This window comes from Aquarana catesbeiana, linkage group LG06 (genome assembly GCF_042186555.1).
Source record: "Aquarana catesbeiana isolate 2022-GZ linkage group LG06, ASM4218655v1, whole genome shotgun sequence".
NCBI classification, from domain to species: domain Eukaryota; kingdom Metazoa; phylum Chordata; class Amphibia; order Anura; family Ranidae; genus Aquarana; species Aquarana catesbeiana.
The window spans coordinates 23,805,349-23,877,437 of record NC_133329.1 but is presented as its reverse complement, the minus strand read 5'-3'; the positions used below and the strand labels follow the sequence as shown (position 1 = coordinate 23,877,437).

The 72,089-nt window shown below is 44.4% G+C and overlaps 1 protein-coding gene across 1 annotated transcript; it reads left to right on the top strand.

Annotated features, from left to right (window-relative positions):
* Nucleotides 1-26,980: 26,980 nt before the first annotated feature.
* Nucleotides 26,981-69,266, top strand: LOC141147916 (uncharacterized). The gene is made up of 8 exons (XM_073635075.1): nucleotides 26,981-27,077; nucleotides 41,171-41,221; nucleotides 47,889-47,930; nucleotides 56,283-56,333; nucleotides 60,395-60,484; nucleotides 60,563-60,582; nucleotides 66,585-66,867; nucleotides 68,992-69,266. The coding sequence occupies exons 1-8, from the start codon at nucleotides 26,981-26,983 to the stop codon at nucleotides 69,123-69,125; spliced, it is 768 nt and encodes a 255-aa protein (XP_073491176.1). The 3' UTR covers nucleotides 69,126-69,266.
* Nucleotides 69,267-72,089: the final 2,823 nt, after the last annotated feature.

Genomic DNA, 72,089 nt, shown 5'->3' with positions numbered 1-72,089 from the left:
AGCGGGCTTCTCGCTGAATGTAAAAAAAAGGAATCGCCGGCTATAAAAAAATAGTAACTCGGATTACGTCATTCGGAGGCCACGCCCTGTGTGACGTCACGGACCCATCATGCCCCGGGTGGTGACGCCACAAGGGGCGTGGCCACCGGATGACATAATCTGATTGCCACGCTCCCATCGTTATTTAAGAAATGATTGACATTGGTGCAGACAGATCAGAGGGACGCAGCATCGGAGGAGGGTCGTCGGCGGGAGCGGCGGCAGAGGAAGACTAACACCGGACAAACAAGACAGAAGAAGAGCGAAAGAAGAAGCAGGGGAAGAAGGAGAAGAAGAAGACCAGAGGATGAAGATGTGGGAGAAGATGGAGGAAGACCGTAGGAAGAAGCAGAGAAGACGAAGAAGATATTTTTAATAAAAGACTTGTCAAAAACTGTCTACTATATTTTTTAACACTACACTACTTTTTTTTTTGGTGAATGGGTAGGGGTACTCATTCACATGGGGGAGCGAGATCTGAGGGCCCCCTTGTTAAACCTCACGCTGTTTTTTTTTTTTCATGACTTTTTTTGTAGCAATTCTTTTTTTTTTTTTTACATTCAGCGGGAAGCCTGCTGACAACTGATGACTCATTGGTTGTTAAGGATGCGGCGAACGGCTTCCCAGCCCCTTCCTTAGCAATCAACTATATACAGTGTAAAAAAAAAAACGCAAATCGCAGCAAAATTGCGGTAAAAACGTGGTACTTGCGCTTTGGATGTGGGTCCATTGAAGTGTATTACATGCAAAACGCTGCATTTTGTGGGAAAAAAAGTCCCTGACCCTTTCCAAAAATGCAGAGGCACAAAAATGCATTGATGTGAACATGTTCCATCGGAACCCATGTTAAAAAATTTCCCTGCATTTCTGCAAAATGCATCAAAATCGCATTAGTGTGAATAGAGCCTAACTGCAGGTATAGGCACGAGTGCTCATACTGTAACGGGAACCATTCTGCCAGCAGGTGCTTTCGTAGATCTGCCGCAACCTCTTTTCAATTACTTCCCAGGGATGCTAGTGGGAAAGACAGAGCATGGCATTTTTTGATTGATTCATCATCTTTCCTATCACACTGACTCTTCACTGAATGATGAAGTTTCTGATGTAGAAGCCCCGGTATCCTATTCTTCCTTCGATGAAGCTCTTGTTATTTTAAGGCAGCATGGACGCGGTGCCTTGTTAGCTAAAGCAGATGTCAAATCTGCCTTCCATTTGCTTCCAGTTCACCCACAAGGTTTCGATTCACTAGGTTTTCAATTGCAGGGACAATTTTATTTCGACAAATGTATGCCCATGGGGTTTTCTTTGTCATGTTTTGATTTTGAAGCTTTTTCTATGTTTTTTGCATTGGGTTTTGTCAGTATCTTATCCTTTTGGGGGGTTTTTGCATTATTTGGATGACATTTTATTTTTTGGCCCTGCGGGCTCCCCTGCTTGTGTCAATTTCTTACAACTATTTTCTAGCATATGTGAATACTTTGGGGTTCCGCTTGCACAAGAAAAGATGTTTTTCCCTTCCACCACTACCTAATTTTTGGGGATTACAATTGACTCCTCACTGATGGAGTTCAGGTTGCCCTTAGACAAATTGCAAAATATGAGATCAATGATCTCAGTCTTTCTGTTGAAAAGAGAAGTTTTATTGAAGGAAGTCCAATCTCTATTGGGTTTATTTGCTTTTGCAGCCAGGGTCATTCCGATGGCCAGTGTATTTTCCCGGAGGTTTGCTTTGGCTACCAGGGCTCTTAAGAGTCCATATTTTCACATCTGTATCTCCAAGAGCATTAAGGAAGATCTGAAAGTTTGGGATGCGATTTTATGTATTTTTATGGTTCAACCATATGGCAACAAGAATTCATTAATGACTATCAGTTGAATTTCTTCACAGATGCTGCTGGCTCCTCAGGCTTTGGAGCCTTTATGGACAGCCATTGGTGCACCGCTGAGTGGCACTCAGATTGGTTGCAACAGGACATTCTGCAGAACCTTGTCCTCCTGGAATTATTCCCGGTAATAGTTTCCATAGTGGTTTGGAAGGATGTCTTCATGAACTGCAGAGTTCTGGTGCACACGGATAACAAAGGTGTTTTCTTTGCTATTAATACGTTATCCTTAAAATCTGAACCAGTTATTAAACTGCTGCATTTTCTAGTATTGCACTGCATGCGTTTTAATATTTGGTTGAAAGCAACACACATAGCAGGGATACATAATAACATAGCTGATGCTTTAGCTTGTTTGCAGTGCGAGAGGTTTCGGGATTTGGCTCCATCGGCGCATTAGCACCCCTTGCCCAGATTTCCTCTGGGGCTTAATTTGGATCTGATACTTTCTAACCTCAGAAATTCTGATCAAGGAAGACTTGTCTAGACTATCATCTTTCCTGGTCCCGATGGTGTTCATTTTGTCATGAATTGAGCTTGGATTCCTTAGATATGACCGCTTATGTCTCTCTGGCGCTCATGTCTAAGTTGATTTAGTCTAAACTCAGTTCTGCTTCAGTAAGCAGGATAGTAGTGGGTGTGCAATTTTTTCTAAAATTTGCAGGTTTGCCAGCATTAACTTTCTTTCTTTCAGGTCAGTCAAGTACTCAAGTGTTTTTGCAGGTCCAGACCTACTCGCGATAATAATTGTTGGTAGACCTTCTCGGGGTATTGGAGGCTGTTTGTTTTTCGGAGTTCGAGCTCTTCCTTTTCAGTGCTGCCTTTTCAATCGCCTTTTTTGGAGCCCTGAGGGTTGGGGAATTTACAGCCGTGAATAAAAGGTCTAGCTCCTTTCTTCTTTTTTCTCATGTTTCTTTAGGTGAAGGGTTCCTAAACCTTTTCCTTTTTAGGTCAAAAACCCTGCCTGTAGGTAAAGACCATTGGGTCTCCCTCGCTAACTCCACTAATCCCGTAATATGCATAGTCTCACATGTTGCCAGCTTTCACTTAGACCTACTTCTAATGGTTCCTTCATTTACCAGGACCTGTCTTCCTTAACTAGGTACCAGTTTTCAGCTGTCTTAGCTTTCTGTTTGAAACGCCTGTATCTTTCAGTTTTTTGCTTGTCATCCCATTCCTTTAGGATTGGGGCGGCTACTACAGCTGATTCTCAGGGTTTCTCTGCAGATGTTTTGAAAAAGGTAGGCTGTTGGGGCAGTGATAGGTACAAAATATATGTCTGCCCCGATCTACTAACGTTGTAATTTTATTTTTCAGATTCTCCCACATCCAATATCTGGATAATAGGACATTCCTATGTTTTCTGGGCTGCTAAACATGCCGGAACTAGGAACTACTCCTCCAATCTAGGTCTGAACGCTAATGAATTCTAAGTTTTTTGGTCGGGTATTAGGGGTTTAAGGTGGCAGAACCTGAGAGACCATTTGAGTCACTTGTCTAGCATCTGGCCCCCTCCTCAAGTTTTAGTCATCCATGCCAGGGCAAATGATCTAGGCAAGGTCAGGACTTGGGAGCTGCTCTGTGAAATAAAAAGAGACCTTTATTCTGTTAGGCTTATGTTTCCAGCTGCCATATTGGCATTCTCTGAGATGATTCATAGGCCTATCTGGTCTCCCTCTGGTAGCTTATTCTATTTGGATAGGATTAGGAGATGTCTCAATAGAACCAATCATAACTTTCTACTTTCGTCTGGTGGAGTATCATTTCGCCACACTGAATTAGAAGGCGTTGTTCCGGGTTTATTTTGCAATGATTTGGTGCATTTATCCTCAATTGGCCTGGACACATTTAATATGGGCCTGCAAAATTTGATTGAAACAGTCACAGGGTTGGGGGGGCCTCAGCCAGTAGCTTCTCTTCTGGCTTCAGCCGGTGGGGAGTAGTCATCCAGCATTGTCTGGGTGGACACCGTGTAATTTTGATTAATGTATTTTTGCCAGGATGGCTTCATATTTCATTAAAATTTAAGTTATTATCAGGTTACCCCTTGGATAACACCATGGCCATTGTTTAACTTGCCAAAATAAATAATTATTTGTGAAAATTATCTGTTGTTCTATGTCTCTTTATTACTAATATCCCTTTGTGCTAGCCCATGTAAGGTCATAGCAATATGCTGGGCCCTCATGGGATAGCTCAAAGGGGTCTGCAGATCTTTTCTCTCTTTTCTTTATTCGCAGGTTGCCGTTGGTTGCAGCGGAGGTATCCCTGGGCAGCAACAGCCATGGGATTGGTCTGCGGAAGCAAGCAGTGGATTGGACACAATTGGCGGGTGTAAAGACCGCGTGGAGGGAGCAGATAAAAGGGAGCTGAGGGCCGTTATTCACTAACCGTTTGGACCGGACCGCGACTCCCACCCACCCTCCCTAATTCCGAGAAGTCATGGTGTTGTTCAGTGGGGGAGTAGTCATCCATCATTGTCTGGATGGACACCGTGTAATTTTGATTAATGTATTTTAGCCAGGATGGCTTCACATTTCATTTAAATTTAAGTTTTTATCAGGTTACCCCTTGGATAACACTGTGGCCATTGTTTAAATGGCCAAAATAAATAATTGTTTGTGAAAATGATCTGTTCTTCTATGTCTCTTTATTACTAATATCCCTTTGTGCTAGTCCATGGGTTCTGGAGTTGCAAACTCAGTTACAAATGACAAAACATTTGGAATTATGAGATTAAAGTCAGAGTATTTGTGATACGAATGAGTATAAATGGTTTGATAGGAATATGATTAATATTCATATTTCAAAGGGTAATGTTATATTCTTAAATATCTAAATTGTGGTTCTATAGTACATAGCTGAGATTATGAAATGCCCTGTAATTATGTGTGGATGGTAGTTTTTTTTTTTGAGTTAATGATTAACAGATGTGACATTTGAACTGAGATCTCAATTTCAAGAAACTGTCAAGACATTTTGATTGATATTCTAAGTTCTATAGTTTCATAAAGGTATTTCATATGTTACTGATAGTCTGTTTGAAAGACTATGTGTATATTCATTCTGTGGCAGCCTGATTATCATCCCCCACTTCCTGTGTCTGGTGTTAATTAGACATGCTGGTCAAATGTAATTCCTACTCCTAGCCCCCACCCTCAGAGGGAAGTGGAAGTAAAATTATGATGGGAGAAATATGGGTGTGTGTATCTTTAGGCGAGCTTTAAAACAAAGAATTTGAGTTCACTTAAAAGGAAGACAGATGGCTAGATGGTCTCTTTTTCTTCTGCTCTTCACTGCTATCAGACTAATGCCGCATACACACGGTCAGATTTTTCGGCTACAAAAGTCCGACAGCCCGTCCGACAGACTTTCGACTGACTTTTGGCGGACTTTTGTCGGACTTGCGGCGGACTTTCTAACCTATGGACTTGCCTACATACGATCACACAAAAGTAGGACGGATTCGTACATGATGACGTACACCGGATTAAAATAAGGAAGTTGATAGCCATTAGCCAATAGCTGCCCTAGCGTGGGGTTTTTGTCCGTCGGACTAGCATACAGACGAGCGGATTTCTGGGTCCGGCGGAGTTACGAAGTAAAGATTTGAAACATGTTCCAAATCTAAAGTCCGTCAGATTTGTGGCTGGAAAAGTCCGCAGAAAGTCCGGGGAAGCCCACACACGATTGGATTGTCCGCCAGATTTGGTCCGTCGGCGTCCGTCTGACTTTTGTAGACAAAAAGTCCCACCCTGTGTACGCGGCATTACAGAAAGTGGCATACAGACATTTTTTTACAGCAGCTATCAGGATAAAGGAAATTGCACTTGTCTTGAACTTATATTTTGAAACAAACTATTTTATTTAATATCTTTAATCTTATTTGAAGCCACAGTTGTTTTTGATTTAAATGTACAACTTTTGTACTTAGTATTTTTGTGTGTACAATAAATCACACGGTTTGATTCAAGCTGACTCAGTCCTAAAACTAAGAAATTTGTCTCACAATCATCTGGAAAAGGCATAAGAGTCTTTTCTCAGCTAATGCTATTTTATTACACTGACCTACACTGACCTACCTGACACATACACTGACACCTACACTGACCTATCTGATTCCTACACTGAACTACCTGACCCCTGCACTGAGCTACCTGATTACTACACTGACGTACCTGACCCCTACACTGACCTACATGGTTCCTACACTGACCTATCTGTCCACCACACTGACACCTACACTGACCACTACACAGACCTACCCAACCACTGCACTGACCTACCTGACACCTACACTGACCCACCTGACCACTACACTGACACCTACACTGACCTACCTGAACCCTACACTTACCTATCTGACACCTACACTGAGCTACCTGATCCCTACACTGACCTAGATGACCACTACACTGACACCCACACTGACCTACCTGAACGCTAAACTGACCTACCTGGTTTCTACACCAACCTACCTGACCACTACACTAACCTACCTGGTTCCTACACTGACCTACCTGACACCTACACTGACCTACATGGTTCCTACACTGACCAACCTGTCCACCACACTGACACCTACACTGACCACTGCATTGACCTACCTGACCACTACACTGACACCTACACTGAACTACCTGATCCCTACACTGAGCTACTTGATCCCTACACTGACCTAGCTGACCACTACACTGACACCCACACTGACCTACCTGGCCGCTACACAGACCTACCTGGTTCCTACACTGACCTACCTGACCACTACACTGACACCTACACTCACCTACCTGACCACTACACAGACCTTGTCTTGATATCTACACTGACTTACCTGACCACTGCACAGACCCACCTGATACCTACACTGACCTACCTGATTTATTAGTGCCCATAAATTCCCCCTATCAATGCTCATCAATGCCGCCTATCAGTGCTCATCACTGCCACCTGTCAGTGCACATCAATAGCGTCTATCAATGCCACCTATTAGTGCCCATCATTGCAGCCTATGAGTGCCTCCTAATCAATGCTGCCTATCAGTGGCCATCAATGCTGCCTATTAGTGCTCAATGCCCATCAATGCCGCCTATCAGTACTCATTAATGCTGCCTATCAGTGCCACCTATCATTGCCGCCTACCAGTGCTGCCTATCAATGCCCATCAGTGCCACCTATCAGTGCCTCCTCATCAGTGGCCATCAATGCTGCCTATCAGTGCTCAATGCCCATAAGTTCAGTGCTATCAATGCAGCCCATCAGTGTCCATCAGTGCTGCCTATCAGTGCTCATCAATCCCACCTATCAGTGCCCATTAGTTCCTCCTATTAGTGCTCATCAATGAAGCCTATCAGTGTCCACCAGTGCTCATCAGTGCCACCTATCAGTGCCCATTAGTGCCTCCTATCAGTACTCATCAATCCCACCTGTCAGTGACCACCAATAATAATAAAAATCAACATACCCCAGTATTTATAGCCAACATACCCCAGTATGGTCTTTCTGGGGATTTACAGTATCACCCTATACTTGAGGCCAAAATCAATTCCTCAAGTGTCCTGATCTGAAGAATTATCACACTGGCCAACACTGACCTTCAGAATAAAGTAAATTTCTAACCCCATCTACCTTTCTGCTGTAATTGTTCCTCCTTGCATAGAAGTCCCTACTAAATGTTCACATCACCAACTATAAAGCAAAGCTGCGCTTCCTTTAGGATTTTAGAGTTTGTTTGAAGCTATTCCACATATTTTTGATTTGCTGTCTTCTCTGACCTATTTTAAATTTTCTAGAACTCAGTCACATAAATTATAGATGGGTTTGTCATGAAAATGTTCTGATTGATTTGTTTTTCTTATATCACTTTGTCTACAGCCAAACAGGTGCTTTGGTGTCAACACAATCTTCATCACAATTGTATGCTCTGTGGTGGCTCCTGTCTTGCATCTATCCTTCAGCATCACAAACACAGTAAGTTGATTCCACTGGCTATGTAGATTTAGTATTTCACTTTTCTACCCTGTTAAACTGGTATGGGAATGCAAATGACCCCCCCCCCCCACTCCACACACACACACGCGACCTCTGGGAAAGAAAGATATTACAGTTCTTATAAATATACCTCTTCACAGGGTGGTGAAATCACTTAAAGAGACACAGATCAGTCTGATCAGCTGGTTTCCTGGCCACTGGCGGCCAGGTAAACAAAGAGGCGGAACCGGAGGTGACAAAATACTCGTCACTCCCGGTTTCTGGGGTTACAGAGAGAGGGGAACGACATCAGTTCCTCTTTCCCTGTACAGGGCAGCCATCGCCGCTGGCCCCATCACTCACGGCCTCTGCGATGGGACTGTATTCTGAAAAAAAGGTCTAAACACAAAACTCCAACTCAATAAAATTGTTTTAATTTGCATAAGTACAGAACACAAAAACATAAACAACAAAAATCCTGTACTGTACTGTACAATACAATGATGTACAGTGCCCAAAAAGTAAAAGTAAGAGCTGGTCGTAAGTCTGAGCAGTCGTTAAACAGGTAAGTCATTGAAACAAGGAGAGTCTGTAGTTTCTTAAAGGGGTTGTAAACCCATAAAAATAAAATAAATAAAAAACCCTGCAAGACAAAGGCATAATGAGCTAGTATGCATCGCATACTAGCTCATTATGAAATAATTACCTTAGATCGAAGCTGTTGCAGCGGTCTCCGCACACCGCTGTGACCAGCGACATGTCTCTCTGAGTTATTTCTGGGTTCGCGAGCTCCAGCGCTGTGATTGGCTGGAGCCGCAATGGCACGGGCCCATTAGAAACGGCACACGCTGATGACATTGGCGCAAACGGATATGGTAAATATCTCCTAAACCATGCAGATTTAGGAGATATTTCCAGTACCTACAGCTAAGCCTTTTTATAGGCTTAGCTGTAGGTACAAGTGGTGTAATAGGATTTACAACCACTTTTGAAGGGCACATGCATTATATAGGTATTATTTATACTATTGTTGTTATTATTATTATTATAATTATTATTATTATTATTACCCTAAAAGGGGTTAATTGACTCTAGTCATGGAAAGAATATGTAAAGTTCAAAGCTGACTTGTATAGCAGTAAAATATCTGTAAAACAGACAGTATATAAATAGCCACTGTCAGAAATGGGGGGCTTCATTCCATTAACCACAGAAACTATCAAGCTTTTATTTGCGGACCTTTCAGGGTCATGACTCCCCCAGCATTGGCTTCAGAGTGCAAGCTGTCTTGTGTAAGCACAGTTGGGTGCCCCTCCAGAGTGTTCATAAACCCAGGGGAACACCATACCTTAAATAGCCCCCTAATGGCCGCAGATTGCTGCCATCCGTGGACACCATCCAGTGGCCTGGATGTCCCAAGGTGGTGGATTCTGGTTGGCACGGTAAACCACACATGCACGCGCAGTGCCAGCTGCCATCTTGTGGCGTCATGACACATACGGTGTTCAAAGTTTCCTGCAGCCCTAGGTGCCAGAGGCGCACATGCTCCAAGCTCATAACACCACCCTAATGTTTCCTGAGGTTCAGAGGACCCAAACAAGTAGATGATGCCTTCCTACCCCATCAAAGACAGGGGTTCAGCTCCAGCATCCAGCATCCATCCTGGGGCACTTTAGGCAGAAAAAAACTCCCCTTAAAGTGTATTTATGGTTTTGGTTCCGAATATGGGAAAAACACCCTCAATGGTAGGCACCACATCCCTGAGCAAAATTATAAATACGAAGAAGACTAAAGGGATTTTGACGGTGCAAGCAAACTATACATAGAGAAAGAAAGTTTTTCTAAAAAAGACAATTTATTATTTCAGCCATTAAAAAAGAACATATAAATTGTACATAGTATCAGAAAATTTTTTACAATTCTAAAAACATGGTGGTCAGATGGGATAGGAGTGTGTATTATGGTTTAACAGATGATATTTATTGCATACTAGCCCGACATGTTTCGCATTGTCGCTTTTTCAAGGGATATGCAAACTGGTGGTGATATCATCCGACACTCTTAATGATTCTAAAAAATAAAAAATTACATGAATGACATTGAATTTATATTGTAGCAAAAAAAAACATAACACCAAAAATATATGAATAACAAAGAAACAGCGCATTGTCACTCTGAAACAGCATTAGTTGTAGTGCTTAAGCACTACAACTAATGCTGTTTCAGAGTGACAATGCGCTGTTTCTTTGTTATTCATATATTTTTGGTGTTATGTTTTTTTTTGCTACAATATAAATTCAATGTCATTCATGTAATTTTTTAACATGTCGGGCTAGTATGCAATAAATATCATCTGTTAAACCATAATACACACACCTATCCCATCTGACCACCATGTTTTTAGAATTGTAAAAAATTTTCTGATACTATGTACAATTTATATGTTCTTTTTTAATGGCTGAAATAATAAATTGTCTTTTTTAGAAAAACTTTCTTTCTCTATGTATAGTTTGCTTGCACCGTCAAAATCCCTTTAGTCTTCTTCGTATTTCCCCTTAAAGTGGTCAAAACTGGACACGAGGGAGCCAAGCCACTGTCTTTGATGGGGGGTAGGGCGTCACCTGATTGCCTTGGGTCGGGTGATTTGTGGAGAGTTTCTTCTCTATCCTCTAGGCCACAGGGAACATTCAGGCGGTGTTATGCGCTTGCTCAGCTCAAATTGGGCTTTGAGCATGTGCACCTCTGCTGCGCCCATCTGGGGAGAGAAAGTGAGAGAGAATTCTGTGTCTCTCTCTCTCCATGGGTTCAGGATTGCAAACAGATGCAGGCAGTTTAGTAATACTACTGCTCCCCCAATAGGCGTAGTATCAGGGGTCACAATTGCGACCCCACCCATGCTCCAGGGAGCCATGCGGTTGCCCTGTCACTGTGAAGGGGCAAGCGGAATCTGGGTTAGAGTGCAATGTCAGCAACCAGGAGATCTCCCACAAAGAATTTGCAAGAGAAGCTCTGAATGGCAGCATTTTCAAGTCCTGAGTGGAGTGCAGAGCTAGAGAGTAGCGGAGGGAAGATGGGGTGAGGCCAGCCCTAGACGGGAAAGTGTCAGGGCTGACAACCAGGCAGGGACCTACAGCGATCTGTCACAGGGCCCAGCGAGGAGGAGGAGAGCACTGTCCGGGACTGCTGTGGTGAGGCAAGACACTGCTCAGATCTGTGCAGAGAACAGACACACACCACCCCTCACCACTTGCTGACACTCTCACACAAATACTCAAAAAAATCCCCTAACACCTCCTGAGGGGCTCCTGAGTAATTGCAAGGTGGGGGTGGGGGGGGCTTGGGGTGCTGGAAGTGATCATGCATCAGATGTTTGGGACTCTGATGCAAGAGGGAACATTGCGGACCCTGATGTAAAGGAGAATGCTGCTGACAGTTATGTAAGGGAGGGGGCTTTGGTGACCAGAGACCACCTTACATCAGAGTTCAGATTTATAACAGGGGATGTACTGTAAGGGGGAACCCTGCAGATTCTGATGCAAGGGAGAACTCTGAGGACTCTGATATAAGGGGAACTCTGGTGACTAGAGACTCCCTTACATCAGAGTTCCCCTTTACATCACAGTCTGCAGTGTTCCCCTTTCTCATATAAAAATATTTTTATTTTATCAAGAAAAAAAAAAGTTGGTGTTATATGAGACAGAGGGCTCTGGGGTGTATGTCAGGAACGCTTCAGAATTCTCTGACTATAGGCTCCTGAGATGTAAATCCAGCCCTGCCTCCGGTGCCTAGGGCTGCAGGTGACATTGGATGCCATTTGTGTCATGACACATGTGTGGTTGACAGCTCCAACCAGAGTCCACCAGAGTCCGCCATCTTGGGACATCTAATCCACAGATGGCAGAAATTTGCGGCCATTAAGGGGACTATTTAAAGAGGAAGTAAACTCTGATATATACATTTTTTTTCGTTCCCTGCAAAGTAAAGGCATAGTGTGCTAGTATGCATCACATACTAGCACATTGTGACACTTGCAAAGGAAGCACCCATCGTCCCCGATGGAAGCCAAATCCATCTTCGCCTGTCTTCCTTCCAGGGGCCGCGGACTCCGGCACTGTGACTGGCCGAAGCCGCGTGATGTCACTCCCACACCTGCGTGCGGGAGCCGACAGTCACGGCACTGACTTCTGAAGAAACGACACGGGTGGCCATTTCTTCAGAGCGCATTCGCCGATCACCCCATCGGTGCAGTATACAGGAAGCATCTCCTAAACGGCGCACATTTAGGATATATTTACAGTACCTATAAGTAAGCCTCATTATTTGCTTACCTATAGGTACAAAGCACACAGGAAGGTTTACAACCACTTTAAGGGATGGTGTTCCCCTAGGTTTATTAACTCAAAGGGTCCTTACACAAGACAACATGCACACTGAAGCCAATGCTGAGGGAGTCACAACACTGTATGCAAAAAGAAAGGAGTGATAGTTTCTGTGGTTACTGGTTGAAGTGAAGCCCCCTACCTCTGACAGTGCTTTTTTATATATGCTTTATAGAGATCTTACAGCTATACAAGTGAGCATTGACCTCTATATATACTCCCCCTGGCTGGAGCCAATGAACTGCTTGTAGGGTAATAATATAATAATAATAATAATAATAATAATATATACCTATAATATTGAAGTACCCTTTAAGGAACTATTGAAAATTGATATGGTATATATTTTCCATAGATACAGGTGATAGACCTATACAGGTGTGTGTCCCCCCCCCCCCCCGGGTTACAAACAAGACAGGGACTGTAGGTTTGTTTTTAAGTGGAATCTGTTTGTAATTTGGGACAGGTACATTTTTTTTAAGTGTAGCCCCAGACCAAAAAAAATATTTTTAAGCTTTTTGGAAAACATAGGCAAGGGTTATCACCCCTGTAACATTTGTTTTGCTGTCTGTGCTTCAGAAGATTTCACCTCACTTTTTGTCCCAATGATATTTGGATTTTGAAAATTTTGGGTTGTTGTAGAAACAAGGATTGGTGATAAAGCATCAGTGGAGAGGAGACACGTTTTTCCCATATTAACTCTTACAGGAGAGAATGTCCCTTCCTAGGGGTAGATTTCATGTCACTTCCTGTTGTCGTCTTCCGTTTGCAAGTAGGAGTTGTTTGTAAGTTGGATGTTTGTAACTAGGAGACCGCCTGGTATGATGTGCAAGGGAGCTGTGCCCCATTTTAGGTCCCCCTTCTTGGGCTTTTTCTGGTATGAATTTTGCCAGCTTTTTTCCAGGTAATTGTAACAGAGCATATGAGAAAATATATTGTATATGAGCATATGAGAAAAATATTGTGGTATAAAAATAGAATGCTTCACAGATTAATAATAATAATAGTAATTATTTCACTTGTTGTTTAGAGTAAGCAAGTTTGTCTCCCACTAAGTTTTGCACATGTAGTAGGAGTATATGAATTGGCTTCAAACAAGCAACGTGGTGGCAAGCTTTTGTATTGGAATGTGTTTTATCATTATTTAATGGATAAAGAAATTACTTTTACATTTTGTTAATACAAATGATTTGTATTTTATAAATATTTGTATGAGCTGTGCCTCAAAAACCCTCCCTATATAAAATAAAAACTTTTTTTCAATTGTCTTATGTAAGGGGTGTGGCTCATTACAGCCAACAGTATGAGATTTCACTAAGCTAAGGGAAAATTCCCTTGCAACGTAAACAGCACTTTTGCCTTTGGGGGATAGAAAAGTCCTATGTATTCTTTCCTGGATATTGGTGTTTTGTGTGTATTTCTTCTAGATATACGCAGTAATCCAGTGTGAGACTTTACCTCTGTTCAGGAGCTTCTAGGGCGACCCGGAGAAGAAAATTAGACGGAGGGTCGGCATGACTATGGGGGGAACAGGTCTGTAAAGGGTTAAAGAATTTACTAAGGTAGTTTAGGTAGGGGTGTAGCTTACCTTATTGGAGCAGCAAGAGTCAGGTGGTCTGGGTGGAGCCGGAAAGGGGGTTTGGGTATGTGCATAGGCTGATGGGTAATCATTCTGGAAGTTTTCTTGATTGAAGAGTTCTGCTGTTCCCCTGCGGAGAGAAGACAGGACAGGATGAGCAACTTGGAGGCCTTATGGGACCAGGTCAGGGCCAAAGCTTCTACACGGGGTCCGCAGTGGCTCCAGCAACAGCTGCTAGGCATGCTAGGGGGGTCGGGGGTTGATCCGTCTCCTCCTGGGTCCGCCCTCCTGAGAGCTTGAGCCTTTCACACACCCCCCGGGTCCAGCGGCCGCATGGGAGCTCCATAAGGAATCCTTCAGTGTCCCCTGCTGTGCCAACGGCTTTTGGCTCCAGCGGTGGGCCTGGGAGGAATCCCCAACAACGGCGGGACCTGCAGGAGGTGGGGACGCCGCGCTCTCTTCCCCCCTCCTCCCCCTCTCATCTACCTTGGGACATGGCGGCCGGCTCTCCTGCTGATGTGCCTAGCAGGAAGCCGGCTCGGTGCGGGACACGGTCGGCTGCAGGGAAGGGCGGGAGCCCTGTCCCTTCTGGAGCTGGGAGGTCGGATGGTCGAGTGTGCCTGGAGCTCCGGTCGCTTCGCTCGTCGGCTGCCTCATCAGAGCGATCGGCCCCCTCCCCTGTGGCTGGGAGTGAGGTTCGGCGTGGGAAGTCTCCAGCGTCAGGCAGCAGAAGGCATTTAGCGCCCTCTGCTTCTTCTACTATGGCAGTGCAGAGTGAATCATCCAGGGACAGAGTGACAGCTACACGGGGGAGTGGCCATGCCCAATTAAAGAGTAGGCGACCCCCTTCCACAGTTGGGGGTGCACAGGGACCCCACAGCTTTCCGCTGGTGCCGGACTTGGATGGTGATACGCCAGGGCATGCGGAGCCTGAATATTCAGTGGGAAGGACACCTGCGGCAACTTCGCTCTGTGAGTCATCCGACGAATCCGGCGAGGTATCCAGCGATGATGGCGATGGGCAATCACCGGCCGTGTGCCCTAATGTGCAGAGCCAGCTGGGATCCGGAAGTGCGGCTGCTCGGGATTCGGCACGCAGGCAGCCTGGTAAGTCGAATTTTATATCTGCTTCTTCTGTAGATCAGGGTGTTGGGATTGTTGCGGGTGAGCAGGGAGGGTCACAGGGCAGGGTGACATTGGGTCAGCCAGGAAGGGACCATGGTGTGTTGGGCTTGGTGGAATTTTTTGCGGGTTTTTGTGAGTTGTTAGACCGTTGTGCTCCGCCCGGGCCTTCTGGACCCGTTTTGGGGCCAACGGGGGCGTGGGTCCCTGCTGTGACCACGTTGGCTGGTTTGGGCCGTGATGTCACCATCCTGCCTAGTTCTGCGCTGCCGCCAGCGGTAGGCACGGCGTCACAGCGGGACGGGCAACAGGACACGGCGGTGGGTGCCGAGGTTACGTTATCCTCGGCGGTAGTTGAGTCTGCTTCCCAGGCGTTGAGGGTCAGCGGCTCAGAGTCGCGTAAGGCTAAGGAGTCTGGGGATGATGGGGTTTGTTTGGGGGATAAAGCACATGGCGAGGTCTATGTATGCTTCGAGGGGCCGTTGGGGGTGCATCTTAACCCCGAAGTCAGGGAAAAGATTTGGCGTGGAGAATACGTGGAAATATTCTCCCTTTTGCCTTTAGAGAAGTTTAACATAGATAAACGAAAAGCGGACGAGAGTAAGAAGGAAAAGGAGGAGAGGTGTCGCTGGCGGCTTATCCCTAGGACTTTTTCCAATTGGCTGCAGGCCTTTGCTATACTGGCCAGCTTCATCGGTGAAAAGGAACCGGAGAATTGTTCCCCGCTTTTTTGCTATTTAGACGCTATCGGGGAAGCTTATAGGGTATATGGAGGATTGGCGTGGCTTCGCTATGACGAACAGTTTCGTCAGCGGAAAGCTGTTAGGCCTCAGCTACGCTGGGACCATAAGGATATTGGGCTTTGGATGAAGCTCATGGTGCAGGCTCAGGATTTGGGTCAGCCCTTTCCAGGGGGGGCGGCGGTTCAGGTGTCGCTGGACAGTCGGCCACACACCGAAAAAACTATTGTTGGCAGTTCAACGAAGGAACGTGCCGTTTTGGCGTGGCCTGTCGCTTGCGTCATGAGTGCTCCGGATGCGGGGGCTCTCACGGTTATGCCAAGTGTTTTAAGAAGGGGAAGCTCCAATCCGGTGAGTCCACTTCAAAAAGGGAGGACGCCGGTAAACCTGTCCGAGATGCTGCCGTACCTATATAGGTATCCCAGAAGAGAGCGGTTTTCCTTGCCGATGGCTTTGCCAATGGCTTTCGAATTCCTTGTTCATTACCTTTGACTGGGACATCTGTGCCCAAGAATTTAAAATCTACATATCAGTTTCCTCAGGTGGTGACAGAGAAATTGGCTAAGGAGGTTGATCTGGGCAGGATGTCCGGCCCCTTCGATCACCCACCCATACCTGTGCTGCATGTGTCCCCTTTGGGGGTGGTTTCTAAGAAGGAACCCCATAAATTCCAGCTGATACATCATTTGTCTTATCCAAAAGGATCTTCGTTGAATGATGCGATTGAGCCTGATTCAACTTCTGTGTCCTATACGTCGTTCAATGTGGCCGTCAGTTAGGTTCAGCGGTATGGGCAGGGGGCATTGTTGGCGAAGACAGACATTGAGTCCGCTTTTCGTCTGTTGCCGGTTCATCCGGACAGCCAGCCGTTGCTGGGATGTTTTTGGGGTGGGCAGTTTTTTGTTGACCGTTGTCTTCCCATGAGTTGCTCTATTTCTTGTTCCTATTTTGAGATGTTTAGTACTTTTGTTGAATGGGTGGTACGAGAAGAATCGCAAGTGCGCTCGGTTCTGCACTACCTTGATGATTTTCTTTGTATCGGCCCCCCAAAGTCCACGGTTTGTTCGGTCCTGTTACGAATGTTGGAAGGCATTGCGCGGCGTTTCAGGATTCCTCTTGCACCGGAAAAAACGGAAGGTCCTTCCACTGAGATTCAATTCTTGGGTATCATCATTGATACGCAGGCAATGGAGTTTTGCTTGCTGCCTGCGAAATTGGAGGACCTGCGATTGATGGTTGGTGCGGCCCTGCAGGCGAAGAAAATTAGGCTGAAGCAGTTGCAGTCTTTGCTGGGGAAGCTTAATTTCGCCTGCCACATCATGCTGATGGGGCGCATTTTTTTTTGTCGCCTTAGTGCCGCTACTTTTGGGGTGCGATTGCCGTGACATTACATTCAGCTTTCGGGCGAACACAAGGCTTATTTGCGGGTGTGGGATGAGTTTCTGGCCTCTTATAACGGGAGGTCCTTGTGGATGGCCCCGGTGGTGTCGACCTTTGATTTTGACTAGTATACTGATGCGGCTGGCAGCTTGGGTTTCGGGGCTTATTGTCAAGGGGCATGGTGCGCGGAGGCGTGGCCGGAGGACTGGCATGCCGCAGGCTTCTTGAGTAATCTGGTGTTATTGGAGCTTTTCCCGATTGTGGTGGCGGTGGACATTTGGGGGTCTCGATTTCGAAATCGTTGGGTTTGCTTTCATTGCGATAACATGGGGGTGGTTGCAGTCGTGTCTAGTCTGTCCGCTTCGTACCGGGTGTAGAGAATTCCATTGCTGATGCCTTGTCTCGTTTTCAGTGGGACAAGTTCCGGAAGCTGGCGCCGGCGGCAGAGCAGAGGTCGGTTCCTTGTCCTGCACATCTGTGGAGACTGGCATTGGAATAGCTGGTGCCTTGGTACAGCGTTCGGTGAGTGTGGGTATATGGGCGGCTTACTCATCGGTTTGGCGTGACTGGGATGGATTGGTAAGTTCCATGGGGGGTTGTTTTTCGGATCAGGACAGGCTTTCCTTGTTGCTGTATATGATTGGGACGCAGTTTTCCATGGGAGAGTCCTATCTAAAATGAACCAGAAATTGGCTGCACTGGCTTTTCTTTTCAAGCTACAAGGCCTTCGGGATGTTACGAAGGATTTCTGGTGCGTCAGGCCATGAAAGGATTTCGGCGCGGACGCGTGGTAAGAGATACCAGGCGCCCGGTGTCTTTTGGGCTGCTTCAGGACCTGGTAGGAATCTTGCACAGGGTTTGTTCCTCGCCTTATGAGGTTCAACTGTTTACGGCAGCTTTTTCTTTGGCCTTTTTTGGAGCCCTGAGGATTGGGGAGTTGGTGAGTAAAAACAAACGCAGTGAGTGTGGTTTGATGTTTTCGGAGGTGCAAATGGCTGCGGATAGCGTTCAGCTCCATATCAGCAGATCAAAAACTGATCAGCTGGGCAAAGGGGTTTACGTGACATTGTTCAAGGTGCTTCCGGAGACGGTGTGTCCGGTGCTTGCTGTACAGCGTTTCGCACAGGTTCGGAAGGGTGTACAGGGGACGTTTTTGCAAAATGAGGATGGTTCATCCTTGTCGCGTTTCCAGTTTGTGGCAATTTTTAAACGCTGTTTGGTGGCGGTTGCCAAGCCAGCTTCTCCATTCAATACTCATTCATTCAGAGTAGGGGCAGCTACTGAGGCGGCTCGCTGGGGATTGAGTCCACAGGTAGTGAAGCGTTTAGGGAGGTGGGAATCTGACCGTTTTAAAATTTATGTTCGCCCACACATGCTATAATGTTTGTTTAATGATGTTTACTTGTTTTTTGGAGTTTTGTTTGTGTGGCTCTATGTTTTTCTTTGGTTTGTCTTTTGCAGGTTTTCCCCAGGGCCTGGTGTGGATTTTGGGTGACTCTTATGTATTCTGGGGGGCGATCAGAGCGGATGCACGACCCGAAGGGAGACAGCTCGGCGTTCCCCGGAGTGAAGCAGTCTGCAAATGGCTGGGAGTTAGAGGCATGATATGGGGCCGGGTTCTTCCTGAATTTCACTATTATTCTAGAGTTGATAGGCCTCCTGATGTTTTGGTGCTCTCCGTGGGAGGGAATGACATGGGGGTTCGGGCTGCTAGGGATATTGTCCTGGATGTTAAATTCGACATTTTGCGATTGATGCGTGATTTCCCTGGTATTGTCATAGTGTGGTCAGACATAGTGGCACGACACAATTGGCGTCATGCTCGTTCTGTTGAGCGCTTGAATAAGGCCAGGATAAAAGCCAACAGGGAGATAGGACGCTTTTTGTCTCATTTTGGGAGTGTGGTGGTTTGCCATCGGGATCTGGAAGACTTGTCTATTCATTATTGGAGGGGCGATGGAGTGCATTTAAATGCGGTTGGAACAGATTTTTGGTTTTTGGGATTGCAAGAAGGGGTTCAGAGGGCTCTTCAGGTGTGGAGGGACTCGCTTTAGTAAGGTGTCACTCAAGCTCGCATGGCGGGTCAGGGGGTCTTTGGGGGGTCAAGAATTAAAACAGATTATTGAATTTTTGGGGGACCCATACAGGGTATGGGATCCCACCTTGGTTGGTTGTTGGTGGTTCTCCCAGGACTTAGGTCCCATGGGAAAGAAAAATTTGAAAGTCGCAACGTTTTCGAGACGGCTGGGGCACAGCTGAGGACACAGTTGGTAATAATCAAAATGGGACCCCAAAGACCCCCTCCTGGTGTTAAATTGTTCTGTTTGTTTGTTGTTATTAATTTGTTAATAAAAGGGCTGTTGTGGCCATTTAAACCCATGTCACGCAGCGTTGTGTGGTTATTATAGGGTTATGATAAGTGTAAGACCGTAAGTTGACGAATCCTATAGTCAAGTAATGAAGACCATTTGTAGCAGAAGAAGTTCCAAACAGACATATTAAGAGTACAGAAATGTGATTTATTGATTCCACAAATGGCCAAAAGACAACAAATAAAATCCAACACATTTTGGGGATCAAATAACCCAGCTTCATTAGGGCAAAGCAATTGTCACAGTAGCTAATGGACTCAAAGTTGAGAGCCTGGGCAAATCAATCAGAACCAGGAGGATGAAGAGTATTTGTGTGTTTTATGTTAAGAACATATGCAGCAAGACTGCATGTAACATAGGCACACATCATAGTTCCTTTCTAGTTGCATCATTTTTCAAGGAAAAGGCTACAGGGTGTAACAATGATTTGGGGCCTTGTCGTTGAGAAAGAATAGCTCCTGTGGCCACTTCAGATGCATCGACTTCTAGAACGTAGGGCAATGCAGGATCAGGATGCTGAAGAACTGGTGCTGAGACAAATACTGCTTTAACGGTTCCCGATGGGCACACGCCGATGTACGTCGGCAGAATGGCACGGCTGGGCAAATGGGCGTACCTGTACGTCCATTTGAATTCCCCACCGTGCCATTGCGTGCGCACCGCCGGCGGCGCGCGCGCCGTCAGGGAGCTCCGTGAGTCGGGTCGCGGGTCCCGCGGACTCGATCGCTGCTGGGATACCCGCCATCGCCTCACGGAGAGGACGAACGGGGAGATGCTGATGTAAACAGCATCTCCCCATTCTGCCTAGTGACAAGTGTCACTGATCACAGCTCCCTGTCATCGGGAGCAGTGATCAGTCTAGTGACACATACAGCCCCACCCCCTACTGTTAGAAAACACTCCCCTAGTACTGATTAACCCCTCCCCGACCCCTAGTGGTTAACCCCTTCACTGCCAGTGTCATTTACACAGTAATCAGTGCATTTTTAATCGCACTGATCGCTGTATAAATGACAATGGTCCCAAAAATGTGTCAAAAATGTCCGACATGTCCGCCACAACGTCGCAGTCACAATAAAAATCGCTGATCGCTGCCATTACTAGTAAAAAAAAAAATATTAATAAAAATCCCATAAAACTATCCCCTATTTAGTATATAATTAGCTATAACTTTTGCGCAAATCAATCAATAAACGCTTATTGCGATTTTTTTTTAACCAAAAATATGTAGAAGAATACGTATCGGCCTAAACTGAGGAAAAAAAATGTTTTTTTATATATTTTTGGGGGATATTTATTATAGCAAAATGTAAAAAATAATGCATTTTTTCAAAATTGTCGCTCTTATTTTGTTTATAGCGCAAAAAATAAAAATCGCAGAGGTGATTAAATACCACCAAAAGAAAGCTCTATTTGTGGGAAAAAAAGGACCTCAATTTTGTTTGGGAGCCACGTCGCACGACCGCGCAATTGTCAGTTAAAGCGACGCAGTACAGAATCGCAAAAAATGCTCTGGTCAGGAAGAGGGTAAATTCTTCTGGGGCTGAAGCGGTTAATTCTGTCGAAAAGCTGCCTGAGCCTCCGGGGACCACTGGAATCTGGAATGCAAACGGGTTAGTTGGGTAATGGGTGATATAATGGCTAAAAAGTTCTTAATAAATCTTCTGTAGAAGTTTGAAAACCCGATAAATCTTCTTGTCTGAGGCAACAAGACCAAAGAAGTAGATAGTTTCTTTTTCAAAGTCGCATTTTTCGGCTTTCACGTACAATCCATGCGTTCTTAGAATAGTTAGCACCTTCTTTATGTGAACTCGATGGATCTCCAGGATGGATGAGAAAACGAGGATTTCATCCAGATACACAATGGGGAAGTTGTCGAGATGGTCTCGGAAAATATCGTTCACGAAATGCTGGAACGTGGCTGGAGCATTGCAGAGTCCGAACGGCATTACCAAATATTCAAAATGTCCGAAACGAATTTGGAACGCCGTCTTCCACTTGCCCCCCTCACGGATGCGAACCAGGTTGTAAGCACCTCATAAATCCAGTTTAGAGAAGACTCGGGCAGAACGGAATCATTGGAAGAGTTCCGGGATGAGGGGGAGAGGGTAGCGATTTTTGATGGTGATTTTATTCAACTCTCGGTAGTCTACACAAGGTCTCAACATTTTATCCTTTTTCTCGACAAAGAAAATGCCAGCAACTGCAGGGGATGAAGAGGGACGAATAAATCCTTTTTCCAGGTTTTCATCGATATATAGTCGTAACGTTTCAAGTTCAGTCTCTGACAAAGAAATATACGACCAAAGGGAATTTCAGAGCCTGGAAGCAATTCAATGGGGCAGTCATAAGGACGGTGGGGTGGAAGGGAGTCCGCTACTTTCTTGTTGAACACATCCAGGAATTCTTGGTAGGCAGAGGGTACATGTGGTTTGGCATAAGAAACGGGTTGTATGGTCAGGCAGCTGGTAAAGTCCTTAGGACTAGGGGCAAGGAAATGCTGCTGACAGTAGGCAGATGAAAACAGAACTTCAATCTTGAGCCAGTCAATGTAAGGGTTATGTGCTTGTAACTAGGGGACTGCCAGAATGACCGAAAACAAAGGAGAGCACAAAACATCAAAGTGTACCAGTTCCTTATGGCTGGAATTGGTTGTCATAGGGATTGGCAGGGTCTCGTGGGTAATCAGTCCAGAACTGGGTAGAGATCCATCAGCCAAATGAATTGTTAACGGCTGCTTCTTGGTAACAAGGGGAATTCCAAGTCCTTTGGCCAAGGTTAGGTCTAAGAAGCAGCTACAGGCCCAGTGTCGATGATGGCTGAAAGCCGGATCTCTTCTTTTGCCACTGATAGAGAGATAGGGAGAACAAGGTAAGATCAGGTAAGTGCTGATACTTGACAGTGTGTAGGAGGCTGGTAGGATGGTTTCTTCGGGCCTGAGGTGGCAATTTTGCAAGAATTGGCCATTGTCTCCACAGTAAAAGCAATGATTCGCCTGTCGACGGTAGAGCCTTACTTCAGGCGACAAAGCAGGGTGGAACAGACTAATCTGTCTGGGCTTGACTTCAGACACAGGAAAGCTGGGGGGACTGGATGAGAGAAAAAAAGGGAGTTTCAGGCAGTCTTTGGGTTGGTTGGAGGTGCTGAGACCTTTCAAAGAAACGTTCACGTAGGCGCCTATCCAGCTGTATGGTTAACTGGATAGTGCCCTCTAAGGTATCCGGGATTGCTACCCTGGCCAGCTCATCCTTGAGGGACTCTGATAAGCCCAGTCGATATTGGTATCTTAGGGCGGCTTGATTCCAGCAGGTGTCTGCAGCCCGTGTGCGGAAGTCCACTGTATAATCTTCAGCGGGATTCTGTCCCTGCTGCAGGGTGTGCAGAGCATTTTCGGCTGTAGCTGTACGTTGGGGGTCATCGTATAGCTGGGCCATAGCCCTGAAGAAAGTGTCAACGGAGTCAATAATGGGACTGTTCTGCTCTAACAGTCCTTAGGCCCAAGACTGAGGATCGACCAAGAGTAAAGATATAATGAATCCAACTTTAATATTCTCTAGAGAAAAAGTTCTTGGTTGCAGAGCCAGGTATAGCAGACAGGCATTTTTAAAGGCCGTAAACTTTCTTCGGTCCCCCAAGAATCATTCAGGGATCGGCACACATGGTTCAGGAGGTGGACTCAACACTGTGAGGGGAGAATCCTGAGGCAGCGCAGCAGAAGTACAGGTGGAGGTGGGTCTTGGATCAGGAGACACGAAATCCGAAGATAAGTGCTACAGACGACCCTCTAATTGAACGTAGGTGCCTTGCAGTCTCTGCACTGCTTGGGTAAGTGCGGAGACCTATTGGCACATAGCCTCTACAGGGGAAGCACCTCTGTCGATCTATGACATGGCTGAATTATACTATCAGGGGCGTGTATGGAGATCGAGATGCTAAGAGGACTCCCCTCGGGGCTAAGTGCAGCGCGTTCCTAGAGTTGGGAACAGGAAGCGCGGTGCCCAAAGAAGCACGGTTGGCCAAGTGCTTGTTTGCAGTCGGATGAGCTCGGCCACTGAGGGATGACTGAGCTGGCAGAGCAGAACTTGCTGTGTTCAGGTAAACAGAGAAACCAGGAGACAGGCCAGGGGTCATACACAGACAAATCAGTCCAGAGCATACACAGGGGCAAACCAAAGCCATACACAGGCAAGGTCCAGGTACAAGCCAAGGGTCAAGCTGGGAGATCAGGAAGCAGAAGCAGAGTCCAGGAGCAGGCCAAGGGTCAAACTAGGAGATCAGGAAGCGAGGTCAAGGCAAGCCGGGTCACAACGGGTAATCACAGATCAGGAAGCAAGGTCAAGGTACACAAGAAAGCTGAGGAGATAATCCAGCAATGTCCTGTGGTCACAGGCTGGCTTAAATAGGGCTACTGGCAACAGTGTCTGTCACGCCACTTGCGCGCCGTCGCGCACGCGCCGTATAGCCGGTACCATGATGGCCATGTCCCTGACAAACTCTGAGTGGCACTCAGATTGGTTGCAACAGGACATTCTGCAGAACCTTGTCCTCCTGAAATTATTCCCAGTAATAGTTTCCATAGTGGTTTGGAAGGATGTCTTCATGAACCGCAGAGTTCTGGGTCACACGTATAACAAAGGTGTTTTCTTTGCTATTAATACGTTATCCTCAAAATCTGAACCAGTTATTAAACTGCTGCATTTTCTAGTATTGCACTGCATGCATTTTAATATTTGGTTGAAAGCAACACACATAGCAGGGATATATAAAAACATAGCTGAAGCTTTATCTCATTTGCAGTTCAAGAAGTTTCAGGATTTGGCTCCATCGGCAGATCAGCACCCCTTGCCCAGATTTCCTCTGGGGCTTAATTTGGAGCTGATACTTTCTAACCTCAGAAATTCTGATCAAGGAAGACTTGTCTAGACTATCGTCTTTCCTGGTCCCGATGGTGTTCATTATGTCATGAGCTTGTGTCTAAGTTGATTCAGTCGAAACTCAGTCCTGCTTCAGTAAGCAAGATAGTAGCGGGTGTGTAATTTTTCTAAAATTTGCAGGTGACCTACCTGACACCTACACTGACCTACATGGTTCCTACACTGACCAACCTGTCCACCACACTGAAACCTACACTGACCACTACACAGACCAACCTGACCATTGCACTGACCTACCTGACTCCTACACTGACCTACCTGACACCTACACTGACCTACCTGACCACTACACTGACACCTACACTGACCTACCTGACTCCTACACTGAGCTACTTGATCCCTACACTGACCTAGCTGACCACTACACTGACACCCACACTGACCTACCTGACCGCTACACAGACCTACCTGGTTTCTACACTGACCTACCTGACCACTACACTGACACCTACACTGACCTACCTGACCACTACACAGACTTACCTGATACCTACACTGACCTACCTGATTTATTAGTGCCCATAAATTCCCCCTATCGTTGCCACCTATCAACGCTCATCGATGCCGCCTATCAGTAGTTATCAGTGCCACCTATCAGTGCTCATCAATGGCGTCTATCAATGCCACCTATTAGTGCCCATCAGTGCAGCCTATGAGTGCTGCCTATCATTGTTCATCAATGCCGCCTACCAGTGCCGCCTATCAGTGCTCATCAATGCCGCCTATCAGTGCCACCTATCATTGCCGCCTAAAAGTGCTGCCCATCAGTGCCACCTACCAGTACTGCCCATCAGTGCCGCCTATCAGTGCCCATCAGTGCCTCCTATCAGTGCCACCTATGATTGCCGCCTACCAGTGCTGCCTATCAATGCCAATCAGTGCCACCTATCAGTGCCTCCTCATCAGTGGCCATCAATGCTGCCTATCAGTGCTCAATGCCCATAAGTTCTGCCTATCAGTGCTCATCAATGCAGCCCATCAGTGTCCATCAGTGCTGCCTATCAGTGCTCATCAATCCCACCTATCAGTGCCCATTAGTTCCTCCTATTAGTGCTCATCAATGAAGCCTATCAGTGTCCACCAGTGCTCATCAGTGCCACCTATCAGTGCCCATTAGTGCCTCCTATCAGTGCTCATCAATCCCACCTGTCAGTGCCCACCAATAATAATAAAAATCAACATACCCCAGTATTTATAGCCAACATACCCCAGTATGGTCTTTCTGGGGATTTACAGTATCACCCTATACTTGAGGCCAAAATCAATTCCTCAAGTGTCCTGATCTGAAGAATTATCACACTGGCCAACACTGACCTTCAGAATAAAGTAAATTTCTAACCCCATCTACCTTTCTGCTGTAATTGTTCCTCCTTGCATAGAAGTCCCTACTAAATGTTCACATCACCAACTATAAAGCAAAGCTGCGCTTCCTTTAGGATTTTAGAGTTTGTTTGAAGCTATTCCACATATTTTTGATTTGCTGTCTTCTCTGACCTATTTTAAATGTTCTAGAACTCAGTCACATAAATTATAGATGGGTTTGTCATGAAAATGTTCTGATTGATTTGTTTTTCTTATATCACTTTGTCTACAGCCAAACAGGTGCTTTGGTGTCAACACAATCTTCATCACAATTGTATGCTCTGTGGTGGCTCCTGTCTTGCATCTATCCTTCAGCATCACAAACACAGTAAGTTGATTCCACTGGCTATGTAGATTTAGTATTTCACTTTTCTACCCTGTTAAACTGGTATAGGAATGCAAAGGACTCCCTCCCCCCACTCCACACACACACACGTCCTCTGGAAAGAAAGATATTACAGTTCGGGTCAAATGTGCGGAAATTTGCAAAATGTAAGGTAGGCACAATTTTTTGTACCTGCATGGTACCATGTGGTTTGGTGGCCACAAATTCACCCGCATTTGCCAGATGCATGGGGGTGCCATTAAGAATTAATGGCAATGTGCACATTTAAAGAGGGCAGCATGTGGTGCAAGAGCCCTGAAGCATGATAGGATCCTTACTGAACCAGAACAGCCTATTGGCACTCATTAGTGTGGAGTTGTTGACGTCATGTTCTCTATGAAATGTCTATAAATATACCTCTTCACAGGGTGGTGAAATTACTTAAAGAGACACAGATCAGTCTGATCAGCTGGTTTCCTGGCCACTGGCGGCCAGGTAAACAAAGTGGCGGAACCGGAGGTGACAAAATACTCGTCACTCCCGGTTTCCGGGGTTACAGAGAGAGGGGAACGACATCATTGTACTGTACAATAAAATGATGTACAGTGCCCAAAAAGTAAAAGTAAGAGCAGTCATTAAACAGGTAAGTCGTTGAAACAAGGAGAGTCTGTAGTTTCTTAAAGGGGTTGTAAACCCATAAAAATAAAATTAAAAAAAACCCTGCAAGACAAAGGCATAATGAGCTAGTATACATTGCATACTAGCTCATTATGAAACAATTACCTTAGATCGAAGCTGTTGCAGCCGTCTCCGCACACCGCTGTGACCAGCGCCATGTCTCCCGGAGTTATTTCTGAGTTCGTGAGCTTCAGCGCTGTGATTGGCTGGAGCCGCAATGGCGTCACTCCCACGTGTGCACACGGCAGCCACCGGTCACGCCACGGGCCCTTTAGAAACGGCACACGCTGATGACGTTGACGCAAAAGTATATGGTAAATATCTCCTAAACCATGCAGGATTTCCAGTACCTACAGCTAAGCCTATAATAAGGTACAAGTGGTGTAACAGGATTTACAACCACTTTTGAAGGGTACATGCATTATATAGGTATTATTTTTATTATTATTATGTTATTATTACCCGAAAAGGGGTTAATTGACTCTAGTCATGGGGAGAATATGTAGAGTTCAAAGCTGACTTGTATAGCAGTAAGATATCTGTAAAACAGACAGTATATAAATAGCCACTGTCAGAGATGGGGGGCTTCACTCCATTAATCACAGAAACTATCAAGCTTTTATTTGCGGACCTTTCAGGGTCGTGACTCCCCCAGCATTGGCTTCAGAGTGCAAGCTGTCTTGTGTAAGCACAGTTGGGTGCCCCTCCAGAGTGTTCATAAACCCAGGGGAACACCATCCCTTAAATAGCCCCCTAATGGCCGCAGATTGCTGCCATCTGTGGACACCATCCAGTGGCCTGGATGTCCCAAGGTGGTGGATTCTGGTTGGCACGGTAAACCACACATGCACGCGCAGTGCCAGCTGCCATCTTGTGGCATCATGACACATACAGCGTCCAAAGTTTCCTGCAGCCCTAGGTGCCAGAGGCGCACATGCTCAAAGCTCAGTCCAAGCTGACCAAGCTCATAACACCACCCTAATGTTTTCTGAGGTTCAGAGGATGGAGAAAAAATTCTCCACAATTCACCAGACCCAAGGCAAGTAGATGATGCCTTCCTACCCCATCAAAGACAGGGGTTCAGCTCCAGCATCCAGCATCCAGCCTGGGGCACTTTAGGCAGAAAACTCCCCTTAAAGTGGTCAAAACTGGACAGATGGGGGGGTAGGGCGTCACCTGATTGCCTTGGGTCAGGTGATTTGTGGAGAGTTTCTTCTCTATCCTCTAGGCCACAGGGAACATTCAGGCAGTGTTATGCGCTTGCTCAGCTCAAATTGGGCTTTGAGCATGTGCACCTCTGCTGCGCCCATCTGGGGAGAGAAAGTGAGAGAGAATTCTGTGCCTCTCTCTCTCCACGGGTTCAGGATTGCAAGCAGCTGCAGGCAGTTTAGTAATACTACTGCTCCCCCAATAGGCGTAGTATCAGGGGTCACAATTGCGACCCCACCCATGCTCCAGGGGGCCATGAAGTTGCCCTGTCACTGTAAAGGGGAAAGCGGAATCTGGGTTAGAGTGCAATGTCAGCAACCAGGAGATCTCCCACAAAGAATTTGAAAGAGAAGCTCTGAATGGCAGCATTTTCAAGTCTTGAGTGGAGTGGAGAGCTAGAGAGTAGCGGAGGGAAGATGGGGTGAGGCCAGCCCTAGACGGGAAAGTGTCAGGGCTGACAACCAGGCAGGGACCTACAGCGATCTGTCACAGGGCCCAGCGAGGAGGAGGAGAGCATTGTCCGGGACTGCTGTGGTGAGGCAAGACACTGCTCAGATCTGTGCAGAGAACAGACACACACCACCCCCCACCACTTGCTGACACTCTCACACAAATACTCAAAAAAATCCCCTAACACCTCCTGAGGGGCTCCTGAATAGGGATGAGCCGAACACCCCCCGGTTCGGTTCGCACCAGAACCTGCGAACGGACCGAAAATTTGCACGAACGTTAGAACCCCATTGACGTCTATGGGACTCGAACATTCAAAATAAAAAGTGCTAATTTTAAAGGCTAATTTGCATGGTATTGTCCTAAAAAGTGTTTGGGGACCCGGGTCCTGCCCCAGGGGACATGTATCAATGCAAAAAAAACTTTTAAAAATGGCCGTTTTTTCAGTAGCAGTGATTTTAATGATGCTTAAAGTAAAAAAAAAAAAAAAAGTGAAATATCCCTTTAAATATCGTACCTGGGGGGTGTCTATAGTATGCCTGTAAAGTGGTGCGTGTTTCCTGTGTTTAGAACAGTCGCTGCACAAAATTACATTTCTAAAGGAATAAAAGTCATTTATAACTGCTTGCGGCTTTAATGTAATGTCGGGTCCCGGCAATATGGATGAAAATCAGTGAGACAAACGGCATGGGTACCCCCCAGTCCATTACCAGACCCTTTGGGTCTTGTATGGATATTAAGGGGAACCCCGCACCCAAAATAAAAAAAAGAAAGGTGTGGGGCCCCCAGGCCCTATATACTCTGAACAGCAGTATACAGGCGGTGCAAACAAGACAGGGACTGTAGGTTTGTTGTTAAGTAGAATCTGTTTGTAATTTTGAACTGGTACATTTTTAAAGTGTAGCTCCAGCCAAAAAATCTATTTTTAAGCTTTTTGGAAAACATAGGGAAGGGTTATCACCCCTGTGACATTTGTTTTGCTGTCTGTCCTCCTCTTCAGAAGATTTCACCTCACTTTCTATCACAATGACAAATGTTTTTAGAAAATTTGGGGTTTTTAGTGAAACAAGGATTGGTGATAAAGCATCAGTGGAAAGGAGAAATGTTTTTCCCATATTAACTCTTACAGGAGAGAATTTCCCTTCCTAGGGGTAGATTTCATCTCACTTCCTGTTGTCTCCTTCTGTTTACAAGTAGGAGTCGTTTGTAAGTTGGATGTTTGAAAGTAGGGGCCTGCCCTATATACTCAGCAGAAATTTGGGCCTTAGGTGTTGGTGTTGCCACAACACTGTAAGCCCTCACAGGGCCCTGCTGTGAAATATTAGATCAAGAATTGTAATTACATGCACCTGTTGAACAGGGGCAGAAAAATTGGGCCTTAGGCACTGGTGCTGGTGCCACAACACTGCAACCCCTCACAGACACTCTAGTTGGAACGCAGGAACGAGCCCTGCTGCAAAGTATTACATCAAAAATTGTAATTACATGCCCCTGTTTAAACAGGGGCTGAAAAATTGGGCCTTAGCCACTGATGGCAGCTCCCAGAAACAAAAATATTCTTACAAACTATCAGCGTGATCATTGAGGAGGAAGAGGATAATTACTCAGGATAGTCACTCAGCATTAGCATAGGCAGTCTTGAAGGGATCTTGAAGGGATCTGACATTTCAAAAAAATGTATTCGGTTACATCAGCATCAGGTGCTTGGTATCTGGTGGTGATCCAAGACTGATTCATTTTTTGAAGGTCAGTCGATCGACCGAGTCGGTGGACAGGCACACCCTGTGATCGGTTACCACGCCTCCAGCAGCACTGAATGTGCGTTCCGAAAGAACGCTGGATGCAGGACAGGCCAGTAGCTCAATTGCATACTGTGCAAGCTCTGGCCAGTGATCCATCCTCAAGATCCAGTAACCCAGAGGATTTTCTATGGGAAAGGTGTCCAAGTCAGATCTTGCCCCTAGGTATTCCTGCACCATGTAAAACAGACGCTGGCGATGGTTGCTGGAACCGATCATACCTTGGGGCTGCGGGCTAAACTGCAGTAATCCAGTGTGAGATTTTACCTCTGTTCAGGAGCTTCTAGTAATGAAGACCATTTGTAGCAGAAGAAGTGCCAAACAGACATATGAACAGTACAGAAATGTGATTTATTGATTCCACAAATGGCCAAAAGGCAACAAATGAAATCCAACACATTTTTGGAATCAAATAACCCAGCTTCATCAGGACAAAGCAACTGTCACAGTAGCTAATGGACTCAAAGTTGAGAGCCTGGGCAAATCAATCAGAACCAGGAGGATGAAGAGTATTTGTGTGTTTTATGTTAAGAACATATACAGCAAGACTGCATGTAACATAGGCACACCAGTACTAACTACCCTCCTGTGTTTTTTACATTTATTTTTTACTTCAAATTTTATTGAAAGGTTTTCAGATTACATTGAAAACATAGCATATGCGATAACAGCTTTGGGTCACTAAGAGCATGTGACCCTAATTCTTACATAACAATTTAAATGTACATTTAATACGTAATGATGCAAAAAGTACTTGGTATTTTAGGGGAAAGGGGAGGGGGGTGCTTTATGATGAAGCAGATAAGCATTATAGGTAGGAAGAGCAAAATACGTATCATGTGTTGTCATAGGTTAACAGCCTAGCCTCACAATATCTAGGTATTAAGTCTCAGGTTTAGACGGAGTTTGGAAACTGATTTGTCCATGGGGCCCACAATTTCTGTAGTTTGGACAATAATAGATGCACTTTTGAGTACATGAATTCCAAGTGTAGGTGCTGGTTTAGAGTAGAGTATAGTTGTTGGCTCAAGGGCAGAAGGTTGCTGTTCCAATTACAAGCAATTCAGAGTCTAGCTGCAATGAAGATCTGTGCGAGAATGGAGTGATATTTGGGAGGCCATGTTTCCAAGTTTAGCCCTAATGGCAGTTGTTAAGGAGTGAGTGTGGTACAGATTCTGGTCCTTCTCCCAGTGAGGGATTACACTTTCTTTTTCCAGAAAGGGACAAGTAGTGGGCAAGACCACTAAATGTGGATGGTAGATCCTAGGTTGCCGCATCCTCTTCAGCAGGTAGCAGATTGGGGGGGGGGGGGGGGCAGGCTAGTTTTGCTGGTGTTTGGTATCACTGATGGAGGAGTTTCTGTGCGATCTTCCAGTGGGTAAGACATCTAAAGAGTTTGAGTGGGGCTTTTGCTGCATGATGCCTTGCTGATACATCTGTCGTTTAGAGATTAGAGTTTGTTCCCAATTCTCCATTTGGGGTAGCTTAGTGTGGTTTTGTGTGAGATCCCTTAATCGGGGGACACTTTCTTTTCAAAGAACCCTAAAATGTCCACGATGAGGGTGTTGTCTGACCAGATGACTCATCTTTGGGCATGTCTGATTCAGAGGAATTTAAGAAATTCACAGTTGGAGATCTGATATTGTGTTTGGAGGGCTTGGAATGTGCGCATAGTCCCTTTGTCAAATATGTCTCCAATATGTGTGATTCATAGTTAGTTGGGTTGAAAAAAGTCCATCTAGGTCAAACAATATAAAAAGAAAACAACAATACAATCCCATATACACAATGCTTCACCCACAGTTGATCCAGAGGAACGTGAAAAACCCAAGGAAAGCATGATCCAATTTGGCTACAGCAGGGAAAAAATAAATTCCCTGCTGATCCCCCGAGAGGCAATCGGATTTTCCCTGGATCAACTTTACCTATAAATGTTAGTACCCAGTTATATTCTGCACATTTAGGAAAGTATCAAGGCCTTTCTTAAAGCAATCTACTGAGCTGGACAGAACCACCTCTGGAGGAAGTCTATTCCACATTTTCACAGCTCTTACTGTGAAGAAACCTTTGCGTATTTGGAGATGAAATCTTTTTTCCTCTAGATATAAAGAGTGCCTCATTGTCCTCTGTCATGGCCTTAAAGTGAACAACTCAACACCAAGTTCACTATATGGACCTCTTATGTATTTATAAATGGTGATCATATCCTCCCTTAATCTCCTCTTCTCAAGAGAGAATAAATTCAGTTCCTCTAATCTTTCCTCATAGCTGAGCTCCTCCATGACTCTTATTAGTTTGGTTGGCCTTCTCTGCACTTTCTCCAGTTCCAGATCTACCAAAACCCCCAGATCCTTCTCCACTATGGATTCCCCCAGTTGTACTCCCCCTAGTATGTATAATAATGCATATTCTTAGCTCTCAAGTGCATAACTTTACATTTATCAACATTAAACCTCATTTGCCACATAGTCGCCCAATTAGACAGAGCATTGAGGTCAGCTTGTAAATTGGAGACATCCTGTAAGGACGTTATTCCACTGCATAGTTTGGTGTCATCTGCAAAGACTGAAATGGTACTTTTAATCCCAGACCCAATATCATTTATAAAGATATTAAAGATATTAAAAAGTAAGGGTCCCAGCACTGAGCCTTGGGGTACACCACTAATAACCTTAGACCATTCAGAGTAAGAATCATTAACCACTACTCTCTGAATTCTGTCTTTTAGCCAGTTAGCCAAGGACGTTATTCCACTCCATAGCTTGCTGTCATCTGATTCCAGCTGCTGTCCAAGTTGAGGTAGACAGGTCTGTGCATATGAGTTCTAGGGAGAAGAGAGGGAAGAATTTCAACGCTTGTGCCCACAATCCTTTGGTCAGTTGACAGCATGATTGCCATACTTTGAGCATAGCGTTATACCCTCCTGGTTTTAATAAGCTATTAGCTACTGTGACAATTGCTATGCCCTGATAAAGGGGGATTGTGGCCCCTGAAATGTGTAGGGTATCCGTCGTTGTCTTTTGGCCATTTGTGGAATCAATAAATCACATTTTTGGACAGTCAACACATGTGTTTGGGGCTTCTTCTGGCTAAAGAAGTGGGGTGACCCCCATCTCCAGGAAGGACCCCTATTTTGTGGAGAACTGGCACACGTAGACTATCCAGCTTTTACTAGGATCTCTCACCTATTAGCTAAACAGTGGGCTCTAGCACCTTGCTCCTACCTCTTCATTTAATATAAATCACTCACTACTGCTCTCTCTCTTTGTGCAGGAACACTGTTCTTATCTCTGCACCTTCCTGTAGTTTTCTGTATATGGCCTGTAGTGAGTAGTATATGGCCTGCTGGGCCCCTCCCACAGCTCTGCTCTCTGCACAGGCTATGTACAATACTCTGATGATATCATTGCTACAAGGTAATAGCTGGGTTTTGCGAAGGCATTGGTGCATGCAATGGATTTATTGCCTGATTATTGAAGAATATATCGTATTTATCGGAGTATAACATGCTCCGGCATATAATACGCACCCCAAGTTTAGGAGGGAATTTTAAGGAAAAAATCTTTTAGGAGGGAAGTTTATGGAAAAAAATTACATTTAAATGCCCATCAATGCAGCCTTATCAGTGTCCATCTGCAGCCTTATCAGTATCATTGCAGCCTTGCAGTTTAAATATGGCACCGCCGAGATACACAGAGATGGATGTCCTGTGTATTGCGGCTCCTCTCAGCTCCTCCCGCCCCTAGGATGGACATAACACAGGTCCAATGGCGGGACTGGACGTGACTGTGAGCGGAGCCGAGTGCCGCCGATATACTTATAGCCGAGTGTACTCGGCTAGGCTCTGCTCCTTTCGGCTCCGCTCACAGTCACGCCCAGTCCCGCGATTGGACCTCTGTTATGTCCATCATAGGGGCGGGATTGGGCGTGACTGTGAGCGGAGCCGAGAGGAGCCAAGCCTAGCCGAGTACACTAGGCTATGTGTATATCGGCGGCACTTGCTCAGCAGAGATCGGTGGGGATCGGCGTATAACACGCCCCCACAAATTTTCCCCTGATTTTAAGGGGAAAAAAGTGCGTGTTATACACTGATAAATACGGTAATTCAATGAAAGTTTTTTTTGTGCCTGGTGTTCAGCTTTAAAGTAGTAAAGAAACTATCATCTAGGACAGTGAATAGATAGACAAAAACTGTTTTTTATCCCAGAAAATAGGTACAGGAACTCCCTCTTTTTCAGTAAATTCTTATATTCACCCCTCACCCATCTCCAAGTACCGTTTCTTGATTCCACCCACCCACCTCTCAGTACAGCCCCTTTTTAGAGAATACAAAGCCAAGTAACATTTTGTGGTGCTAAGTAATTTGTATAGAATTTGGTAATGACAACAAGAAAAACAGTAAAATAGAGCTTCTGCAGCCAGCAGCAATAGATCCCCCAAGCAACAATAGATCCCCCAAGCAACAATAGATCCCCCAAGCAACAATAGATCCCCCAGCAACAATAGATCCCCCAAGCAACAATAGATCCCCCAGCAACAGTAGATCCCCCCAGCAACAATAGATCCCCCAAGCAACAATAGATCCCCCAAGCAACAATAGATCCCCAAGCAGCAATAGATCCCCCAAGCAGCAATAGATCCCCCAAGCAACAATAGATCCCCCAAGCAACAATAGATCCCCCAAGCAACAATAGATCCCCCAAGCAACAATAGATCCCCCAGCAACAATAGATCCCCCAGCAACAATAGATCCCCCCAGCAACATAGATTTTCCACCCCAGCAACAATAGATCTTCCCCAGCAACAATGGACCCCTGAACGCTAGAGGTCTTGTTGAATAAATGGATTGGGAGTTATAGTATGTATTAATTACACTATGTACTGTACGCTGTTTTTGGTTAAGTGGTTTTTATGGGTGTGGAATTTCTTTTTTAATGTGAGGGAGCTACAACTCTGTTTCATTTTATGATTGTTATTGTAAAATGACAACAACATTTTCTGATTCTTTCTGAAAAAGAAAATGCCACCCCAGGAACAATAGACCTACCAACAGCCAGCATTCAAAGATCCCTCCCTCAACAGCAGATCCCCTCCAGCAACACAATCCCCCCCCCGCACACACATACACACCAAGCAAACCAGCAACAACAGACCACCATGCAAGAATAGATCTCCCTTACAAACCAAAGATCCCCGCCTCCCCCAGCCAGCATCAATAGGTCCTCCAGCACACCCCAGCACCCCTTGCCATTACTTATAAAGTACATTCAGTACTGGAGGTGCCGGAACTGCATTCCCGCTAACAAAAAGCCCTGGACAAAACAAATGCAGAACATGTACAGAATATTTATTACAAATCGGTCCTATTTCATGGGGTGTAAATGGAGGGACCCCTACTTTTATATATATATATATATATATATATATATATATATATATATATATATATATAATCTGTTGTGGTAGTGCCTGAATAGTCCCACCCCTGCGGGGTCCCTCCATTTCCATATTTTTCTGAGATGTGGCACACCTTTGTTAAGCAGTTCTTTTCAGATATCCCCTTTTCATTATTTCATGGGGTGTGGACCCCTGTATTTATTACCATATTCTGTGATACCTCCTGGTCATTTTTTGATCTCTTAAAACTTGTTATCTTTGTAATTTCTTTCAGTGAAGAAGAGCCGGGTAAGAATCTCTGCAATTCCAAAACTGGTATCAGGTTATAATGAATAACCATCACTGTAAGGTCTCGTATACTTTACTAATATTCATCTTATACATTTATTTAGGGGTCCAAGTTATTAAAATGGGGGGGGGGGGAGAAGTGCGATTGTTGCTTTAAGCAGAATTCTTTAACCACTTCAGCCCTGGAAGGTTTTACCCTCTTCCTGACTAGGCCATTTTTTTGCCATAAGGCACTGTGTTACTTTAACTGACAATTGCGCGGTCGTGCGATGTTGTACCCAAATAAAATTGATGTCCTTTTTTTTCCCCACAAATAGAGCTTTCTTTTGGTGGTATTTGATCACCTCTGCGGTTTTTATTTTTTGCGCTATAAACAAAAAAAAGTGTCAATTTTGAAAAAAAAAAATATATATATTATTTACTTTCTGCTATAAAACACATCCATTAAAATTTAAAAAATACAATTTCTTCATCAGTTTAGGCCAATATGTATTCTGCCACATATTCTTGGTAAAAAAAATCACAATAAGTGTATATTGATTGGTTTGCGCAAAAGTTATAGCTCAAACTATGGGATAGGTTTATGGACTTTTATTTTATTTTAATATTTTTACTAGTAATGGAGGTGATCAGCGATTTTTACCAGAACTGCAACATTGCGGCAGACAAATCTGACACATAATGACCCTTTTTGGGGACCAGTGACATCAATACAGTGATCAGTGCTAAAAAAAAAATGCACTGTCACTGTATAAATGACACTGACAGGGAAGGGGTTAACATCAGGGGTGATCAAAGGGTTAAATGTGCTCCTAGGGAGGAATTTCTAAAGCCTCGTACACATAGGTGTGCGCAGACTATTGCATTAGGGTGTGCACCCCAAAGTTTACAGACTTACATACACATACAGACACACACTGTTATATATTAATGTGAACAAACATATAAAAATGTATTAAAACATGGACAATGTGAGTAGAGCAGTAGACGGAATCAGTAGAGCAGTGAACAGTGTTAGTCATTTTCTATTTTAATTATAATTTTTTTACAATTTTGTTAATTTTTTTTATAATATTATTTTTTAATTTTTTTACAATTTTTTTTAGGAGCTCTATTGGGGGACTTTGGTGAAATATCAGGGGCCTAAACAGACCTCTGATGTCTTGCTTTTTAGACACAGAAAGGGAGTGAGGACAGAGATTCCCCAGTCCCTTTATCTGCGGCCTCAGCTGCACTGGACACTGAATTAATGGGAAGTGCTCTGTGCTAAGCAGCTTCCTGTTTCTTCACAAACACAGTTCACTATGCTTCAATTATGAATGGACACAGGAGCGATCAGTACCTCGCTGTATTCATTCAGAAAATGAATGGGTTGGTAAATGACATATTTATTATATTGCAGCTTGCCAATTCTTAGATGTGAGATTTGATTTGGTGGGGTGGGACATTGGGCACCCGGGCTGCAGGGGGAATCGGCACTGCACAAGGTGATTAGGGTGTGCCCAGGCACACCTGGCACACCCCCTGCGCACGCCTATGCTCGTACACACGATCGGATTTTGCGACGGGAATTGTGTGACGACAGACTGTTGGCCAAAAATCCGACCGTTTGTACGCTCCATCGGACAATTGTTGTCGGATTTTCCACGGACAAATGTTGGATGGCAGGCTTTAAAATTTTCAGCGGACAAATGTGTTTTGTCAGATTTTCCGAGCGTGTGTACACAAGTCCATCGGACAAAACACCAAAATACAAACACGCATGCTCGGAAGCAATGCTCACCATAACACAACATTAGCAGAAGGTGCCCAAAGGGTGGCGCTAAAGAGCTGAAAAACCACGCAGTACGTCACTACGATCGGGGCTGTTGGCCGACAATTATGTGCCGTTTGTATGCAAGACAAAATCCAGGCACACGCCCTTCGGACAAAAGTCCAAAGCTTTGTCTGCGGAATATCCGATCGTGTGTACGAGGCTTAAGTGTGTGGGGGATGGACTGACTGGAGGAAGAGAGACATCTGTGTTCCTAATTAGCAGAAACACAAGATCTCCCTCTTCCTCTCTGACAGAACTTGTTTGCATAGGCAGACTGCCATTCTGCCTCTCCTACGAACGATCGGTGGGTCCCGGTGGGCATTGCGCCGCTCCAGTGGCGCGTGCCCCTGCTGCAGACAACAGGAATCACGTACAGGTACATGATTTTGCACTTAAGGGCCGCCCTGCCGCAGTATATGTACGTGGGGCAGACTTTAAGTGGTGAAAGCCCAAATGAACTTTCAGTTACAGTCCCCTAAATCCATTCCAGATACTTAAAAACAAAAGCAGTGTACTGTCATACAGTTAATTTTGTTTAGAATACAGCCACAATGTGAGTAGAAAAATCTTTCCTGTGCCAGCATGCTGCAAAGAAGGACCCTTGCACTCTGTATGGAAATAGTGGTCTCTCTGCAGTGGTTAAATGTGCCTCCTGCTAAGTCAGAGGTAGAACTCTTCAGTAAAGCTCATACCCCCCCCCCCATTGAGATTCTTAGCTTTGACTCAGTAGGGGCATGTCAGGACCTCTGCAGTGAGACCACTGCTTGTGTAAAGAGTAGAGAAAGAAAATGTCCTTTTTTTTAATGACAATGCAGTCATCAGGCTAAGAGATAAAAAAAAAGGAATAGATACAATTTTTTTGGGTGTTGCTGGCTTTGCGCAGTTATAATACAACCCCAAATTCCAAAAAGTTGGTACTCTGTGTAAAATCTATATAAAAACAGAATGCAGTTATTTACAAATTTCATGAACCCATGTTTTATTCACAATAGAAATCAGAAAGCACATCAAATGTTTAAATTGAGAGAAAGAACCATTTCAAGAAGAAAATAAGGTATTTTAGAAATTGATGGCAGCAACGCGTCTCCAAAAAGTTGGGACAGGGCCATGTTTAGCATGGTGTAGCAATGTCTGGAACTGAGGAGGTCAGTTGTTTGAGTTTTGGGAGAGAAATGTTGTCCCATTCTTGCCTGATATAGGATTCTAAGTGCTCAACAGTCCTGGGTCTTCTTTGTAATTCTTTTTGTTGCCAAAAATTTTCAGTTGGTGAAAGGTCTGGACTGCAGGCAGGCCAGTTAAAGCGGAGTTCCACTTATTTTTGTCAGTGTATCTGCTGACTTTTAATAAACAGACACTCACCTGTCCCAGGATCCAGAGATGCGGCCGCCCGAACCCTTGCTTCTCTCCCTCTCCGCGGTGCCAGCATTGCAAGTGTGGGCACCCGGCAGTGACAGCATGTGGCTTTAGAGCTGGGTGCACACTGCACATGCATGGAGTGCCTCCCCATTGGTCGGGAAACCTTCTGGGACCTGTGATGTGTGTCAGAAGATTGCAGGGAGGGAAGGGGAGAGAATAACTTCTAACCTAGGTGGCCCAAGAAGAAGTGGGAGCAGGTTCCTGTCAAAACTAGGTACCTGCCCCCCCCTCTAAAAATGACACGCTAAATGTGGCATATTTGGGGGGGAGGAGTGCTTAAGGTGTAACTTCCCCTTTTGGGTGGAGCTCTGTTTTAAGCATCTGGACTCCTCTACTAGCAAGCCATTTTATTGTCATATATGCAGTATGCGGTTTAGCATTGTCCTGCTGAAATATGCAAGGCCTTCCATGAAAAAGACGTCATCTGTATGGGAGTATATGCTGCTCTAAAACTTGGATATATATTTCAGCATTTATGGTGCCTTTCCAGACGTACAAGCTGCCCATTCCATACACACTAATGCCTCCTCCCCCCCATACCATTACAGATGTCGGGTTTTGAATTGAGTGTAGATAACAAGCCAGAAGCTTGTCTAGAGGATGTGGATCACATAGTTGCCAAAAAAGAACGACAGCTTTGTCTGACTACTGAACAGTTTTCCACTTTGCAATAGACCATTTAAGTGAGCTTTGGCCCAGAGGAGATGGTGGCGTTTCTGGATTGTGTTCAGATATGGCTTCTTCTGTGCATGATAGAGCTTTACTTTGCATTTTTTTACAGACAGTGATTTTTGGAAGTATTCCTGAGCCCATGCAGTGATGTCCATCCCAGAATCATGTCTGCTTTTAATGCAGTGCCATCTGAGGGCTCGAAGATCACCGCCATTAAAAATAGAAAAAATCCTCTTGTCTGTATGCTAGTCAGACGGACTAAAACCGACGCTAGGGCAGCTATTGGCTACTGGCTATCAACTTCCTTATTTTAGTCCGGTTGTACGAATCCATCGGACTTTGGTGTGGTCCGTCGAAAAGTCCGCTTGTGTGTACGAGGCATGACTCCCTAAGATGCTCTTTTTATATCCATTCATGTTACTGACCTGTTTCCAATGATCCTAATTAGTTGCAAAATGTTCTTCCAGCTCTTTTGTACCACTTACTTTGCCAGCTTTTTGTTGTCCTGTCCAAAGTTTTTTGAGACAAGTTGCTGCCATCAATTTCAAAATGATCCATTTATTTTTTTTAATGGTACATTTTCTCAGTTTAAACATTTTATGTGTTTTCTATCTCCTATTGTAAATAAAATACGGATTTATAAGATTTGCACATCATTCTGTTTTCATGTAGATTTCACACAGTGACCCAACTTTTTTTGGAATCAGTGTTGTAAACGCTCCAGTCCTACCCATTACTTTAGTATGTATATCCTAATATTTTTTATGAAGCATTAACATGTTTGATCCTATCAAGAAAGACATGTTAATAAAGATACTGCATGAGCATATTCTGATCATGAGCAAAATTATATGTATACAGTACATCACATTTGTGAAGCTGCCATTTGCCAATTTTTTTTATTGAACATGCTCATGCAGTATCTTTATTAACATGTCTTTCTTGATAGGATCAAACATGTAAAGGCTTCATAAAAAAAAAAAATATTGGGATAGACATACTATATTAATTAGGGTAGGAAAGGTCTTAGAAAAGGACGTTTCTGTTCCAGTACTATAAATCCTCAATGTACAAGGCAAGCCTTGGTATACTGAGATGGGAGTTGAAGACATTGACTGACCTACAGAAAACCCCAGACCTACCCCACTAAAGCTCTATGTGCTGAACACACATACCATGGGAACATTTATTAACAATATTTATTCATATTTTAGGTCTGTTTGCTGTTTCACATTAATAGTGCATTTGAAGTAATGTGAATATCGTATGCTAAGGCTATGCAAATTTATTATAATTGCTGTATTTTGCAATATAGTAATATCTTACACATCTTAATATGTGTATACATAATGTTTATCAGGTGCTGCTGGAAATAAAGATGAAGAATTTGAAATTATTGACATATCTGAAGGTGAGTTACTATTGTTATCACATCATGTTTCCTCCTAAAGTCATAGAGGAGAAATAAAAGAGTTGAATGCCATTGGGAAAGAAACAAATCCATGTGATAGAGAGCCATTACAATTAGTGTTTCATTTGATTCAAATAGTGTACTGTTTTCTCTATATAAATTCAGGGTTATTATTTACATAGTTAGGTTGAAAAAAGACACAAGTCCATCCAGTTCAACCAAAAAGTAAAAATAAATACAATCCCATATACCCAATTCTATACCCACAGTTGATCCAGAGGAAGGTGAAAAACCCCAGCAAAGCATGATCCAATTTGCTACAGCAGGGGAAAAAAATTCCTTCCTGATCCCCTGAGATTCCCTGGATCAACTTTACCTATAAATGTTAGTACCCAGTTATATTATGTACATTTAGGAAAGTATCCAGGCCTTTCTTAACCTCCCTGGCGGTATTCCCGAGTGTGGCTCGGGGTTAACATTCAGTACCATTAGCGGTAACCCCGAGCCACACTCGGGATCGCATTGCAGGATCCTGGGGCGGCTTTACTTACCTTGTCCCCGGGATCCTGCGATGTCCCCCGCAGTGTCCGAGGACTCCGTCCTCCTCCGAAGCCTCTCTGTGCCAGGCTCCGTTCCCTGCGAGCGGCGCGACGCACGGGGGCGGAGCCTGGCGGCAAATTAAAAAAAAAGTAAAAATCATAACACATACAGTACTGTAATCTTACAGATTACAGTACTGTATGAAATGATTTCACATCCCTTTTGTCCCCAGTGATTTGGCCCATGCCCTGCATGCAGTTTTACATGATATACACTGTTCTTTCTGCCTGGAAACTGGAGATTGTCCATAGCAACCAAAAAGTGTCCCTTTACGTCAAAAGTGGCTTTAGACCAGGTAGAAAACAGCGATAGTAAATTAGAACACTTGCAGAATTGAGCGATAGTGAATTGTGGGGAAATTTATTTTATTACTATTTTTTTTTTTTTTTTTAATTATTTATTTTTATTTATTATATTATAATTTATGTTTTTGTGTTTCAAACTTTATCATACCCGGGATATCTACTAGACTCTGGTTTGGACAGATTTAAGTGTGTTATTGTTAAGATTTACAGACCTACAATATAAAACGCCAAATTTCCATGCAAAATAATTGTACCGCTTTCAGCACCTAAAATCCGAAATAATCATACCGCCAGGTAGGTTAAAGCAATCTATTGAGCTGGCCAAAACCTGGCGGAAGTCTATTCCACATTTTCACAGCTCTTACTGTGAAGAAACCTTTCTGTATTTGGAGATGAAATCTTTTTTCCTCTAGATTTAAAGAGTGCCTCATTGTCCTCTGTGATGACCTTAAAGTGAATAACTCAACACCAGGTTCACTATATGGACCCCTTTATGTATTTGTACATGTTGATCATATCCCCCTAATGTATTTATACATGGAGAACATACCCCCCTTAATCTCCTCTTCTCAAGAGGGAATAATTTCAGTTCCTCTAATCTTTCCTCATAGCTGAGCTCCTTCATGCCTCTTATCAGTTTGGTTGCCCTTCTCTGCACTTTCTCCAGTTCCCTGATATCCTTTTTGAGAACTGGATCCCAAAACTGAACTGCATATTCCAGATGAGGTCTTACTAATGATTTGTACAGGGGGGCAAAATGATATCTCTCTCTCTGGAGTCCATACCTCTCTTATACAAGAAAGATTTTGCTCGCTTTGGAAACCGCAGCTTGGCATTGCATGTTATTATTGAGCTTATGATCTACCAAAACCCCCAGATCCTTCTCCACTACGGATTCCCCCAGTTGTACCCCCCCTAGTATGTATGATGCATATTCTTAGCCCCCAAGTGCATAACTTTACATTTATAAACAGTAAACCTCATCTGCCACATAGTCGCCCAACTAAACAGAGCATTGAGGTCGGCTTGTAAATTGGAGACATCCTGTAAGGACGTTATTCCACTGCATAGCTTGGTGTCATCTGCAAAGACAGGAATGTTACTTTTAATCCCAGACCCAATATCATTTATAAAGATATTAAAAAGTAAGGGTCCCAACACTGAACCTTGGGGTACACGTACACCACTGATAACCTTAGACCATTCAGAGTGAGAATCATTAACCACTACTCTCTGAATTCTGTCTTTTAGCCAGTTTTTTATCCATTTACAAACTGATATTTCCAAGCCTGTAGACTTTACCTTACACATGAACCGTGTGTGCGGAACTGTACCGAACACTTTTGCAAAATCCAAGTATACCACGTCCACCGCCACTCCTCTGTCCAAGGTTTTACTTACCTCTTCATAAAAAGAAATCAGGTTTGTTTGACAATTTCTGTCTTTCATGAATCCATGCTGTCTGTTGCTTAAAATGTTTTTTTTTTCCCAGCAAGAACTTGTCTATGTGGTCTTTTATTAAACTCTCCAGTATCTTCCCGACTATAGAAGTTACACTAGCAGGTCTATAGTTACTTGGTAAAGACTTTGATATCTATTTAAATATGGGCACCACTAGTTGGTGGAGGAGCAGAGACTACAGCCTGAATATTTATGAAGTGTCCATCAATCACAGAGGAGGCAGGGCTCAGAAGGGGGGAGGACATCCCATAAATACTCAGAGATCTGGCAGTCTGGGAGCAGAGTCCAGGGTCCAGTCATCTGGAGGGGACCCCTGTGCTGGGGGGATCTGCCCCTGGGTCAGAAGGAACACCAGGAGAGAAAAAGAGAGGGATAGAGAAGTGGGAAGGCTTACACCCTCATCCAGCCCAGGCTAAGCTAGGCTTAGCTGCAGACATCCAATGGAACCAGAATCAATCTGTGCAGCTGAGAGGCCAGTGCATCCTCCTTCTGGATTCAAGTTAGCAGGTCCTCAACTGTCTAAGTTTGGAGTTCTTCAGTTCTGAACATCCCATGTATCCTTCATCCCCATCCAAGTTCATAATTTCAAAATAAATAAAGCAAAACCAATACCCCTAGATTGTTTTCTGGAGCCATTTGGAATCAGTGGAAAATTCCTGTTGCCTGGCTGTGTAGGGGAAAAGGCTAAAATTCCAGCTGCCCTTTTGTATTTTGGAGGTAGCGCTACATACAGTTGCACATTTCCACCCTTGTGGTAACAGTTTAGTGAAGATCCTTTTATGTTCCAGCATGACTGTGCCCCTGTGTACAAAGCCAGCTCCATAAAGACATGGTGTGACCAGTTTGGTGTGGAGGAACTCGAGTGTCCTGCAGAGAGCCCTGACCTCAACCCTACAGAACACCGTTGGGGTGAATTAAAAGGCCTTACCATTAAACAGCGGTATCCAGGCCATCCTCTTTACTCAGTATTGGCCCAAGCCCTTGCAGACCTACCTATCAACAAAGCATGTTCACAGGTGGCAGTTTGAGGCCTTTACACTCTGCCCCCATGATCCAAGTCCACATAAACCCCCAAACACCTGGAGCACACTTCATGCAGGGCCTTACAATTTCAATATGGATCAGATTAGGGCCCCCGGAAGTCCAACCAAACACCCAGGGCCCATATAACATGGGAGCCAGGGTCACCTGGTGCATGTTCCATAAGGGATGTCCTTTCTCACCTCCATGAGGGCAACCCTTTTCCCTAACTACCAGCAGCTTCCAGGCTGATCTAGTTTGCAATATATATTTTTTTAGCTGTATCCAATGAGATTTGAAAATTTACAGTCACGTGGCTAAAAATGATGATTATTCTCCTTGTGTTAAAGCTTTTTGAATTATTCCTGTCCATGTCCAAAGGGGACTATGGAACGTGAATCCTCACCCATGTTGATGTTTGTTGACTAAAAAGAAAGTGCTAATTACAATTACAATAATAGGTGTTGTGTACTGCTGGATAGAATGGCCCCCATGTGGCGGCATCCAAGTGCTGTTCTATATCAGTGGCGGCTGGTGGTCGGATGGTTGCCAGCCCCGCACTTACCCCACCTATGGCATAGGCAGTGCTTTCCCTGCATCTCCTCCTCGGCATCACGGCGGCTTCTGTTGTACATTTCCTCCCTCCTCCTCCTAGGCCAATTGGAACGCTTCTCCTTTGGGCCAAACGGGAAACGGGTCACCAAGTGAATTTTGTGCAGTTCCCGGTGAACTGGCTGAAATCTAGTGGTGGGTGATCCAATGTGGACCCTCGAAATGAATCCTTTCAAGAAGAAAATAAGGTAATTTTGAAATTGATGGCAGCAACGCATCTCCAAAAAGTTGGGACAGGGCCATGTTTAGCATGGTGTAGCAATGTCTGGAACTGAGGAGGTCAGTTGTTTAAGTTTTGGGAGAGAAATGTTGTCCCATTCTTGCCTGATATAGGATTCTAAGTGCTCAACAGTCCTGGGTCTTCTTTGTAATATTTTTTGTTGCCAAAAATTTTCAGTTGGTGAAAGGTCTGGACTGCATGCAGGCCAGTTAAAGCGGAGTTCCACTCATTTTTGTGTTTATTAAAAGTCAGCAGCTACAAAAAGTGTATCTGCTGATTTTTAATAAACAGACACTCACCTGTCCCAGGATCCAGAGATGCGGCCGCCCGAACCCTTGCTTCTCTCCCTCTCCGCGGTGCCAGCATTGCAAATGTGGGCACCCGGCAGTGACAGCATGCTGGGTGCACACTGCACATGCGCGAGTCACGGAGTGCCTCCCCATTGGCCGGGAAACCTTCTGGGACCTGTGATGTGTCTCAGAAGATTGCAGGGAGGGAAGGGGAGAGAATAACTTCCGCTCGAGCCACCTAGGTGGCCCAAGCAGAAGTTTGAGCAGGTTCCTGTCAAAACTAGGTACCTGCCCCCCCCTAAAAATGACATGCTAAATGTGGCATATTTGGGGGGGAGGAGTGCTTAAGGTGTAACTTCCCCTTTTGGGTGGAGCTCTGCTTTAAGCATCTGGACTCCTCTACTAGCAAGCCATTTTATTGTCATATATGCAGTATGCGGTTTAGCATTGTCCTGCTGAAATATGCAAGGCCTTCCATGAAAAAGATGTCATCTGGATGGGAGTATATGCTGCTCTAAAACTTGGATATATATTTCAGCATTTATGGTGCCTTTCCAGACGTACAAGTTGCCCATTCCATACACACTAATGCCTCCCCCCCCCCATACCATTACAGATGTCAGGTTTTGAGTGTAGATAACAAGCCAGAAGCTTGTCTAGAGGATGTGGATCACATGGTGCCAAAAAAGAATGACAGCTTTGTCTGACTACAGAACAGTTTTACACTTTGCAACAGACCATTTAAGTGAGCTTTGGCCCAGAGGAGATGGTGGCGTTTCTGGATTGTGTTCAGATATGGCTTCTTCTGTGCATGATAGAGCTTTACTTTGCATTTTTTTACAGACAGTGATTTTTGGAAGTATTCCTGAGCCCATGCAGTGATGTCCATCCCAGAATCATGTCTGCTTTTAATGCAGTGCCATCTGAGGGCTCGAAGATCACCGCCATCCAATAGAAAAAATCCGCTTGTCTGTATGCTAGTCAGACGGACTAAAACCGACGCTAGGGCAGCTATTGGCTACTGGCTATCAACTTCCTTATTTTAGTCCGGTCGTACGAATCCATCGGACTTTGGTGTGGTCGTCCGTTCATTTGAAAGTCCGGCGGACTTACGCTGCAAAGTCCGTCAGAAAGACTGTCGGACCAGTCCGTCGAAAAGTCTGCTTGTGTGTATGAGGCATGACTCCCTAAGATGCTCTTTTTATATCCATTCATGTTACTGACCTGTTTCCAATGATCCTAATTAGTTGCAAAATGTTCTTCCAGCTCTTTTGTACCACTTACTTTGCCAGCTTTTTGTTGTCCTGTCCAAACTTTTTTGAGACAAGTTGCTGCCATCAATTTCAAAATGATCCATTTATTTTTTTAAATGGTACATTCTCTCAGTTTAAACATTTTATGTGTTTTCTATCTCCTATTGTAAATAAAATACGGATTTATAAGATTTGCACATCATTCTGTTTTCATGTAGATTTCACACAGTGACCCAACTTTTTTGGAATCAGTGTTGTAAACGCTCCAGTCCTACCCATTACTTTAGTATGTATATCCTAATATTTTTTATGAAGCATTAACATGTTTGATCCTATCAAGAAAGACATGTTAATAAAGATACTGCATGAGCATATTCTGATCATGAGCAAAATTATATGTATACAGTACATCACATTTGTGAAGCTGCCATTTGCCAATTTTTTTTATTGAACATGCTCATGCAGTATCTTTATTAACATGTCTTTCTTGATAGGATCAAACATGTAAAGGCTTCATAAAAAAAAAAAAATATTGGGATAGACATACTATATTAATTAGGGTAGGAAAGGTCTTAGAAAAGGACGTTTCTGTTCCAGTACTATAAATCCTCAATGTACAAGGCAAGCCTTGGTATACTGAGATGGGAGTTGAAGACATTGACTGACCTACAGAAAACCCCAGACCTACCCCACTAAAGCTCTATGTGCTGAACACACATACCATGGGAACATTTATTAACAATATTTATTCATATTTTAGGTCTGTTTGCTGTTTCACATTAATAGTGCATTTGGAGTAATGTGAATATCGTATGCTAAGGCTATGCAAATTTATTATAATTGCTGTATTTTGCAATATAGTAATATCTTACACATCTTAATATGTGTATACATAATGTTTATCAGGTGCTGCTGGAAATAAAAAAGAAGAATTGGAAATGACTGAAGGTGAGTTACTATTGTTATCACATCATGTTTCCCCTAAAGTCATAGAGGAGAAATAAAAGAGTTGAATGCCATTGGGAAGGAAACAAATCCATGTGATAGAGAGCCATTACAATTAGCGTTTCATTTGATTCAAATAGTGTACTGTTTTCTCTATATAAATTCAGGGTTATTATTTACATAGTTAGGTTGAAAAAAGACACAAGTCCATCCAGTTCAACCAAAAAGTAAAAATAAATACAATCCCATATACCCAATTCTATACCCACAGTTGATCCAGAGGAAGGTGAAAAACCCCAGCAAAGCATGATCCAATTTGCTACAGCAGGGGAAAAAAATTCCTTCCTGATCCCCTGAGATTCCCTGGATCAACTTTACCTATAAATGTTAGTACCCAGTTATATTATGTACATTTAGGAAAGTATCCAGGCCTTTCTTAAAGCAATCTACTGAGCTGGCCACAACCTGGAGGAAGTCTATTCCACATTTTCACAGCTCTTACTGTGAAGAAACCTTCCTGTATTTGGAGATGAAATCTTTTTTCCTCTAGATGTAAAGAGTGCCTCATTGTCCTCTGTGATGACCTTAAAGTGAATAACTCAACACTAGGGATCAGCTTCGAGTTCGAGTCGAACTCATGTTCGACACGAACATTGGCTGTTCGCAAGTTCGCCGAACAGCGAACAATTTGGGGTGTTCGCGGCAAATTCGAATGCCGCGGAACACCCTTTAAAAGTCTATGGGAGAAATCAAAAGTGCTAATTTTAAAGGCTAATATGCAAGTTATTGTCATAAAAAGTGTTTGGGGACCTGGGTCCTGCCCCAGGGGACATGGATCAATGCAAAAAAAAGTTTTAAAAACGGCCGTTTTTTCAGGAGCAGTGATTTTAATAATGCTTAAAGTCAAACAATAAAAGTGTAATATCCCTTTAAATTTCGTAGCTGGGGGGTGTCTATAGTATGCCTGTAAAGGGGCGCATGTTTCCTGTGTTTAGAACAGTCTGACAGCAAAATGACATTTTGAAGGATAAAACTCATTTAAAACTACCCGCGGCTATTGCATTGCCGACAATACACATAGAAGTTCATTGATAAAAACAGCATGGGAATTCCCCAAAGGGGAACCCCGAACCAAAATTAAAAAAAAAAAATGACGTGGGAGTCCCCCTAAATTCCATACCAGGCCCTTCAGGTCTGATATGGATATTAAGGGGAACCCCGGGCAAAATTAAAAAAAAAAACGGCGTGGGGTCCCCCCAAAAATCCATACCAGACCCTTATCCGAGCACGCAACCTGGCAGGCCGCAGGAAAAGAGGGGGGGGACGAGAGTGCGGCCCCCTCCCCTCCTGAACCGTACCAGGCCACATGCCCTCAACATTGGGAGGGTGCTTTGGGGTAGCCCCCCAAAACACCTTGTCCCCATGTTGATGAGGACAAGGGCCTCATCCCCACAACCCTGGCCGGTGGTTGTGGGGGTCTGCGGGCGGGGGGCTTATCGGAATCTGGAAGCCCCCTTTAACAAGGGGACCCCCAGATCCCGCCCCCCCCCTGTGTGAAATGGTAAGGGGGAGCCTCCCCCTATGCCATGGGTGCGGAGTGGCCCGAGGAGAAGAAGATAGAAGACGCCGCGGAGGAGATGCTGGACGAGAACCCTGGAGGAAGAACCAGAAGAGCCAGAAGAACCAGAAGAACCAGAAGATGAAGGAAGATAGAAGAAAGAAGAAGTATTTAAATAAAGGAATTGTCAAAAACTGTCTCTTGTCATTTTTAACATTTTTGACAGTTTTTTAGTGAAATGGTAGGGGTACTTTTGTACCCCCTTACCATTTCACACAGGGGGGGGGCCGGGATCTGGGGGTCCCCTTGTTAAAGGGGGCTTCCAGATTCCGATAAGCCCCTCGCCCGCAGACCCCCACAACCACCGGCCAGGGTTGTGGGGATGAGGCCCTTGTCCTCATCAACATGGGGACAAGGTGTTTTGGGGGGCTACCCCAAAGCACCCTCCCAATGTTGAGGGCATGTGGCCTGGTACGGTTCAGGAGGGGGGGCGCACTCTCGTCCCCCCCTCTTTTCCTGCGGCCTGCCAGGTTGCGTGATCGGATAAGGGTCTGGTATGGATTTTTGGGGGGACCCCACGCCGTTTTTTTTTTTTTTTTTTTGGCGCGGGGTTCCCCTTTGGGGAATTCCCATGCCGTTTTTATCAATTAACTTCTATGTGTATTGTCGGCAATGCAATAGCCGCGGGTAGTTTTAAATGAGTTTTATCCTTCAAAATGTCATTTTGCTGTCAGACTGTTCTAAACACAGGAAACATGCGCCCCTTTACAGGCATACTATAGACACCCCCCAGCTACGAAATTTAAAGGGATATTACACTTTTATTGTTTGACTTTAAGCATTATTAAAATCACTGCTCCTGAAAAAACGGCCGTTTTTAAAACTTTTTTTTGCATTGATCCATGTCCCCTGGGGCAGGACCTGGGTCCCCAAACACTTTTTATGACAATAACTTGCATATTAGCCTTTAAAATTAGCACTTTTGATTATTCATGTTCGTGTCCCATAGACTTTAACGGTGTTCGCGTGTTCTAACAAACTTTTTTCCTGTTCGCATGTTCTGGTGCGAACCGAACAGGGGGGTGTTCGGCTCATCCCTACTCAACACCAGGTTCACTATATGGACCCCTTTATGTATTTGTACATGTTGATCATATCCCCCTAATGTATTTATACATGGAGAACATATCCCCCCTTAATCTTCTCTTCTCAAGAGAGAATAATTTCAGTTCCTCTAATCTTTCCTCATAGCTGAGCTCCTTCATGCCTCTTATCAGTTTGGTTGCCCTTCTCTGCACTTTCTCCAGTTCCCTGATATCCTTTTTGAGAACTGGTGCCCAAAACTGAACTGCATATTCCAGATGAGGTCTTACTAATGATTTGTACAGGGGGGAAAAATGATATCTCTCTCTCTGGAGTCCATACCTCTCTTAATACAAGAAAGGACTTTGCTCACTTTGGAAACCGCAGCTTGGCATTGCATGTTATTATTGAGCTTATGATCTACCAAAACCCCCAGATCCTTCTCCACTATGGATTCCCCCAGTTGTACCCCCCTAGTATGTATGATGCATATTCTTAGCCCCCAAGTGCATAAATTTACATTTCTCAACATTAAACCTCATCTGCCACATAGACGCCCAAATAAACAGAGCATTGAGGTTGGCTTGTAAATTGGAGACATCCTGTAAGGACGTTATTCCACTGCATAGCTTGGTGTCATCCGCAAACACAGGAATGTTACTTTTAATCCCAGACCCAATATCATTTATAAAGATATTAAAAAGTAAGGGTCCCAACACTGAACCTTGGGGTACACGTACACCACTGATAACCTTAGACCATTCAGAGTGAGAATCATTAACCACTACTCTCTGAATTCTGTCTTTTAGCCAGTTTTTTTATCCATTTACAAACTGATATTTCCAAGCCTGTAGACTTTACCTTACACATGAACCGTGTGTGCGGAACTGTTTCGAACGCTTTTGCAAAATCCAAGTATACCACGTCCACCGCCACTCCTCTGTCCAAGGTTTTACTTACCTCTTCATAAAAAGAAATCAGGTTTGTTTGACAATTTCTGTCTTTCATGAATCCATGCTGTCTGTTGCTTAAAATGTTTTTTTTTCCCAGCAAGAACTTGTCTATGTGGTCTTTTATTAAACTCTCCAGTATCTTCCCGACTATAGAAGTTACACTAGCAGGTCTATAGTTACTTGGTAAAGACTTTGATATCTATTTAAATATGGGCACCACTAGTTGGTGGAGGAGCAGAGACTACAGCCTGAATATTTATGAAGTGTCCATCAATCACAGAGGAGGCAGGGCTCAGAAGGGGGGAGGACATCCCATAAATACTCAGAGATCTGGCAGTCTGGGAGCAGAGTCCAGGGTCCAGTCATCTGGAGGGGACCCCTGTGCTGGGGGGATCTGCCCCTGGGTCAGAAGGAACACCAGGAGAGAAAAAGAGAGGGATAGAGAAGTGGGAAGGCTTACACCCTCATCCAGCCCAGGCTAAGCTAGGCTTAGCTGCAGACATCCAATGGAACCAGAATCAATCTGTGCAGCTGAGAGGCCAGTGCATCCTCCTTCTGGATTCAAGTTAGCAGGTCCTCAACTGTCTAAGTTTGGAGTTCTTCAGTTCTGGACATCCCATGTATCCCTCATCCCCTTTCAAGTTCATAATTTCAAAATAAATAAAGCAAAACCAATACCCCTAGATTGTTTTCTGGAGCCATTTGGAATCAGTGGAAAATTCCTGTTGCCTGGCTGTGTAGGGGAAAAGGCTAAAATTCCAGCTGCCCTTTTGTATTTTGGAGGTAGCGCTACATACAGTTGCACATTTCCACCCTTGTGGTAACAGTTTAGTGAAGATCCTTTTATGTTCCAGCATGACTGTGCCCCTGTGTACAAAGCCAGCTCCATAAAGACATGGTGTGACCAGTTTGGTGTGGAGGAACTCGAGTGTCCTGCAGAGAGCTCTGACCTCAACCCTACAGAACACCGTTGGGGTGAATTAAAATGCTTTACCATTAAACAGCGGTATCCAGGCCATCCTCTTTACTCTGTATTGGCCCAAGCCCTTGCAGACCTACCTATCAACAAAGCATGTTCACAGGTGGCAGTTTGAGGCCTTTACACTCTGCCCCCATGATCCAAGTCCACATAAACCCCCAAACACCTGGAGCACACTTCATGCAGGGCCTTACAATTTCAATATGGATCAGATTAGGGCCCCCGGAAGTCCAACCAAACACCCGGGGCCCATATAACATGGGAGCCAGGGTCACCTGGTGCATGTTCCATAAGGGAGGTCCTTTCTCACCTCCATGAGGGCAACCTTTTTCCCTAACTACCAGCAGCTCCTAGGCTGATCTAGTTTGCAATATATTTTTTTTTAGCTGTATCCAATGAGATTTGAAAATTTACAGTCACGTGGCTAAAAATGATGATTATTCTCCTTGTGTTAAAGCTTTTTGAATTATTCCTGTCCATGTCCAAAGGGGACTATGGAACGTGAATCCTCACCCATGTTGATGTTTGTTGACTAATAAGAAAGTGCTAATTACAATATAGGGCTGCTAACTGCAAAAGGGATGTCAATTATTGGCCCATAACACTGATCTATGTTAAAGGTAAGGTAGCTTGTGTTCTCTTTGATCATAGGTTTTCTGTATACTAACACAGAAGTGAAATAGTAAGTAGTACTTTGGATCACCTATATGGGGTTGTATCCTGTATGCCTATAAATAGAATAGTTCCTAAAAACAGATAATAATCTGTGACTTTAATCTCATCAAAGTCCAACTCCAGCTCCACCACCCTACAGAAGCCCCATTCCCCATGCTTGAAAAATACATACCTCATTTTCAGATGTCTGCCAACATTCATGTGATGAATGGGGTCCTTTTTTTCTTCGTTGGAATCCATAATAGGTGTTGTGTACTGCTGGATAGAACGGCCCTCATGTTGCGGCATCCAAGTGCTGTTCTATAGCAGTGGCGGCTGGTGGTAAAAATTTTTTTGGGGGGGTGGCAAACAGTGCACCCACAGCCACCCCCCCGGTCGGTCAGATGGTTGCCAGCCCCGCACTTACCCCACCTATGGCATGGGCAGTGCTTTCCCTGCGTCTCCTACTCTGCATCACGGCGGCTTCTGTTGTACATCTCCTCCCTCCTCCTCCTAGGCCAATTGGAACGCTTCTCCTTTGGGCCAATCGGGAAACGGGTCACCAAGTGAATTTTGTGCAGTTCCCGGTGAACTGGCTGAAATCTAGTGGTGGGTGTTCCAATTGGGACCCTCGAAATGAATCCTTTCAAGAAGAAAATAAGGTAATTTTGAAATTGATGGCAGCAACGCATCTCCAAAAAGTTGGGACAGGGCCATGTTTAGCATGGTGTAGCAATGTCTGGAACTGAGGAGGTCAGTTGTTTGAGTTTTGGGAGAGAAATGTTGTCCGATTCTTGCCTGATATAGGATTCTAAGTGCTCAACAGTCCTGGGTCTTCTTTGTAATATTTTTTGTTGTCAAAAATTTTCAGTTGGTGAAAGGTCTGGACTGCATGCAGGCCAGTTAAAGCGGAGTTCCACTCAATTTTATGTTTATTAAAAGTCAGCAGCTACAAAAAGTGTACCTGCTGACTTTTAATAAACAGACACTCACCTGTCCCAGGATCCAGAGATGCGGCCGCCCGAACCCTTGCTTCTCTCCCTCTCCGCGGTGCCAGCATTGCAAGTGTGGGCACCCGGCTGTGACAGCATGCGGCTTTAGAGCTGGGTGCACACTGCACATGCGCGAGTCACGGAGTGCCTCCCCATTGGTCGGGAGACCTTCTGGGAACTGTCATGTGTCTCAGAAGATTGCAGGGAGGGAAGGGGAGAGAATAACTTCCGCTCGAGCCACCTAGGTGGCCCAAGCGGAAGTGGGAGCAGGTTCCTGTTAAAACTAGGTACCTGCCCCCCCCCCTAAAAATGACACGCTAGATGTGGCATATTTGGGGGGGAGGAGTGCTTAAAGTGTAACTTCCCCTTTTGGGTGGAGCTCTGCTTTAAGCATCTGGACTCCTCTACTAGCAAGCCATTCTATTGTCATATATGCAGTATGCGGTTTAGCATTGTCCTGCTGAAATATGCAAGGCCTTCCATGAAAAAGACGTCATCTGTATGGGAGTATATGCTGCTCTAAAACTTGGATATATATTTCAGCATTTATGGTGCCTTTCCAGACATACAAGCTGCCCATTCCATACACACTAATGCCTCCTCCCCCCCATACCATTACAGATGTCGGGTTTTGAACTGAGAGTAGATAACAAGCCAGAAGCTTGTCTAGAGGATGTGGATCACATAGTGCCAAAAAAGAATGACAGCTTTGTCTGACTACAGAACAGTTTTCCACTTTGCAACAGACCATTTAAGTGAGCTTTGGCCCAGAGGAGATGGTGGCGTTTCTGGATTGTGTTCAGATATGGCTTCTTCTGTGCATGATAGAGCTTTACTTTGCATTTTTTTACAGTGATTTTTGGAAGTATTCCTGAGCCCATGCAGTGATGTCCATCCCAGAATCATGTCTGTTTTTAATGCAGTGCCATCTGAGGGCTCGAAGATCACCGCCATCCAATATTGTGTTTCGGCCTTGTCCATTCCACACAGAGATTTCTCCAGATTCTTGGAATCTTTTTGGTACTATTATGTACTGTAGTCAATGATATATTTAAAGACAGCAATTTTAAGTTGAGGACTATTCTGAAATAGTTCAAACCTTTTTAGGTGCAGATTTTCAGATTGGTGAACCTCTGCCCATCTTTACTTCTGAGACATTCTGACTCCCTAAGATGCTCTTTTTATATCTAATCATGTTACTGACCTGTTCCAAATGATCCTAATTAGTTAAAAAATGTTCTTCCAGCTCTTTTGTACCACTTACTTTGCCAGCTTTTTGTTGTCCTGTTCAAAGTTTTTTGAGACAAGTTGCTGCCATCAATTTCAAAATGATCCATTTATTTTTTTTAATGGTACATTTTCTCAGTTTAAACATTTTATGTGTTTTCTATTTTCTATTGTAAATAAAATACGGATTTATAAGATTTGCACATCATTCTGTTTTCATGTAGATTTCACACAGTGACCCAACTTTTTTGGAATCAGTGTTGTAAACGCTCCAGTCCTACCCATTACTTTAGTATGTATATCCTAATATTTTTTATGAAGCATTAACATGTTTGATCCTATCAAGAAAGACATGTTAATAAAGATACTGCATGAGCATATTCTGATCATGAGCAAAATTATATGTATACAGTACATCACATTTGTGAAGCTGCCATTTGCCAATTTTTTTTAAAGAACATGCTCATGCAGTATCTTTATTAACATGTCTTTCTTGATAGGATCAAACATGTAAAGGCTTCATTAAAATAAAATATTGGGATAGACATACTATATTAATTAGGGTAGGAAAGGTCTTAGAAAAGGACGTTTCTGTTCCAGTACTATAAATCCTCAATGTACAAGGCAAGCCTTGGTATACTGAGATGGGAGTTGAAGACATTGACTGACCTACAGAAAACCCCAGACCTACCCCACTAAAGCTCTATGTGCTGAACACACATACCATGGGAACATTTATTAACAATATTTATTCATATTTTAGGTCTGTTTGCTGTTTCACATTATTAGTGCATTTGAAGTAATGTGAATATCGTATGCTAAGGCTATGCAAATTTATTATATTTGCTGTATTTTGCAATATAGTAATATCTTACACATCTTAATATGTGTATACATAATGTTTATCAGGTGCTGCTGGAAATAAAGATGAAGAATTTGAAATTATTGACATATCTGAAGGTGAGTTACTATTGTTATCACATCATGTTTCCTCCTAAAGTCATAGAGGAGAAATAAAAGAGTTGAATGCCATTGGGAAGGAAACAAATCCATGTGATAGAGAGCCATTACAATTAGTGTTTCATTTGATTCAAATAGTGTACTGTTTTCTCTATATAAATTCAGGGTTATTATTTACATAGTTAGGTTGAAAAAATACACAAGTCCATCCAGTTCAACCAAAAAATAAAAATAAATACAATCCCATATACCCAATTCTATACCCACAGTTGATCCAGAGGAAGGCGAAAAACCCCAGCAAAGCATGATCCAATTTGCTACAGCAGGGGAAAAAAATTCCTTCCTGATCCCCCGAGAGGCAATCGGATTTTCCCTGGATCAACTTTACCTATAAATGTCAGTACCCAGTTATATTATGTACATTTAGGAAAGAATCCAGACCTTTTTCAAAGCAATCTACTGAGCTGGTCATAACCACCTCTGGAGGTAGTCTATTCCACATTTTCACAGCTCTTACTGTGAAGAAACCTTTCCGTATTTGGAGATGAAGTCTTTTTTGCTCTAGACGTAAAGAGTGCCCCTTGTCCTCTTTGATGACCTTAAAGTGAATAATTCAACACCAAGTTCACTATATGGACCCCTTATATATTTATACACGTTGATCATATCCCCCTAATGTATTTACACATGGAGATCATATCCCCCCTTAACCACTTCAGCCCGGACCATTTGGCTGGCCAAAGACCAGAGCACTTTTTGCGATACGGCACTGGGTCGCTTTAACTGACAATTGCGTGGTCGTGCGACGTGGCTCCCAAACAAAATTGACGTCCTTTTTTTTCCCACAAATAGAACTTTCTTTTGGTGGTATTTGCTCACCTCTGCGGTTTTTATTTTTTGCGCTATAAACAAAAAAAGAGCGACAATTTGAAAAAAAAGCTATATTTTTTACTTTTTGCTATAATAAATATCCCCAAAAAATATATATTTTTTTTTTACCTCAGTTTAAGCCGATATGTATTCTTGTACATATTTTTGCTAAAATAAAAATCACAAAAAGCGTTTACTGATTGGTTTGCGCAAAAGTTATAGCATCTACAAAATAGGGGATAGTTTTATGGCATTTTTATTAATTTTTTTTTGTACTAGTAATGGCGGCGATCAGCGATTTTGATCGTGACTGCGTTATTATGGCGGACACATCGGACACTTTTGGCGCTACTTTGGGACCATTCACATTTATACAGCGATCAGTGCGTTGCAGGGGTTAGGTGTGTCCTAGGGAGTGATTCTAACTGTGGGGGTATGGGCTACATGTGACACGACACTGATTACCACTCCCAATTACAGGGAGCTTTGATCAGTGTCCTGTCACTAGGCAGAATAGGGAGATGCTTGTTTACATTAGCATTTCCCCGTTCTTCCTCTCCATGAGACGATCGCGGGTATCCCCGCGGACATCGAGTCAGCGGGACCCACGGTCGGACTCACGGAGCATGCCACGGGCGCACAAGCCACTTCTTATAGATATATAGATATATTCTTATAGATATACTGCGGCAAAAGGGCACCCACAGGCAGAATCACGTACCTGTACGTTGCCCTTTTGCCGCAGTATATCTGCATGAAGCAGTCTGCAAGCGGTTAATCTCCTCTTCTCAAGAGAGAATAAATTCAGTTCCTCTAATCTTTCCTCATAGCTGAGCTCCTTCATGCCTCTTATCAGTTTGGTTGCCCTTCTCTGCACTTTCTCCAGTTCCCCGATATCCTTTTTGAGAACTGGTGCCCAAAACTGAACTGAATATTCCAGATGAAACCTTACTAATTATTTGAACAGATGATATCTCTCTCTCTGGACTCTATACCTCTCCTAATACAAGAAAGGACTTTGCTCGCTTTGGAAACCGCAGCTTGGCATTGCATGCTATTATTGAGCTTATGATCTACCAAAACCCCCAGATCCTTCTCCGCTACGGATTCCCCCAGTTGTACTCCCCCTAGTATGTATGATGCATGCATATCCTTAGCCCCCAAGTGCATAACTTTACATTTATCAGCATTAAACCTCATTTGCCACTTGCCGGATATACTCGAGTATAAGTCGATCCAAATATAAGCCGAGGCATCGAATTTTACCACAAAAAACTGGGAAACTTATTGACTCGAGTATAAGCTGAGGGTGGAAAATGCAGCAGCTACTGGTAAATTTCAAAAGTGCCCATCATGAGAAAAAACAAAATGTATATAGCCAGTTTAAGATTCCCAAAATATTCCCAGACACTAGGGGGTTGATTTTCTAAAACTGAAGAGTGTAAAATCTGGTGCAGCTCTGCATAGAAATCAATCAGCTTCCAGGTTTTATTGTCAAAAAGCTTAACTGAACAAGCGAAGGCTGAGTTCACACCAGTGCGAATTGGATGTGGATTTCCCCGCATCCAATTCGCATGACAGGAGATTGTGACCGGCTCTCAATGGAACCAGTTCACACATCTCTGCAGGTCCGAATTCAGGCAAAAATTTGTGCCTGGTTCATCCTTGAAACAGCTGTTAGCCACATCGGTATTAGATGTGAACCCAGCCTAAAGTTAAAAGCTGATTGACTACCATGCCCAGCTGCACCAGATTCTGAGTGCTCCAGTTTTAGTAAATCTCCCCCCAGAAGTCAACACATGTCTTTCAATAGCAGAATGGACAGACTTGAGGAATCAATTAGTTGGAACATCTCATAGCTATGGACAAAACATCTGGCCATCCTTGATTATATATAGTAAATCAACAATTGAAGGATTTAATCTCTTCTCCCTCTCCATACACCATATCAAGCCCATAAATCTTATAAACTTTATAGGCTGGTTAAATTGTATAGCCTTACTCATTGTCCATCCATGAACATTTGGACCAGGAAAGCCACAGAGTTTAAAGTGATAATAAAGCTTTGTATCTAAAAAAATAAAATAACAAACATGTCATACTTACCTCCACTGTGCAGCTCGTTTTGCACAGAGTGGCCCTGATCCACCTTTCCTAGGGGGACCTCGGTGGCTCTCGCTGCTCCTCCCCGCGGCTCCTCCCCACATTAGATAACACCCTAGGAGAAGCGCTCTCCCAAAGGGGTTACCTTGCGGGCGCGCTCCTGAGTCATACACTCGGCATCCATAAACGCCGAGTGTATGACTCGGCCCCACCCCACCGGCGCCTGCATCATTGGATTTGATTGACAGCAGCGTGAGCCAATGGCTGCGCTGCTATCAATCTATCCAATCAAAGCTGGGACACCATGGAGAGAAGGACGGTGGGGAAGCACCCACAGAAATTCAGGGCTCAGGTAAGTAAAAAAGGGGGACTGGGGGGCCGGACACTGTAAGGTGTTTTTTCACCTTAATGCATAGGATACATTAAAGCGGGGTTCCACCGAAATTTTGAACATTATCTCTATGCATTCTCTTCCTTGCCTAGATGCTGACATGCTGTGTAAAACAATTTAAATCGCCGTAATTACCTTTTTTTTTTTTTCTAATCTTCTTAGCACTTCCTGGTTTTCCTCCCATGGGAGTAGGCGTGTTTCTAGCCTCTCCCAGACCTCCCACAGTCCTCTGGGAGCTAGTCTCAGGCTTCCCAGCATGCATTGTGCAACAGCGTCATCACAACATCTCAGTGAATGCTGGGAGCACAGCATTCACCGCATCCAGGAAATACATGCTTGTGGGCTTCAAATGCCCACAATGAAGATGGAAACCGCCTTCAGTGAATTTTATAAGTTATTCTTTACAAAGAAATCGGACACAGGCGGACTTATTACACAGAACATGTGAGTAGATAATCATGAGAAGAAAAGTTTGTTAATGAACTCCAAAAAAAAAAAAACGATAGATAGGTGGACCCCCGCTTTAAGGTGAAAAAACACGAGGGTTTACAACCCCTTCAAGCTCTGTCTTCCATAGCTCTATTGTCATTTCTCTGATCACCCTCACATTAAACAGACTCTCATTCTCAAATAAAAATTTGTTCCCTAATAAAGAAAAACTCTACCTTCAGTAATGGTTTTGACTTCTTGTTTCCAGTTCCTTTAGCCTTAGCCTCTGATAATCATGTTGTCAGAAAAGGAAAGTCATTTAAAGAAAACATGGACAAGATCAAAGAGATCATAAAAAGTAAGTTGTCTGTGTTGTCAGTTTTGATTTTCTTATATCTCTTTCCGTATTGTAACTTTATTCTTTTACTTCCTTTAGGTACATATACATCAATTTTGGTAAGAATATTTACAATCACTGTGGATAGTACATTAAAGTATAATGTAATGAAATAATACCCCTCCACTAATACGACAGGAGATTATCCACTTAAATCAACAGGAATGGGTTTTAAAACATTACAGTCATAATAAAATCATTTCTATTTAAGGTGAGCAGAATATAAAGAGAAAGATGTCCTGTAAGCCGCACATTGAGTATGTTGCAGCCTCAGCCCGGGCTCCAACCAGCCAAAGCCTTCCAGTGCATTTTGCTCCACCCCCGGAGCTTAATCATGGTTAATCATGATTGATTAAGCTTCGGGGTGGAGCGAAACACGTTGAGGGCATGGCCTGTTGTAGCCCGGGCTGAGGCTGTTACACACTCTCCTATACAGGGCTTGCAGCATGGTCCCCAGCCGTGCATGAATTTAGAGTCTACCTTGCCTGATATCCAACTTACTTCATGGTCCCCAGCCAGGGACCTGTTGACTGTTTCTATCTACCTTTACATGTGCTAAAGCTACTTCATGGTCTGCAGCTGTGAACCTATAGACTGTTCATATTAAAAGTGTCTTCTGCTAACAATGCCAGACGTTCTGGAGTATTCACTTCAGCCCAAATCCCCTCCTGTTGCAATGTTTCTATAAGCAAGTAAACTCTAAAAGGCAACCCCTAGACTGTTCAATGAGCTGGAGTGAGTCACTGTGTGCCTGGCTGCCTCTGCACTGTTTGGAAAAGAACTAGGGTTGCACCAATACCGAGTATTTGCATGAGTACTCTTACGAGTGCAAAAACTCCAATACCCAAAACCGATACCTTTTGTGGTGAAATTTGAGCCTATACAAAATGATTGAGCTCAAATTGCACTGCAAAGAATTGCATGCGTTTTGAACAGGAATGATGTGCGATTCCTGTCCGAATTGCATGTGTTTTCCCACACCACTCCTGTGTTAACCCAGGCTTGTCATAGTGATTTCAGCCTGGGTTCACACAAGAGCGGTGCGGGAAAACGAATGCAATTCGGACTGGCATTCATTTTGTATGGGGCTCACATTGCACTGCAAAGGTATCGGTACTCGGCATCGGCGAGTACTTGACCAAAAATATCAGTACTTGTACTCGCTGGTAAAAAAAAAGGTATACAGCAGGTGCAACCATAGAAAGAACCTGTGTAATCTACCGTGGTCCCTCTGGGGGTAGTGCTACACATTTTTTATTCATTTCATATTATAGAGAAAGTAAGAGAAGGCACTTGAACACCCCATGGAGGGTGGAAATATGAATGCTGGCAGAGGGATCTCATAATGAGAATCCCTAAAAGATATAAGAACTAAGCCAAGGAGTGACCCACTCCACCTATAATAATATCAGATGGACTGCCACTTAAAGCAACGTCTGTATTACATGTTTTACTGGGCTTTGCTGTTATTTATTTTGTTTAAAGTTCAATCATATCTCTTTTTTGCTGTTATCTAATGATTATTATTTTGATATCTTATTAAATAGTGGTAACTTCAAAGACATCACACAGATCTTTTTAAGGTCATCAGGTCAATATTTAAAATATTACTTTGGAGTTGACTGACTTCTAAGGGAATTTCTGTATTCCAAGGATTGCAACGTGTTATAAAGTCCTACAGTACAGACATTGCACAGTCTGCATGGGCTTTGCTGCTTAACTGCAGAAATAGAGTTTAATGTACCATAGATGCAGCTACAAACCTATAAACACTGCCATCTACTGGCTGATGTAGCTGTTACATAAAATACATGAACAATGTATGCCAACACCCCTACTCCATATATTAGTCGCATTTCAGATCTCAGTTCTATAAATCTGATTCTTGTAAGTGGTATTGTCAAAGCTTCTGATCCACTTTTGTTTCTTTTCATCTCATCCCATGAATCTGGCTCTGTTTTTAAGGCTACGCGAGCAAAATAGGACAGACTTTTGGCTGGGGTGCCCTTATTGCTGCTGTTAGATTTCCTGATTAAAGCCTCTAGTGGCCTGGTTTCTTCTTTTACAGCATCTGGATTGTCTGTGATAATTTCTATTTCTGAGTCACTTTGTTGCTTATCTTCACGTGACATTGATGTGAAATCTCCTTCAGTTTGAAGTGTTTAGTGTGTTAGTTCATGAAATTGTGAAAATACAGAAGTTGCATTGACAATTACACTTCTGCTGATGGTTACCTTGTTTGGGTCTTGGTGTAACTTTCTAATCAAATACAGTGTATTGCAGAGATTAGCTCTTTAATGCACCTTTTGTAATCCTTCCCACATTTCTTAAGCAGTTTCACACTTACTTATTTGTATGATTTGATCATCCTCTATGCTAATAGAGATTGTGATCTGAGCTTTCTGATTTTTCTCTATCCACTCATCTGAAGGGTGTTCTGGCCTGACTTCATTTATACATTTCCACATACCTTCTCTTATTAGCAGCATTTTGATCTTGAATTTCAAAGACTGGATATTTATGGTTTGTCAGATGTTTAAATGAAAGCTTTGTTGCAGCTGTGTTACTGGGCATTTTCCTTTATTCTTTTTTCAGTCTTCTTTCTGTTGCTGTATCTGGAACTTAGTTGGTTTAGCTGGCTATGACTAGGTGTCTGAGTTCTCAGCTTTTCTCTGGGTGTCTGGGCCCATAACCTGTTAGAAATTCTGAATATAGAACCTACAGAACAGAGCACAGTCCACATCGGCTTTGCTGCTTAACTGGGCTTTGCTACTTAACTGCAGACAGGAAACAGGAACTTTATAACAGAGAAAGATATAGAGTTTACAGTACATGCATCTGCAAACTTATCAACGCTACCATCTACTGCAGTGGTTCTCAACCTATCTAGTGCTGTGACCCCTTGATAAAATTTCCCGAGTTGTGGGGACCCCTAACAGTAAAATTATTTTCGTAGCGTGGGTTGTCAGCACCCAAGGCAAAACAAGTAATTTGCGCCCCTAACCCATGGACATATAGTGCTCCCTGAGTCCCTTCCACTTGTACAGTATTAAAACCCCTTTATAGTACATTTTAGGATGTACCACTCTTTCTTTGTTCTCCTTTCTTTCCCTCTTACAGTAGGTGACCGCGATATTGTGTCAATCTCGCCGCACTTCTCGGCGAGATTTGACACCTACGAGCCCCGTCGCAGGAGCCAGCGCCGAGATGGCTCACTCATCGGGAAAGGAAAACGTTGTTTTCCTCCCGCGATGAGTGACAGGCAGCGCTGACAGCTGTCTAGTATGAATCCTGAGGCGGGAACACAGCGCCAAATTTTAAATGAAAAAACTGGCGTGTGTTCCCCCCTCGGGGGCATACCAGGCCCTTAGGTCTGGCATGGATTGTAAGGGGAACCCCCTATGCCGAAAAATCGGCGTGGGGGTCCCCCCCAAATCCATACCAGACCCTTATCCGAGCACGCAGCCCGGCCGGCCAGGAAGGGGGGTGGGGACGAGCGAGCGCCCCCCCCTCCTGAGCCGTACCAGGCCGCACGCCCTCAACATGGGGGGGTGGGTGCCTTGGGGGAGGGGGGCGCCCTGCGGCCCCCCCACCCCAAAGTACCTTGTCCCCATGTTGATGAGGACAAGGGCCTCTTCCCGACAACCCTGGGCGTTGGTTGTCGGGGTCTGCGGGCGGGGGGCTTATCGGAATCCGGGAGCCCCCCCTTAATAAGGGGGCCCCCAGATCCCGGCCCCCCACCCTGTGTGAACGAGTTTGGGGTACATGGTACCCCTACCCATTCACCTAGGCAAAAGTGTCAATATAAAAAAAACACACTACACAGGTTTTAAGAATAATTTATTAGTCAGCTCCGGGGTCTTCTTTCGACTTCGGGGGGACTCCTTCCGACTTCTCCCGGTGTTCGGCCTCTTCTCCCGGGCCCCGCTGCTATCTTCTTCCAGCTCTATTGCCAGCGAGGGGCCCGGTCTGCTGCCGCTGTCTTGTCGCCGCTGTCTTGTCGCCGCTGTCTCGCCGCCGCCGCTGTCTCTCCGCTTCTTCTCTTCTTCTCTTCTTTTCTTCTTTTCTTCTTCCCCGATGTTGACACGACGCTCTCTCCGGCTCGAATGCTGTGTGCGAGCTGCGGAGCCATTTATATAGGCGGTAACCCCGCCCCCTTACGACGTCATGGTCCCAGCATGCGCAGGGACTCTGGCGTCATAAGGGGGCGTGGCCCCAGAGTCCCTGCGCATGCTGGGACCATGACGTCGTAAGGGGGCGGGGTTACCGCCTATATAAATGGCTCCGCAGCTCGCACACAGCATTCGAGCCGGAGAGAGCGTCGTGTCAACTTCGGGGAAGAAGAAAAGAAGAGAAGAAGAGAAGAAGCAGAGAGACAGCGGCGGCGGCGAGACAGCGGCGACAAGACAGCGGCGACAAGACAGCGGCAGCAGACCGGGCCCCTCGCTGGCAATAGAGCTGGAAGAAGATAGCGGCGGGGCCCGGGAGAAGAGGCCGAACACCGGGAGAAGTCAGAAGGAGTCCCCCCGAAGTCGGAAGAAGACCCCGGAGCTGACTAATAAATTATTCTTAAAACCTGTGTAGTGTGTTTTTTTTATATTGACACTTTTGCCTAGGTGAATGGGTAGGGGTACCATGTACCCCAAACTCGTTCACACAGGGTGGGGGGCCGGGATCTGGGGGCCCCCTTATTAAGGGGGGGCTCCCGGATTCCGATAAGCCCCCCGCCCGCAGACCCCGACAACCAACGGCCAGGGTTGTCGGGAAGAGGCCCTTGTCCTCATCAACATGGGGACAAGGTGCTTTGGGGTGGGGGGGCCGCAGGGCGCCCCCCTCCCCCAAGGCACCCACCCCCCCATGTTGAGGGCGTGCGGCCTGGTACGGCTCAGGAGGGGGGGGGGGCGCTCGCTCGTCCCCACCCCCCTTCCTGGCCGGCCGGGCTGCGTGCTCGGATAAGGGTCTGGTATGGATTTGGGGGGGACCCCCACGCCGATTTTTCGGCATAGGGGGTTCCCCTTACAATCCATGCCAGACCTAAGGGCCTGGTATGCCCCCGAGGGGGGAACCCACGCCGGTTTTTTCATTTAAAATTTGGCGCGGTGTTCCCGCCTCAGGATTCATACTAGACAGCTGTCAGCGCTGCCTGTCACTCATCGCGGGAGGAAAACAACGTTTTCCTTTCCCGATGAGCGAGCCAGCGCGACATTCACAGTACCCTGTCGCCGAGAACCAGCGCGATGGTATCGCGCTGGAAACACAATCTCGCGGTCAGGTACTGTATATCTCTATATCCTAATTTCTTGTTTTTTTCCCCCATCCCTCTCACTAGCCGTCTTTCTTGTTCTTTCTCTTTTATTCCCTTTATCTTTGTTCCTCCCCCTCTTATCCTCTCCCTTCCATGTATTCTATATTTTTATTCCTTCTCTTACTGCTTGGTGGGGGGTGGGGGAATGGGATGAGTGGCAGTGCTGGGGGGCGTTCTGTTAAGTCAACTTGGGTGCCCTTGATCGAGGTCATCTGCTGATCTGAGAACTGTAGTGAGGACTTTTAATGGCAACTATAATCACAGGTAGTGTTACTCACTGTGTCTCCGGCTTCACTATGTCTCTGACTTTGTGGTGTCTCATAGCAGTGACACCTATGCCGAAATCAGGAGATGGTGTCTCCTCCAGCCCCTCCCACTTCACATTCCTCACCAGTCAGCTGACCTCTAGTCTCTGCCTCCCAGTCATGCGGTGGGCGACCACAGGCTCCAGGAACAGCCCAGCTGGGCAACTGCAAAAAGGCTGGGAGAGGGGTGCGGGCTTCAGGAACAGCCCAGGATTCGGTGACCCCTGGCAAATCGTCATTCGACCCCCGAGGGGGTCCCGACCCGCAGGTTGAGAACCACTGATCTACTGGCTGATGTAGTTGTTGCACAGAATACATGAATACTGTATTCCAACGCAACCCAAGGGCATTGTCTGCTCAGTAGTCATTTATATAGTTTAATATACAATAATTTCAGTTTTTTGTTATCTAATGATTATTATTTTGATTTTTTTTTTATTACACTGTATAGTGGTATCTTCAAAGATATCAAAAGGTTGGGATCTTTTCAAGGTCATCAGAAAGTGACTATGAATGGCTTATCAAGCAGCTATATTCGGAGCCCTTCCGTGACACAGTGTGCACTGTCCTTCCTCACTACATCTCCAACAATGGGAAGCAGCAGTTCATGGACGCCGTCTTTGGGTGCACATTTGTTATTTTATATCACACCAAGAACAGAGGACGGATCAACATTGTCGACGTCACCGACTCCTTATATGATGAAGAGCTGAACTATATGTTTAAATGCCTAGGTAAGAGGTCATCATATATGTAGCTAATTCATAAAATAGACAGGTATCTTGGCTGATGTTCTGTTATGTATGTTTTGCAAGCCAATTCAAGTTTACACTTGCAGCAGACCCTCTAAAATGCAATCTGCGGCAGACCACATTTTACAGGCATTTGACAAGCAGTGAGAAGGAGATATGGCACCTCCTCACTGCATGTTTTAACCCTGTAAATTCTGCATTACTAAGCCACAATCACGTGCATTACATGTGATTGCAGGGCCCATTCACTTGATGAGGTATAATTTTTGTAGCGGCATGTGTACAAGCGCTTTACAGTTTAAAGGGGCTCTAAAGCCTAATGTCGCATACACACGAGCGAACTTTACGGCAGACTTTGCCCGGTGGACGGGATTTCGTCGGACAATTCGATCGTGTGTGGGCTCCAGCGGACTTTGTTTGCTCAAAAGTTGGACGGACTTAGATTTGAAACATGTTTTAAATCTATCTGTCGAACTCGAGTCTGGTCGAAAAGTCCGCTCGTCTGTATGCTAGTTCGATGGACAAAAAGCCACGCTAGGGCAGCTATTGGCTACTGGCTATGAACTTCCTTGTTTTAGTCCGGTCGTACGTCATCACGTACAAATTCGACAGACTTTGGTGGATTGTGTGTAGGCAAGTCTGTTCATTCGGAAAGTCCGTCATAAAGTCCAGCGTAAAGTCCGCTCATGTGTACGCGGCATTAGACACCTTTCACATTGGAGGCATTTTTCAGGTGCTTTAGTGCTAAAAATAGTGCCTGTAAAGTGCCTGAAAAATGCCTCATCTGCAGTCCCGAGTGCTTTCACACTGGGGTGCTGCGCTGGCAGGACGTCAAAAAAAGTCCTGCAAACAGGACTTTAGGAGTGGTGTATACACCGCTCTTAAAGTGCCCCTGCCCATTGAAATCAATAAGCAGCGCTGCCAAAACGCCTGCAAAGCACCTTGGCAGCGGCGCTTTTAACCCTTTATTCGATCGCTAGCGGGTTTAAAGCGCCCCGCTAGCAGCTGAAATGTGCCTCTAAAACAACGGTAAATCGCTGCTAGTTTTAGCGGCATTTTACTGTCGTTTTAGAGGTGCTTTTCGGGTGCTAGTGGAGCGCTTTTAACCCCGCTACCGGCCGAATAATGCTTTTTACCCCACTAACGCAGCCGCGCTGTCAGTGTGAAAGGGCTCTTAAAGTATTATTAAAAATTATTAAAAAAACAAAAAAAAAACAAACATGTTATACTTACCTGCTCTACTGCGTCTACTATTCCTATTGCAGCTACTACCCAAACTACTATTCCTACTACAGCTACTACCATAACTATGACTATCCTTACTACAGCTACTACTATTCCTACTACAGCTAATACCTCAACTACTGCTATTTAGTGATGGGCTTGATGTTCGAGTCGAACGTAAGTTAGACTCGAACATTAGATGTTCCTTTGTTCGTAGAACAAACGAACAAATGGGGCACTCGCGGGACGTTCACCCAGTGCGGAGCGCCCCATAATGCACTGCGGGATTGCAGTGCATTGAAAGCTGCTGATTGGCCAAAGCATGCACCTGACCTGTATGCTTTGGCCAATCACAGCGCAATGTACAGTGAGAGCAGGGTGCCTTTGGCCAATCATGGCTCAGGGGCTAAGTCCACGCCCCCCACACTATATGAGGCTGCTTACACGGCGGCCGAGTATAGTGTGAATTAATGGAGATAGATTATGCAGGGAAGTTAGTGGATAGAGCGTGCAGGCAGTGTAGCATATATAATACAGTGCAGTCAGTGTGTCACATGACATCAGAAGGGGGTGGGTTCACCCAGTTACTTCACCGGGTGACCCGCCCTTGTCTATATAAGAGCTCTTATATAGACTTTAATAGGGTTTGCATGTTTGCTCGAACTTTTTGCCGGTTCGCATGTACTGGTACGAATCAAACCCAGCGGTGTTCGGCTCATCCCTACTGCTATCCCTACTGCTATTCCTACTCCTGCTACTAACCCAACTACTACTATTCCTACTGCTGCTACTGTTATCCCATCTGCTCCATTGCTCTTATACAAACATTTTTCCATGGACATCGTGTATGTATTGGATGTAAAATTATGTCTTTATACACAGGGAAGGAAAATGTAATTGTGGTGGTTGATGATCTGGAGGACACCAGTGATGAGGAGAAGAACCGGATCCTGGAGAGTCAGCCCAGTATTGGAAAGCTGGCCAAAGATATCATCCTATTCAGTGCAAATAAATAAAAATAACAGGAGTCATACAACATGTGTAAATACACTCTTGTTGCTAAATGCCTTTTTTTTCAGCCTCTATTAAAGGAATCCCTGATGATCCCACCATAAATGTCCTTGTTCAGACACTTCCTATTATGCGGCGACAATTGTATCCACATTGTGCTCCTGTGTTGTCACCCTGTCACATGTGGCCCTGGTGTAGACCACAAGGGGCCCCGCTGACACACAATCTGTTGGCTCGGTCCACTGTAGTCATTCTCAGGAATCTGAACCAAATTAATGATGTGCAGTCAGTTCAGGAAGTCCATCTCTGGTCAGCCAGTCCTGTGATTGAAGAACCTCTTCTGTGTTACATCTCAGGGCTGCTGATCTCCTGCAGCCACTTCATGTTGCCATGCACCCCAGAGGTGGTGAATGGTATTTATCCTAATGGTGACTAGACATGTGCACACTGAAATATTTCGTTTCGGAGTTGCTTTTTTGTCCGAAAAATTAATTAATTTAGTTACTCCCGAAAATTTGTTTTTATTTATTATGTTTCATCCGAAAATCCGAATTGAAGGTCGAATCTGTCATTGAAGGCTTATGGTGTCTGTTGAATGTTCTAAGAAGATTTGATGGAGCAGCTAAACTGTACAATGCCACAATCGTACATTTCCGGTCGAATGTTCCGCCTACAAGCTATAGTAGAATTCCAATGTTGTATGACACTAGTAATAATTATATTTATTAATTATTATTACTAGTCAACCAACATTAGAATTCTTCTATAGCCTATGGGCGGAGCATTTGACCATAAATGTCCGCTCGCAGCGATCATATTTTTTTAGCTGCATCGTCAAATCTTCATGTCTCTAGAATGTCGAATCATTTCTCTCTATGTCGAATAATAGAGTTAGGTTAGGCACATTCAACCGCAGATAAATGAAGGTATGGGGTAAGCAGTGATCCCTATTCTAGTGGGAATGGAATCCCTATGTACACACAGACATAGATTCACCACCTAAGTGTGTAGTGCTCTAAACCACCTAAAGTAATTGGGGTGAAATAACTAAGTGTAATACAAAAATAAATATTATATGTACGGTATATGTACCACAATGACCGTGTATCAGTGAATATAGTATCAACAATGCATCAAACTGTACTAGTATTGCAATGTGTGCAATACCGCTAACCGTAATGTATTCAATAATGTATACAATAATCCTGCTAGCAACAAGAAAAAGGGGGAATATCACCCAAAAATTCCCCTACTATCAGCAGAGATAATGGCATCCAAAAATTAACCGTGAGTAACAGAAATAGTTCCAAGTGGTAAGTGTCCAAATCAGCAATGTAAAAAGCAGCAATGTGAAAAAAAACAAGCAAAAAATATATGTATAAATGATGAATAGAAAAAATAAAAATAAAAGTGAAGCTCCAAAATGGCAAAGTGTTCATACAGAAATGTGACTCTTGTGCTTCATCAAAATCCAGTGACTTCTGTGATTCCCCTTAAGGGTCCCCACTCACCAGCTCTTGATACCCCTACAGGGGTGATGGGCATGTAATAATAAAGGTGGATGGCCTCCTGTATCGGGTCAGAACGTCCGCATGGATCCTCTATTCAGCACAGCCTCCAACACCATATCCAGGAGATGGTACACTGGCTTCTTATGGTCAGGCAGGGCTCTCATAGTGTAGTAATTTAAAAAACTTTAATTTCAAAACTAAATTTAAAAACAAATAATTCCCACCAAGGGAACTAGCTAAAATTCACACACTACAGCGTATGGTCAATAGCGGTGTCCAGGGAGCGATCAGTGCCAACGGCTCTCAGCATGCGCCTCAGCTGCGCTCCAAGCTCCCTGTCACTACCGGGTATGACGTAAGTGCGTGGCTCCGCCTTATGCGTTTCGTCATCGACATTGTCGACATTCAACCTTAGATTCGATAGACACAGATTTCTATTGTCACAGTCATGTCGAATCTTCTATCTATATCGAACTGTTGCCGCAACAAAGCGAAAATAAATCATTTTTTATTTCGGATCTTTCGGATTTCGGATTCTGCGCGTTCGTTATTGTTTGTTAAAATGAACACGAAAATCCCCGAAATGCGGACAAAAATGCATTCGGACAAAAACTAATGCACATGTCTAATGATGACACCAACGGACACCACGCCTGTGTCATGTGTGTGGAAACCGCCATTTATAGTCTCTACGCTGAGCCAATGTGACAGGGTGACAACTCAGGAGCACAACTGGGAGACGAGTGTTGTCACCTTATAGCAGGAACAAAGACCTTCATGGCAGGATCACCAGAGATTATTTTAATCAATTCTGCAAAATTAATAACATTGAAAATGTTTTTTGAAATCACATTATTATGGTAAAACGTGTTTGTTTTTAATATTTAGGTGTACTCCGATTTAATAGTTTTAAATATCTTGATAATGAAGACATTTATGGGATGGATATCTTCAATCTTTTTTTTTTGTATATTTATCAACATTTTAGATTTGAAAGATTTGAAACATGTTTTAAATCTAAAGTCCATCTGATTTTCAACCGAAAAAGTCAGCTGCGGGTCCGATGAAGCCCACACACGGTCGGATTGTCCGACGGATTGGTTCCGTCGGACCAGTCTGGTCGAAAAGTCCGCCCGTGTGTACACGGCATAAGTCGTGGTTTCGCCATAAAGTTGAGTTTAACATGACCGCGGGTCTACCTGGCCCTGGGCATTGATGAGCGTGCACAGGTGAGAAATGTTCTCCCACATGCATGGGTGAGTAGGCCCCGCACCCCAGGCGCTCATCCTAATGGCTGGTCCGCCCTAGAGGAGAGGAGAGGACAGAGGTGTGAAAAATATTAGATGTGATTGGGAAAGGCTTTACTTCATGCTCAAATGGTCTTCAAATGTGGAAGGAACATAAATGGATATTTTTAAAACAGATTAGTTTAAAATGATGGAATAGTTTGGACTGTAT

Excerpts from the sequence above, each read along its gene's own strand:
- LOC141147916 (XM_073635075.1), top strand. The coding sequence starts at position 26,981 with ATGGCGTCACTCCCACGTGTGCACACGGCAGCCACCGGTCACGCCACG. Across the intron at positions 27,078-41,170 it reads CGTTGACGCAAAAGTATATG|GTGCTGCTGGAAATAAAGAT; the intron begins GTAAATATCTCC and ends AATGTTTATCAG. Across the intron at positions 60,485-60,562 it reads GATCAAAGAGATCATAAAAA|GTACATATACATCAATTTTG; the intron begins GTAAGTTGTCTG and ends TACTTCCTTTAG.